This window comes from Nannobrachium achirus (assembly GCF_963921795.1).
Source record: "Nannobrachium achirus genome assembly, chromosome: 5".
In the NCBI taxonomy this organism is placed as follows: Eukaryota; Metazoa; Chordata; class Actinopteri; order Myctophiformes; family Myctophidae; genus Nannobrachium; species Nannobrachium achirus.
In genome coordinates, this window is record NC_137814.1 from 24,263,233 (window position 1) to 24,335,321 (window position 72,089).

Below are 72,089 nucleotides of genomic sequence, written 5' to 3' on the forward strand. Positions count from 1 at the left end.
TCAGGTCTATCCCCAGTCGTGTAACTGCTCATCTTAAGCCATCAGCTAGGTAAAGCTGAAAACTGAATTTCCCCTGCTGGTCTAATAAGGTAATGATAACAAATCTACATTTATAACAGGGGTGGGCAGATATTTTTTCCATGGGGCCACATGAACAACAGAAAATATTGTGGAGGGCCGGGCCAAAAGGCAGAGCTCCCCGCAAACTAAACACACAGCTTTACATCCGACTAAATAAATACTTAGCAGCCCATTTTTTGTTGAAAAGCAGGCATTCGGTATCGACTTTTCTTTTTTTTTAGCCACTTTAGCCATTTTTGATGGGTAAGTTAAGGCAGGTCGTCTTGAAGTGTGACCAGTCTGACCACCTGCTTGTTATTGAGACAACATCCAATGATCACGCACACATGCTGATGTACGCATTGCGTCCATATGTACGTGAATAAAAGACTTCAAAATAATAGAAATGCAGCTTGAGTCAATGCATGAGGTAAAATTAGAAAATGTTTTTATTTTGTAATTTGCCATTAACCCTACAAGGGCCGGTCAGAGTGAATCAAGGGGCCGCATATGGCCCCCTGGGCCACACAATGCCCAGGTCTGATTTATAAGATCCTAATGTGGTCAAGTGTGTTTAGGAAACATAAAGGTGGTAATATGAAATGCGTTAATAGTAAAGTGAAAAACCCAGCACGGGGCACCGTCTGATGATGGAGAGGAAAGGAACTGGTTGGAATAAAGTGTTCCTTCCATGCTCTATGTCCAGCTGGGGAATCTCTCCCCTGTCAGGTGAAAAGATGCGGCTTGGTCTATATATGCATAGAAGGAAGGAAGCATGAGGTCAGTCCGTTGCTCTCCCCATGTTGACGGAGGGAGTGTAGCACCCAGGATTACATTTGATAATTGGCACTGGATGAAAATGGGAGAGAGGGCGAGATCATTTAGCGACCTACAACCGGGTCGCGACGTGGTCGGTAGTTTTCAGCGACCGGGTCGCAAAATCGAGCGACCGGGTCGCTAAATGGAGCGACCGGGTCGCTAAATCACCGACCGCGGCACTAAAGCGAGCGACCGGGTCGCTAAATGGAGCGACCGGGTTGCTAAATCACCGACCGCGGCACTAAAGCGAGCGACCGGGTCGCTAAATCGACCGACTGGGACGCTAATTCCATCGACCGGGACGCTAATTCCACCGACTGGGACGCTAATCCAGCGACCGGGTAGGTAAATCCACCGACCGGTGGTCGCTTCCACCGACCTACTAACCCTAACCCTAACCCTAACCCTAAACCTAACCTCAGTAACCTTACCTCAGTTAGGCTAACCTGCCACGCAACCTCCCGACCGTTACCTCAGTTAGGCTAACCTGCCACGCAACCTCCCGACCGGGTCGCTAAATCACCGACCGCGTCGCTAAATCACCGACCGCGTCGCTAAAGCGAGCGACCGGGTCGCTAAATCGACCGACTGGGGCGCAAAATCTTCCGACCGGGTCGCTCCGACCTAAAACTGCAGGCAGGTCGGTAGATTTAGCGACCGGGTCGGTCGATTTAGCGGAGCGGTCGGTGATTTAGCAACCCGGTCGCTCCATTTAGCGACCCGGTCGCTGAAAACTACCGACCACGTCGCGACCCGGTTGTAGGTCGCTAAATGATCTCGCTCCTACTGGAAAATGGGTTACAAAATCGTGGGATAAAAATTATAGAGAAAAAAAAAGATTGATAGTCATAAAACAATGAACAAGCGTTCGGTGGGAACGCTGTGTTGAACACTCAAGTTTATATTCAAGAAATCTCCACAACAGCCTTTTTTCCTCTGTAAGGACCGTAAATTACGTGCACTCAGGTGTTCTTACAGAATTCAATATCCTACTCCTGTGTATTCCGTGATATCTGAATCTTACAACCAACTCAAGATGAGTAACATTATCACATTCTTGTGATAATGTAGCAACAGCACTCAGGAACAAAAAACAACAGTCTTGTGCAAACATGCATGTTGAAAACAAAATGACGTGAACACATTTCACTTAGTGCTTCCTCTTGCTCTACCTACCACAAAGGTTTGTGCATGCGACTCATCTTGTCTATGGTAACCTTGTGTCACCGGGCTTTCCGCAGAAATTGGAAATACTGGTTTCTATTACAAATGTTATCCTATCCTCCAGTGCCATCTAGTCTAGAGTCTGCCACTTCAAAAATAAATTCGGTCATTTCCACACTGATGCACAGACCATTTCCATATCCAGTATAGGGTCAACCTATGTCACTGTCTCCATGTGGTGATTTGAAGATTGGGCATTCGTCAATGATGTGTTCAACAGTCTGGGGTATTCCGCATTCACAGAGGTCAGTGGCAGACACTCCAATCATATGCAGATAGTGTTCGGTCTTAGCAACTCCAGAGCGAAGTATGTTGAGATTGACCCTGGCATTTCTTGGTAAGTCGCACCCAGGAGGATTGGTTGAAGGAGAGTTAATGAACTTCCTCAACGTAGATGTTGACTTGGACTAATGTTTGTTCCAGTGGTCAAGGATCCATCCAGGGTGTGGAGGGCTCGTGTTATGGAGTCTCCTAGCTTCGGTGGAAAAGTGTCTGCGTTTGAGATCCATCCAGTCTTGGGATCAGACTTGTTGGCTCATCTGCACTCTTGCAGGCCAGCTTCAGGGTCAATTCAAGTTACAATGGAGCTCTGGTGGCGGAATGCTAGACAATAGTAGTAACAGTAGCATGTGTAAGAAAAAAAACAAAAAAAACACTGAATTGAACGTTCAGAGAGGTTAAACAACGTTCAGATTATACTTTACTTTATTTGACTATTTGATTTGATACTTAAGATGGCCAGCTTGGTGTAAGGTTTTCTGACAGTGATCATTAGTTAGTGTGTTTGCTGTAGAAACAGACTATGTTCTTGTCCAGCTTTATTTCAACTAGAGTAATCCTTTTTTCTGTGAACTTTTCTGTAACCCTAAAAGCATTGAGTTCAGTGGATGTTTTCTGTAACCTCTTCTGTAACCCCAAAAGTCTTCTGAGTTCAATGGACTTTTTCTGTCCCTTTTCTTTGGTCAAGCTTCTCTATAGTCATTAAACGAAACAGATCTTTCAGATTTGTTTATCGGCCTGTTTTTTATTATTTTCTTTTCTGCTTTTGTAGTTGATGTTATCCTATGCAAAGTACTTTTATCCGTTTTATCTGTCTGTCTTTCAATGTTATATGACATAAAGTGGTTCCTGTGTAAATAAGCCGTAAAGTTTACTAGGATCTCCTTTTAATTGACCTTGTACCAGTGGTTTGTGCTGTCATGACTCATGAAACTGTACTCTTTTCTATTGCAAACTGCAATAAACTCTTCAATCAATCAATAGCCAGCAAACCGGCTACAAAGCAATGTTTAGCACCAGATATTACTTAGGCGACACCTTGTGGTTGAATTAAAGAACAACATCATTCTGAATGCAGCAGTTAGCACCCTAGATTGTCTCAAAATTAGGGAGAGACTTATGCATTGCTAAATTCATACAAAAGGGTGACATAAACAAAAACCTTTATCAATGAGTGGAGAATCGTATGGAAAGCATCTGTGAACTGCATGAGCATGACACAATTAAGAAATTAACATCTGACATGTAGCTTAAAAAAATAGTAAAGAATTGCTGAGCAGGCCCAGTTGACCTCGATGTTGTATTAATTTGGCAGGAGCTTCAGCCACACAGACAGCCCAATTAAGTGGCTGGTGTTTCAGTAGGAAAAGTGCATAACTATTTAGATCTATGGGAAAGACATGAGGGTTGAAAACTGAATGAGCATTAATTGTGCATTAATAAGGAAAAACTGCTTCCTCAGGTGACTGAGAATGTCAGTGTAGGACATCATGAGAGACTGTGTCAGCGAGAACAGTCCATAAACTACATAATGATTATAGTATTGCAGTGCACAAACCCCTCATTACAAAGACAAATGCAAATGTGATAGTCCAGAGGTGGGGGAAGAAAATTAACAGAAACTTGTCATAAAAGGGTGCCTGGGTGAGTGCGTGCATGTGTGTAGCCTACACCAAGAGAACAGTCCTGGTCTGAATGGTTGAGCCCCAATGATGGTTGGCATGGTTTTGGTTCACTTGTTCACTTCCCTTTGATACCAAAGTTCTGTACCTGGCTGCAGCAGTAATCGTGCCTGTCATAACCAGCAGAGGGAGACATATAATCTCAGTATAGTTTTTTGTGGGCACACATCATCAGCCATTAAAATGTATGATGAGAACCCACCACATTCCATCCAAATGATTAGATCATTGCTTTTTGTGGCCCTGTCTTTTAGTGGCATGTCTGTCTGTCTGTCTGTCTGTCTGTCTGTCTGTCTGTCTGTCTGTCTGTCTGTCTGTCTCTGTGTGTGTCTGTCTGTCTGTCTGTCTGTCTCTCTCTCTCTCTCTCTCTCTCTCTCTCTCTCTCTCTCTCTCTCTCTCTCTCTCTCTCTCTCTCTCTCTCTCTCTCTCTCTCTCTCTCTCTCTCTCTCTCTCTCACACACACACACACACACACACACACACACACACACACACACACACACACACACACACTCTAACAGCTAGGGGGATTAAGTCAATTCAAAGTCTTGTTTGTCTTGGATCATGTTGTCATCTCAATCATCCAACCATACATACAGTATGTGCGTACTACTGTCCATACCCCCAGCTATCTCTCTCTCTCTCACTCCCACACACACACAAATGCACGCACACACGCACTCACACACACACACACACACACGCACACACACACACACACACACACACACACACACACACACACACACACACACACACACACACACACACACACACACACACACACACACACACACACACACACACAGAGAGAGAGAGAGAGAGAGAGAGAGCCTGCAGCTCTATTGTCTGAGTATGGGATGTGTTTATATAAGAAGAGCGCCAAATGTTTGCAAATGCTGCCCTGTGACAGTCACTCGGGTAGTGTCTGTCTCTCTGTGTGTGATTGTGAAAGGGCCGGAGAGTGGAACTGTCTGCACAATATGGATATTGAATCACCTCACCATTGATCTTTATCTCTGGGTCCTCCCCCCAACCAGTGGTGGTGCTGCATGACCTTGTAACATGTAGCACAGTAAGCACACCCTGCACATATGTCAGGTTTCCATGCACTGAGGCCCTAATAGATAAGGCCTTTACCTCAGGGCAGGTTTCACAAGGCTTACTTTAACATGCTACAGCTATATGGTACAATTTGTTCCCACCGTTGTTTAAAAGAGTTCCTCACATTCTATCCCAGCGCTATACCCCCCAAAAAACTACTTGGAGGCACATGTGAGGAGCCTTTTTTTTATTATTTATATATAAGGCCCGGGAACAAACATTTATTTTTCATATCACACGTAGATATTGTTTGGGTTGCTTCTCTTGAGGACAGGTTGACTTTATATCTGTTCAGTTGTCAGTGTAATCATTAACAGCTCATCATCCATGCATTTTGTGTTTGGTGGGAGGTAGGTATAGTCAGGGAAAATTAGCAGAATACCTGTCAAATCTGGGAATAAATTCCTTACCAAACAATTTCTTCACCAATGTGTTTGTAAAGGTGTCTAGTAACATATCTAACAAAGATTGAAATTCATCATCCCTAGCAACATGTTTGACAGCTAATTCTGGGTCTCATTCATTTACTACACTATAAGGGAAAAAATTACTCCCAAAAATATGCTTTAAGTGGGATGTGAGGGGTCTAACTAGGTGTTTTTAATTATTCTGAATCCATTGCAAGCATTTGTTTTGCACGAAAAACATTCCTTGGGCCAAAAATGGACCCCATACACCTTGTGAAAAGTGATGACTCATCACTAAACCAGCGTTTTTTTTGCGTCTGATTTTGGCCCAATGAATGTTTTTCGTGCAAAACAAATGCTTGCAATGGATTCAGAATAATTAAAAAGACCTAGTTAGACCCCTAACACGCTACTATATTTTTGGGAGTGATTTTTTTCCAAAAAAGGGATGTTGAATTTCAATCTTTGTTAGATATGTTACTAGACACCATACATACATGAAGCTAGTCAGCGTTTGTTTTTGTTTTTTAGGTTTCTTTAGAACTTTGATTATATTGTGTTTTCTCTAGATAGATATCCATTTACATTGTTATATTGCTGTTAATGCACTGACCTATTATCTTGTTTATTATTGTGATGTTGTATCTGCTTATTGTAAGTCGCTTTGGATTAAAAGCGTCTGCTAAATGCCTAAACTGTAAACTGTAAACTGTACACCTTTACGAACACATTGGTGTAGAAATTGTTTGGTAAGGAATTTATTCCCAGGGTTTTATTAAAATTCCCTGACTAGTGGGGTAGGGGAGATGAAATGATCATAGATGGAGCAAGTGTCAGCAGGTTTACCCGCAGAATCACCTGGTCAGTAGAACCCCTGGATGGCAAGCTTGTCAGGAAATCACTTGCAAATGCAGACTGGTGTGAAAATACATTTGAGAATGAATGACTTTGACACCCCCATTAACCCTAAATCATTGACCAGCTGGTTTCAGTTCAGCTCAGGGAGTTCAAGCATTTTCAGCCTATAGGGTGAAAATCAATCATTAAAATATATATATTTTTTCTTCACCCCCCCCCCCCCCCCAAAAAAAAATATTAATAATAAAATAAAGCTAAAAACCAATAAAAATCCAGAGTTAAGGCCCATTCCCACTGGGCCAGATAACAGATTAAAAAAAATCTTTGCCACATATAAAAGTATCTGTGGCAAATATCTGTGGCTGATATTTTTTTTATCTGTATCTACCATCCACTTTGAATGGAAAAATATCTGGAGAAAGAGATTTTTTATCTGTTATCTGGCCCAGTGGGAATGGGCCTTTATGATGTAAAATGTTGGTTCTGTGTAATGTCCAAGACAAATCACATTTTGTCCATCATGTGTAGGCTACGTCAGAATTGGGGGTAAACATCATCCATGGTAAGGATGATGTGGCCCTACAGAAGCAACACTACTCAGGGTAGAGGGCTGATCATTCTTGGGGGGTGGGGGAGTGGCAGTTTAATAACCATGTGTTAAAGCCCTGCTCCAAAATATGTTAGTGAAGAAGACTTTCATCTCTTCTTCTAGAAATACAGCCATAGCATATTTGTATTGATTCATATATATATATATATATATATATATATATATATATATATATATATATATATATATATAAGTATAATTAGTAGTATAGTAATAGTATAGTATATTATATAAAAAATAAAAAATAGTCTTTTGTCTTTGACTCTTTGATCATGCGCATGCGTATATCCGGAAGATCGAGACAATGCTTGAAGAGGAGGGCGATACTTGTCTGAAGGATATGATACATTATTTACGTGGATTCACCACAATATAAGAAGATAGTGAAACAAACTATGCATCGCACACACACCTTTAGCAGTAGCACCGTGATGAACAAATGCAAAGTGCTTTTGGGAGAAATATGCGGGTTAAAAAGGCAAAAGCGAGTCTGAGATTACTGACTGTTGTTATGCAATACATTCAAGCGCTGTCCTTTCTCCAATAAACCAATAAACATCCCACGTCTCGCGATGCTAGAGTCGTCACTATCTGTATCTGTCCATGGCCAAGCTGCAAAGTATTGCAAACCTCATCCTATGACTCCCAATGACTGACCTGCAATGCATATTAGGTTCAGTCATAGGTTCACCAGTCGGGGGTTTATTGTTGAATTAACTTTTGCTATAATATAATATAAAACATGTTCAAAGTTCTGGCGTTATCTTGTAGAAAACGTATCAACGCGATAGCGCTGGCAGTGAGCGTGAATCTACCATCTTTGCCACGTTCCAGAGGGCGAGGGGCGTGGCCTGGAGGGGCGGGTCTAAACCCAAGGCTATCCACACGATTGAATAAGCCAGTGAGATCTCCAATCCTATTGGTGCTGGATTCTCGTCTCTCCGCCCACTTTTGCGCAGCAGGCCAGCCATTGGCGGGGAGCGCTGCCAACCAAAAACCGGACAGAGTTGCTATGGACTTGGCTTTTATGAGGCAGGAGGGGAGATTTTGATTTGTACCAACCGGACCGCCTTCGTACTGCTAGAAATACTGGTTCCAGGTCGGAACATTTCCCTTTCTACGCTCCTCACAGGCTCCATACACACTACAGCACCGCCGAGACTCAGCATGGCTCCGAGGAAAAACCCAAGAACCCACGTAAAAGCCAAAGGTGCGTCGTTTCTTTTGTTATTGTCCCCGGCAGATGCACTGCAACCTCCATTCAGCGAAGGCCTTTTCAAAGTTAATCGAGCGTCAAGCTGCTGTTATTTCATTCAACCCCCCCTAACAGGCCCGAGCGTTACTTAGCTTTATAGAATGATGTTTACATGTTCTGCATAGTCTAGACTACATAGGCATTCGAAATCCTTACTTTAGACTAGAGATGCTGTGTTTACAAAGCATGCGGACATTTAACCACCAATCTTGGTTCCTGTTCGGCGCCACTTCCCACTGTTCCTCACGTTGCATAACGACACTATATTGTTGACTATATTTCGCTGCGCTTGCAAAGCGTTAAAGTTAGTTTGTTATTTATTAGTGTTATTTGTTGAACATTTCCAGGCACACGGCCATGGTTTCTTTGTGCCCTTAGTAGCTGTCTGTGTTAAACACTCGACTGTCATTGGGGGGCATTTACGTGTTTACACTTGTCTCTGTTGTTACGCGCGCTTGGTTGCATACAAAGTGTCCGGGTTGCCCCTGGCGACACCGGGGCCCCGGAGCGCACGGGCACCGGCTTGTTGGACCGGTTTACTGTCGGGCTCTTGGCCCCGTGAAGCGCCGGAGGGCAGCACAGCCACAGACAGACAGCACCAACCAGTGTTAATTGTAAGGCCTGCAGCTTAGCTTATCCTGCTATATGGAGACGATTATCAGTCGAGGTTGTGTGAGCGTTTTGCGCTGACGCAGACATCAAGGCTGAGTGTGTGTACTGTGGATCAAGGATCCATCTCTCGCCTTGGGACATGCACGCTACTACCCCCCTCCACCCCTCCCGCTACTACTCTTTAGCCTAGTCACTTTTCCAAATGCTCACGTGTCATTGTGAGAGAGTCAGAGGGGAGAGGGGGGGATATACGTGGCTCCTGGGGGTTTCTTTCACCCAGGGACCCCCGCTCACTTAGTTGGCCGTGTATTTTGTATAATAATGATGATAATGATTGATTGGTGATCGTAGTAGACGATGAGCTGAATGCCAGCTAGCTAGACTGCACTGTGAACTTTAGCTTTGTAGGCTAGAATACACTGACGTCACCAACCAAAGACCAACGTTTTTTGTTTGTGGAACTTTTATTTATATTTAAATAAGCACTCATTTATTTTAGGATGATCGATGTATCATGATTGTGTTTTATGATCGTTCATGTGTTGCATTGTGCTGGACTCCACTGGCACACATCATCACGGTTGGTTTTCTGTAGTGCATATGTAAACGTCACCCCTAAACTTCTAGTCTCCCCACTCACTCCACCCCCCCAAACTACAGTGACACGTGGCTAACTGGCTATGCATAGTCACAGCCCAGTTCTAGGCTATATAATGTTGATAGTAAATAAGTGTTGAAGGGGTAGGACCACTAGGATGGGTAGGTTTGATGCTAGCACGTCGGGTACTGTGTGTTCTATGCACACAGCGGTACAAAACTACCCCTCCCCCTTCCTTGTGTACACTATGCATTATGTTAGCATGCTGGCCGGGGGACTTCTAATAGTGGTCATTGTTCTTACTTTGAAAAGCTAATTGTCTGGTGTTATAAATTACTTCTCGATTCCATCTATGTCGACATTGGCTATTGAACATGAAACAGTAGTGTGAAGTAGGCTTTTGCTGCGCACGTGGATCCGAGTCACCGCTCCAACATTTTGGGAGCGCACTCGGAACTAGCCACCGATATACATCTCGTTTAACATCAAAGCCACAGGGTTCTTTCTTTGACGTTATTGATTGCGTTATTAACTCGAGTTATGTTTTTGAGCGTCTTTTGGCAGATCACACGGTGGTTTCACAGTAGGAAAGGCTTAGGGAACAAAATGTTCAGCTCTTATTGTACTTTTCACTTCCATGACCCCGCCCCCTACGTAGCCTATGGAAGGCCTTCAGTGCTGTTGCTGCGTGCAACCCCCCTTCACGCACTTGTGTCATTATTACTCTTTCACTTCATTCTTTTCTGTTGTTCTCTCTGCATGAACATATTGAGCGACATTGTGCCTGTGTATGTGTGTAACATTATTACCCACCACTGTACCACAGGTCTATGTTATTGTCTTTGTGGCTACAGGCAGTCAGGCAAGTTACACAGAAATAAGAGATACCACCAGGGTTAGGTTTACACTGCAGTGTAGGGGTTAAGAAGATGAGAGCAGTGAAAGAATGGATGTTCACAGTGCAGGCAGCTTTATCACTAACTCAAAGTGAAGAGTGGTTTTAAAGTATTGCAAAGCCATGCCATTACATTTGAGAAAGCTACCATGTCTTTCTATTCCTCAAACAGCATGTAGCCTACATTGATTGAGACTTTGAGAGGCCAAAGCGTTTGTCTTGATTTACAATCATTCATCATGGCTTAAAGAGAGCACTGTTTTGTAAAAAAAAAATAGTCAATGTAGTTATTTTGCAGGCCATGACAATAATCAAGATATCAGACTTGAGTGTTAACGTTTTCCTGTAAACCAGATGGACCTTTGACCTGAATGCATGTTATCTACAACTCAGTGGGCCTGACCTTGCCATGGTTGTTGCCATTATTTCCATATTATTTCTGTTGTATTAGATAGTATCTAGTTAAAGTAACATGGAAATGGGCATGTCAAAGGCCATATTATGTACTATCTTAAAGGCACCATTATTGTATACATAATTATTCTTAGCAGTCTAGACAGTATGTTGTTCAAAGATCTCAAAATTGCCATAGTCTAGACAGTATGTTGTTCAAAGATCTCTATTGCCAAAGTGTCAGTCCATAATTCCATTAAGTCTTTGTATTGTCATTGTGTTGTCTTCCTTGCCTTGTCTGTATATTATTTGACTTAGATTGGGTGGTTGCTTATCAAATATTTATTTTGGCACAGTCATGGGGGGGTTGTTGGCAAGTAATTCAAGCACACTGAATTGCACAATAGTTGTTCTACACACATCATTGGAAGTTTAGAAGCTATTTGGTGTGGAAGCTTTTTGTGTGTGATTCAGTCACATAATTGAGTAGTAATGAGTGTGAGTTAAGTACTCGGAGTTAAATGAACAGACACTCTTGACTTAACTGTGTACAGTTCATCATTACTGATACCGATAAGGTGTTGGCAATGGGAAGTCTTTGGGATTGGTATTCCTTCCAGTGTTTTTTTTATTGATTGAATTCTTAGTCAGAAATGTAAACAGCGTGTGGTACAGTCATGTACAGACATGTAGCCCTTTCTCTTGAATGTCACCAGAATGTTTAGTATTTGCCTCTGTCTACACTATCCATAATCCACTTCTAGTAATGATTTTGGATGGCTCTGTCATGTTTTTTTAATGCCGATATTAATGGCTATAACCAGCAAAGTTATCTAGTTGTCATAATGTTTCCATGAATGACCATGAATCCATCCACAATGTTTCATTTGTCAGTGTTATCATTGTGTATGCTTATGCTATATTATAATTTGCTCATATTGCAATTGGATGATTGCTTTATAGTTGTCAAGTAAAGCTTTCTTATTTTCCATATCATGTTATTATTTGACTCCTTCAGGCCTCCTCCTCCTCATCTCCCTCCTTGCTGAAGTCCACAGAACTAAGGGGTAACAGCCTTGCCTGTCCTGCAGTCTGTGCTACCTGTTTGCATGTGTGTGGTGAACTAAACCCTATTGCCAGAGATGCAACAATGCATCTTCAGGTCGTTAATGTACATAGTATGTAATGTACATACATAGGGTTGTAGTGTGGGTGTAGTAATGGAATATGTGTTATTCCATTACTGTTCTTTAGGTTTTTAACCACCGTCCTATAGAGAACAGACCCTCTCTATGTTTTTGAAAATGGTTAAAATTTTTGACAATTGCCAAAATCAAAATGTTTTGGTGGGAAAAAAAAGAAGTTAAAGCTCTATCCATATTGTGATAATAATCATTGCTATAATAGTTTGTTAAATAATTAGGGGTCTCCCTGTCTATTCAGCTCTGTAGAGCATCGCAGTGAGGTGTCGGAAGTAAACTGCCCATTCATTTACCCCATAGAGGGGATTTCATTATCAGCCATACAATCGTAACAATTCAATGAACACTTACCAGTAGGCTTGTGGTTGTAAAATGGTTCTATATGCTCCTGTAGAACTCCCGAGTATGAATGCAATCACTCTAGTTTTAGTAAAAACATGTTTTAATAAAGATCGCACGGAGAAGAACTGCATTACCCTAACCTCGCGTCACCAGGCTTTCCGCTGGGGGAAAGCCTGGTCTTCGTTTACTAAACGGGTCGTTTGATCCGGTCTAGACCGGATGGGCTCCTACGTCATTTTGTATAGAGCATCGCAGTGCGGTGTCGGAAGTAAACAACCCATTCATTTTCACCATAGCGTTTTTCATTATCAGCCACAAAGTCGTAGCAATTCAATGTACACTTACCACTAGGCTGGTGGTTGTAAAATGGTTCTATATGCTCCTGTAGAACCCCCGAGTATGTATGCAATCACTCTAGTTTTAGTAAAAACACGTGTTAATCAAGATCGAACGGAGAAGAACTGCATTTCCCATACTGCTAAACATGTACATCCGGTGAAATCGACGTCTGTGATTGGTCTAGCTTCTTCTTCTTTCATGTATCTTGTGGTTACCGCGGAAGTAGCTACTGCCCCCTGTCTTCCCGGCGGATTATTGCACGTCAGCAGAACTCCGTGAGCAATCGTCTTTCTTTTACAAATATGATGCACTATGTTAAGGATGACGATAAGAGCGTCCACAGAGATGACAATCACTACATTTCAGGCCATATGCTGGCCTGGATAACTAAACTGAGCGTGATTTAAGGGCTTTATTTCAGGAAACAACAACAACATTCGCAATGCATTCTGGGAGTGTAGTTTCCGCAATTTTAAAATAATGATGTACACAGTCTTGTACCCTGCCCTTTTTTTCAGCTTTCTAATTAATCTTTGCATTCAAAAAATTTTGAATATTGACATGATCCCTCTCCAGCCGAGGTGGCTTTGTCCAAGGCTTAAAAACGTTTAAATAAATACTTTATGAAATGTCTATGGAAGAAATGAATGCGGAAAACGCTTCCGACACCAGAGTGAGGACGGGTTGGGGCTTCAACTGCGATGCTCTATTCAAAACAGACTACACTTTGGCAGGAAACACCAAACCGGAAACAGTTTCAACCCAGTAGCGCATGCGCAAGTAGTTAGCGCATGCGCAAGTAGGGGTTAAAACTATTTCCGGTTTGGTGTTTCCTGCCAAACTGTAGTCCGTTTTGAATACAAAATGACGTAGGAGCCCATCCGCTCCCGACCGGATCAAAAGCCCGAAATTGGAAGCCGTCCCAGGCTAGCATTACCCATACTGCTAAAAATGCGGTTACCTCGGAAATAGCTACTGCCCCCTGTCTGCCCGGCAGATTATTGCTCTTCAGCAGAACTCCGTGAGCGAGTTCTTTTACAAATATGATGCACTATTTTAAAGATGACAATAAGAGCGTCCATAGAGATGAAAATCACTACGTCGGGCAATATGCTGGCCTGGATAACTAAACTGAGCGTGATTTATGGGATATATTTCAGGAAATAAATGTCATTCGCAATGCTTTCTGGGAGTGTAGTTTCTGCAGTTTTGACAAAAATATGTACACAGCGTTGTACCCTGCCCTTTTTTTCAGCTTTCTAATTAATCGTTGCATGCAAAAAATAGTTTTTATTGTCATGATTCCTCACAAGCCTGGGTGGCTTTGTCAGAGGCTTAAAATACGTTTAAATAAATACTTTATGAAATGTCTATGGATGAAATGCATGGGGAAAACGCTTCCGACACTGGAGTGAGGGCGGGGCGGGGCTTAAACTGCGATGCTCTATTGAGGTGGATTGCCAATTTCATCCTATCAGAAGAGGGTACCCATTTATCAGCTTCAGTTTTCTAGTGTTCAAGTTTCAATTGCTAATTGCTTTGTGTCATTACTTCCAATTTCACTTGTTTATCCTGAGCATCGCAGTGTGCGTGGTTTACTGGTCCCACTAAAAAATATCCCGTTCATTTTCCTCATAGACTTTCACGAAAATATTTATAACAATTATGTTAAGCCTAGAACCAAGCCATCCAGGATTGCAGTTAATCATGACCATAAAACCTTTGTTTCTATGAAAATAACATTTTGAAAATCGCTAAACAAAGGGTAGTTATTAAATGTAGTATATCAAATAATTTAATATTAAAATGTTTCCACATAGGATCAAAGGTTTTATGGTCATGATTCACTGCAATCCTGGATGGCTTGGTTCTAGGCTTAACATAATTGTTATAAATATTTTTGTAAAAATCTATGGGTAAAATGAATGGGAGATTTTTTTTTAATGGGACCAGTAAACCACTTCCGCTGCGATGCTCTGACTATTCAGAATATACAGTACAGCTATTTAGTATTTAACACTCATTATTGTTATTTTAAAGGCATATTATTTGCCCCATGCTTTCATAATAAAACAATACATGCATTTCACATTTATATTATGTAAATTGTAAACACAGGGCAAATTTAAATACCATGCCTTTAAATGTCACTCACTGCAACTGAAATGGCGTCAATGCATTATTTAAGGTATCATGACAGCTAAGCTCAACATGGTGCGATTTGCTTATTTTAATATGAATAATTCATTTCAATACATTTGTTGAATTTAGATTTACAATTCCAATTTTTACTTTGGCCGAAATAATAATTTTAATCGATGCACCAATCGATTTCTGCACACCTATTGGCTTGTGCATGTGTGTGAGTGATAGGGTTTTGCGTGGCTTGACGTTAATATGGGCTGGTACTGTATTGGCCTACAGAAACCTTCCTGCGCATGATGATATATAAGATATATTTTAGGTTGGAGTCCCCCCCCCCTGAATGAGAGAGAACCTTTTGGATAATTTTCACTTCTATTCTGGCTTTTGTGTGCACCCACAATTGTCTTTTTCAATTGTTGTTCAATTAATATTGATTTGATCTATTCAGAACTTCAAACTCCATGTTACTATGTCAGACTCATTGAAAACTCATTATTCCTAATCCTAATAGTGATTGACATTGTCCTCCAAATGAAAGAGGAGACCCTCAATGTTCTTTCCTTATCTTTTTTCCAGTTTAAATGATAACGCTAGAAAAAAGTAATTATACACACACAGGAATGTGTATTCAATGAGTCTTAACATGGTTAACTGGAGTAGAGATGCACCGAATAGTGCCAAAAAACGCATATTCGGTACTGAATACCGAATACAACCGAATAATGTATAGGATATAAAAAAATATATATATATAAATAATTACATTGATATTTCTTTATTATGCAATAATTCAACTATATGGCATGTTAATATTTTGAGACATAATTTGTCTTTTATTACAAATTTACTACACAATAGTAAATAAATAATTCTACACAATAAATACATATATGTTTTAAATAACTCAATATGGACCCTTATACTTTTTGCCATAATCATGTAGCAACAGAGGCACAGCCATGACAGCAATGGTTAAAAAAGAAAAGAAAAGAAAAAAGTATATATAATTAAGAATTCAGCTATTCGTTTTTCGACCAAGTCTTTCCTATATTCGGTATTCGGTTTCGGCCAAGAATTTTCCTTTCGGTGCATCCCTAAACTGGAGGTTGAAGTTCAATGGGCCAGTAAGAGTTAATGTGTGTCTGGTCAAATTAATATCTAAACATTGGTTCGAGCAATTTAAAAGCCGTCTGTGGTCCACACAAAAGTAAGAGTAGATGTGAAAATGACCCCAGAAGTGATTTAAAGAGGGGTAAAAAGAAAGAAAGAAAAAAAAAAGTAGTTGGGGCCAAATGTCTGCCAGGCCCAGGACTGGGGCAACTAGAATCAGCTATTTTCCACAACCATCACAGCAGTAATAAAGGGTTCAGTATTCATTGACAAACTGGTTGTGTCTGCGGCTGTGCAGTGTTTGAACAGTCTATTTACTCAAAAGATGATCCATGTTTTGGCATTTAGAATATTGATATACAGTAGCTCCAGACTCAGAGAAAAATATTCCTGATGCAACATCATTGAATCCCTTGCCAGCTGATCTCTTTGACATATAGCCTAAAGGCCTGCAGAAGCATTCTTAGGGGGCACATTTGATTTTGAGAGCTGATGAGTCTGAGGTAAAGTGTTCCCATATAGATAGATTGAGCTGACATCTGTAGTAGTCTGCAGAAACTCCCACATTTGAAGGATTGTGGGAGTGGATTGACATTAGGCCGAGCACCCAGAGCAGAGCACTCTAGCAGCCTCTGCTGGGAAGTAGGCCAGCCAATCTAAGCTAAAAAAAAAGGGCCTAACCCAAAAGAAATTGCAATAGTTTTTTTTATGATCCTTAGGGTCATCCAAAAAAACATGTTAAAAGTTTCCCATTATATTCTTAGTGGATCAAGGTAAATTCAGAGTTCTTGTATAGTAAGTGAAGGGACCCAAACTTGAACCCCCTGTGTTTTTTTTTTTTTTTTTTTTTTTTTTTTTTTTCAATTTACCTTCCTTGATCCACTAAGAATATAATGGGAAACTTTTAATATGTTTTTGGATGACCCGTCCCTAAGGATCATAAAAAACCTTGAACCATTAGTATTTCACCTCAGACCTCAGATTGACTGGGCTAAAGTGGGAACATCACTCAGTTCTTATGTCTTTCTTTCTGTATTGTGATTTCATTCATTTCACACATTTCCGACTGAAGGGCCTGCAAATGTTGTCATTCTAGTCATCCAAGGGATTGCAAATGATTATGCAATTCTTATTCAGGTCATCTGTGTATTGTTTCTTTTAGATTTGATTTCCTCCAGACATCATTCAGTAAAATGCATTGATAAAGCAGAATACAAGTAAAAAAATGTATTGTTGTCCATATTGCAGGTGGGGCCATAAGCCATTATGGGTAGGAAGGGTGAAAAATGATGAACCGGAAGACATGCAGCCACTCGTCTGGTGGTCTTCTTAACCACAAAAGAAAATAAGAGATTAGAGTACAGCACCGCGCTATGGAGTGTAAAAGCACTGCAGAGAGAGGGAGAGTAGAGCATAAAGAGAGCAGAGTAGTTCTGTTCAGAGGCGTTCCCTGGAGAATTGAGAGTGCCTTGGGTGATTTGCTATGGTCTGCTCTGCAGTGGCATTCCAGGTCATTGGTAACCCTGGTATTTCTCGCTCTCCTTCTCACTGTTTGTCTCGGTAGCTACAAAGTTTAAACGCAGGCAGAGAACATGACAGCTATTCCTCACATCTGTATTGATGTGCTGGAAAAGCTTAAGTTAAATGAACCCTCAGTATTTTGCAGGCAGAGAGAAGAGGGGCTGTGTACTGTAGACTTGCTGCAGACACTAGTAGTAACTAGAGTCTAGTTTGTCAGGATTGTCAGGAAAAATGTCCTACAGCTGTGTGTGCGTGTCGTGCGCACAACACACATCTTTCAAAGCATTCCGCCAACCCCAATTTGAAAAGGAGCCATCTTGGGTCTGCAGCAGTAGGTAAACTTTTGGGTGTGTGGATTATTTGTATGTCAGTGGAATATGCCCATTGTCCATTCACAACTAAGTAAAATAGTTTGGGGGACTTTGGGGGGTAGGTAGCCTGTAAATGTGGGCGTGTGTGTGCACGACACGTGATCAAATCCAGATGGGCAAGTAGTGAGTTTTGAGTCTGCTGAAGAAATGGCACAGCAGCAGCCCTTATATAAGGAGAGGGAGAGCGACTGAACAATGTGTACAGAAGAGAGAAAGAGAGAGAGGTAGAGAGAGGGAGGCTTCAGGGAGAGGGAGGGACAAACTGAAAAAGTTTCCAGTTACCATTTTTTGAGAAAAGGACATACATTATATGCGAGTGATTCAACTGGTGTGCAGCAAGCATGGACCCTACAGTTGAAACAAACGGTACAACAAACGGTACGTGTCTCTGTGTGTTTGTATTTTAGTGCTTAGAAATGCATGTGCATCTTGGAAGTTACTTGATAGTTTGAGCATATGAGAGAGAATGACACACCCACATCAACTTGTACACGTGTACTCTATAGCCAAGCTATTGTGTTCTGTAGGGCGTTTTAAGGAACACTATAGGGGTCTCAGTGATGGTATTGTGTGTAATCAGTGTTGTCTCGAGAATGTGAAGAACGTGGCATGATTAGAATAATGCTTGTAGATAATGCATATTTCCATAGTACCACAAGTTGGAATCCTCTTGGAGTGGAGCAGATAGATTCTTTTTGTCAAATGGCAATCTGGCTAGCCATCGTCAAAGAAAAGGTCCTTTTCACTTTACTGGAGCTCAGTTTGACTGTTCTTGAGAGATTAGTCAAATGGTAATTCTCCTGTGTATCTTGAATCTCAAATAAACCATGCAAGTAAATAGGAGGGTCCACATTTTCCATTATACAAACAGAAACATCGAAAGAAAAACTAAAACACAGAATGAAGAAAAATCAGATGTATTTGAATTATTTTGTTCAGCGCAGGACTACGTACTTGCTAAAACCTGTTTATCCATTTAACCTATATGACAACAAAGAATCCTTTAATACATTATTAAAGGATTCTTTGTTGGTTACTTTGTTGGTTAACACTATCAAATTTTGTTGTTAAGATTATCATTTTTGAGTGTTAAATCTAATTCTAATAATAAAAAGCATAGAATCAAAAAACATCCCTCTTTCTTTTTTCTCCCTCACCTGCATATAAGGCTGTTATACAAGGTTAAATTATGCTTATAATTCATTTATCATTACTGATAAATGATGCCAAGTTTGTATAAACCTGCCACTCTAAAGAATTACCTCGCCCATTAAAGTACTTTTCTATAATAACAAATCAAATCTGAAGCCTTTAGGCTACATCATGTGAAATCTGATGCGCTTTTTTGAAGCAGGAATAGAATTGGCAAGAAGTCCGGAAAAGTCCCACAACACTTTTTGGTCTTGTACAAAAAAGAAGTAAAAAGAAACTCAAATGGTGGGGCCTGCCTACTTAATCATCAGTTCAAACATTGCCGTTGTAAACAACATCCCATAGCAAATGTAGGACTGAAAACCTGTCTGCATTTAAGTTTGAATCTTATTTGCATGCAATTCGTAGCTCTGCCCTGTTGAAATCAATGGTTTTATTGTGGTTCTATAACAAGCCTGAGTGTGGGCTATGTGTCTAAATGAAAATCCTTGGTGACATTTCGACACAACCTCACATCTTCATGAGTCATGAGTCTCCTTTTACCTCTGTAAAATGTGCTTTAATCAATTATGTGGCTGTGACAGATAGAGGTAGGGTGGGCATGAAATCCTTCACATGTTCTCCCTCTCTCACACTTTCATGCTGTGTGTCACTAGGCCTCAGACCAGAGGACTTGTAATGCCACAGGCTAAAGGGAGGATCATGAACATGCCTGACATTGCTTGCTTTGCTGTGCAGTGTAGTTGAATGGCAGCAGCCAATAAATCTGGGCTGTGACAATGGATGTTTGTCTGTCCATTAGAAATATCTATGCAAACTTGCAATTTTGCAAAGATGTTGACACAAAGGCCAAGGTAACTACTTTGAGTAATGTTCACTTGTGATAATCCGAGCTCAGTTTTTTGCAGTGTTGAGGCAACATGGAAGCTTTTTGGAGCTGTGTGGAACACAAGCTCCCTATACGTGGCCGTGTGTGTAGGTATGTTTGTAGGTATGTTTGTGGGTGGGTGGGTCTGTATGTAGCCTGTATGTAGTACCCTGGGTGACCAGAGAGGTGCTGTTGAGTCTAGCCTGCCCTGAGCATCAACTGCAATACACACACACACACACACACACACACACACACACACACACACACACACACACAGCTCCACTTCGAACAGAGGTTCGATTTTTGTAATGAGTAGGAGTTCTATGACACCAGCCTGCTGTTCACTGTAATGTTAAGTGAGCATTGAGATAATCCCAAGAGTTGCCCACATGTTTTAGACTTTTGCCAAAGAATCGATCAAAGACCAGCACAAGTGTAGTTGTGTGGTCGTACTGCCTTGTGCCTTTATGACACTGCCTAACGACGCTGATTTGCTTGCCTGACACCACTGATTTGGCATTGTATTCCAATGGCTTGCTGGCCAGTGCTGTGGGAAAAAGAGGACATTTCCTTGTAATGGAACTCTGCACAGTGTAGATCATACAATGGGGAATTGAATCTGCTGAAGCCATTGATGTTGACATCTCTCTGTGTCAGGGCCAGCTGCCTGAACAGTTCTATAAATAGTTCATATTGGACATCCAGTGCCATATCGGGCTTACAAAGGGAGACTGAGAATGAGACAAGGTGGGAAGTAGCAGACAGAGAGAGGTTATCTTGGCAGACATACAGTAGAGAGACCAGAGGGAGGGCCACAGGAAATAGAATTGCGCAGAGACGGGGGAACCAGGCTGGACTTTCCATTGGCTGGTGCAGCCAGTGTCCTTGTGGATCAGTTGGTAAGCCAGACAGTGTGTTGTTCACTCGGCAGGGATGGGTGATCCAATGACACTGGTCGAATCTACCACCCCTCCTGTCATAACGCAGATCCACTCGGTGATCGCAGCAGCGACTGAAGGTGAGAATAGCAGTTTGTCATCTTGGAGCTAGACCACCGAAGGACAAGGCACTGAGGAAGAGGCCGTCGTAACTGGCCTGGATCGGCAGTTCTGGAAGCCTGTGACTTTTCCAGCCTCCCTTGATTAACGTTCTTGTCAGATGAGAAAACTAATTTGACTAAACTATAATGGCTCTGCTTATAATTTGTTTTAACCCATTTAGACCTAACCTATAGAATAGGGCTAAATCAGAAATTAGCCTACAAAACAAATATGTTGCTACATACTGTACATGTACTGTAAGCCCCTCCCAAACAGCAAAATGTGTTCCCATATAATTTTGTTTTGTTTAGTGACGTTATTGGATTGCATTGTAGCAGGAATCCTTTTGTGGCCTTGTTGTTCTCAGCTGGCACTCTCTCATCATCACATTAATATACATGGCTGTTGTTCAGCACATCGTGTAACAGCTTCATGCGTTTGCCTGGAGACTAACGTCTGTAGCCTCACAGACTGGAATGTGGTCAGGTTCGAGGCTGATTATTATTAGCCCCTGTAGACCTTTAGTCTTGATACAGTATGTGAAACCAAACCATGTACAATGGTGGTCATTGTTGTCATCTTTAAATGTATAATACATTTTATGTAAATTAACTTGTTACATACAATGCTTAAATGGAAGTCAACCTATTACTTCTAAGAGCAACCTGAGATCAGGAGTCAGGACATGTTAGTATTTTTACTGCTGCTAATTCAAGTTGGCATGTGCTGTGTGTGTGTGTGCGTTATGGGTACACCATACAATACTCACAGTGTGAGCATTTTGAGCTGTGCATTCTGTGTGTGTATGCCTTTGACCTCACACCATGCAGCGGACATCTCCAACACCTGTTCATGCAGTCTCTGCCACTATTTCTACCCACAATGCTTGTCGACGGCATCCAGAATAACTACTCATCCAACCATTGCTCTGTTGTTGTTAGTCATATATTCTCTTATTTCTCCTCCATTGCCTCTACCCAGTGCCAAGTCAGGGATATAATAATCTGTACTATAGGACCAAATGATAACAGGAACAGTCTGAAGCAATGTAAATACAAATGAGCCACCAGTATTCTACATTTTCTTATGGACTGCTATTTTACGATTTTGACTTTCTGCCAATTACTGAAGTCCATCAAGCTTCTGAGTTTTAACATCAGTCATTTCAGTATTACAAACTTGGATGAATTGAGTTTTGTCGTGCAACGGAAAATGGGATTATCTTTCTCTTTCAAAAGATTGAAGGAACAAGCAACAAAAGGCAAAAAAACAACAACTAAGATTAACATTTTTCTTGTCTTTTTTTTCTCATCAGATGCCGTCAAGCCACCGGTAACCAATAAGAATGGAAAGAAGTCAGAGGGTGGAGCTGGAGGAGGAAGCTTCTTCACCTGGTTCATGGTGCTGGCTCTGCTCGGCGTGTGGACATCTGTAGCTGTGGTCTACTTTGACCTAGTCGACTACCAGGGGGTCCTCGGTGAGTACATAAATGTTAAAGATGTATTCATGTGTCAAGGGAGTGTTGCAATATTCCCTTTGCCTGTGTGTGTACGTGTATACACACCAGATAGGCACATGGAACCATCTAGCCAGGGTCTTGTTCAACCTAGGTGGAAGTTATCTACAGCTGCACTTCATAAGCCTGGGGACACTCAACTGTTTACATGGACAAAACAGACACATGCACAGTGATGGATGGGAAATTATGCTCATTATAGAGCTGTGCAAGTAACCCAGAGAGCTGCATTGTGAACAAACTAATCATGTAGAGCTGGGAAGGGAAATGTATATCGATATTATATATCAATTGTGTGATATGAGACTAGATATCTATGATTTTCAATATATCCTTTCATATTGTGATATGGCACATGGCAAGAATGTAGCCGATAAACTCACAATTAAATACAAAAATATCAATTCCGATTTTGTTTTTAGATTGTCACAAAATATTATCGTTGCAATATCAATATTGAGGTATTTTGTTACGAATATTACATTTTGTCCATATCGGCCAGCCCTGCTGTCAGCGTGTCATTATTTAGTCTACAAACTTTGCTAGAGGAACAGACACACAATGCCGCACTCTTCGATGATTATTAGTTATCAGTTATTCCTGATTTACGACCAGTTTCACCACGCTAAAACTTTTTGGCTGACAGATTTCCAAACTGAACACGGAGTCCTGTCAGACTTGCCTGACAGGATTTCATATTCAATATTCTCTGCCTCAGCGATGTGATGCCAGCTTCTCTCTGTAGTGCTGCAGTAATGCCTATATTACTACTACTGAAATAAGCTGCTTTAGTCATGCCATTTTGAGTTTCCATTTGAACCAAATCAAAAGGGCCTCCTGGAAAGAAAATGGAATCAAATGAAATGAAATGGCTGCAGATGCAAAAGTGCTGTGTCATAGAAATGAGATGGCAACCTGCATCGCTTCTTAAATCCACATATATCTACAAACATGTTCTTTAACAATGGATTATGTTGGAGCTAGATGCTTTGTCTGTTTTCTGTTAAGTTAGGATTTTGTTTGCATTGTTTACGGCAACTTGGTCTCTCACTTCATTCTCAATATACGACTTAAACATTTCACCTACCTCAATGGGTAGTTCCTCTGTTGCATGTGAGTGTTATGCCTATTGCCACAAATTAACGCCTCTATCAATTTGTTTGGAATGACATTCTGTGTTTTCATAATCTACTGTTGATCCTCTGAAATGTCAATCTTTGTTTTTTTTTTTCTATTTGCTTCAATTCCAATATGTCTGTTTTGTTTTCTCTCTGAATGCTGCATGCAGACAAGACAATTAACCTGTCCGAAGCTTTGCAAGGTAAAAAGGGCTCCTGTCTGAATAATGAATGCCTCATGTCATGTCCACCCCGTCCTCCTCTGTGGTCTAATTACTCTACTGTAGCCAACTATTTTAACTGTAGCACGGCTACAAATTAAATCGAATAGTCTCCGAATTAGATTTAACTTCTTTTCAAATGCCGTCAAGTCCGATTTCATCAATGAGTCCTGTAGTAATATAATATTATGGAAACCGCCACTGTAAAAGTATATAATGTATTTTTTAGATCGTAACAGGGTGAGCAACAATTCTATTCTAAAAGAGATTTTAGACTCTTAGTTCAAATCTGAGACATTACCATGACCATCTCTAGAGCCTCAGTTAAAATTATTTGTTGTTATACCATTAAAAGACAAGTCTAAAATGAGTTCCAAGTTAATGTTCTATTCAACTTTTACATCTAATGGTGCCCAACAGTAAAGTCATATTTGATTTTACTCCCTAAATTTTACCCTACATTAGAAATGTAGGTTAATATGTTTGAATTTCAGTGAGCTGAACTGGCATTTTCTCTGCGATGCAAATTTAGTATTAGTCCTTCAAAGTAGTTTCAGATTTGGATATTGGGAAGGAATGCTAACCATTTGAAGAATATACAAAAATACGATGACTTAACAAACACAACGGGTATCCCAGTGCATCTCATCTCATCCCATAGTTAATGATGGACTTAAGCATTAGTGGTTACTTAAAATTTTTTTAAATGTTTTATGTTCCTGGTTACTCTGCTGTAGGTAAACTCGTGGCATACGATACTGACGGCGATGGTGATTTTGATGTCGAGGATGCTAAAGTTCTGCTAGGCAAGTTTGATTCATCTGGAATTATAACAAATGTTTTGTTCTGCATCAGTGTCCTGCAGTCAAGGAGTTGACAAAAAAAAACGTTTGAACTTGTTTGTGCTTGACCACTTAGCAGATGAGAAACCTCAGTTGCATTTTGACTCTGCTGATAAAATTACAAAATTTGAAATAAGTGGACTCTGGCTCTGCAGGCCCCTGATGCAGTGTGCGTGTGCATAATGTATGTATTGTCAAGAAATTGATTTGGGTTTTCTCTTGCATGACTTACTCTTGTGTTGTTGTTGACTTGAGGTGGTTTGATTCCAATATAACTTAATGCTGATCAACAAAAAACTAATTTGAGTTCTCCAAAAAAAGAGCAAGACCGACGCAGGCCCCTTTTTACAGGCCAGGACAGCCTGGGCCAAAAAAACTGCAGTTGTAACAAAACAATGATGAGCCTTGATCCCAGATTGAAGAAAAAAGAAAAACAGTCTTGCAGGTTTTGGTTGTAAAAAAAGAAGGGGGGGGGGGGGGGGTTTACATCCAACTGGAAGTTTGCAACATATGGTTAGATTTGTGTGTTAGATGGTAGGGTTTGGGAATTGGGTTTATTTTCTAAATTATCTTTTATTTTTGATATGAAAGTAGATTTCACACCCAACCTGCATTCTGAACACACCAATCATACTGATTTCTAAGTGAGATGTTCTGTTGTATTTATTTTTATTCCATTTTTATGCCGTTTTTTGGGGGGGGCGGGGCAGGGGGGGGGGCAGGCACCTCTCCTTTGTGTGATGCTCGAAGTGTTCATGACAACTGTGAACTTTCCAGCCCATGGAGATGGCAGTGATATGATATCATGAGGGTAATGTTTGTGTGTGTGTGTGTGTGTGGGGTTTAGTGACTGAAATTCAGACTCGTGATGATGACACTGCATCCTCTCCTTATTTATCCTTCTGGCTTCGAGGCGAGAAACTTCCCAGTTGCCTTGAATACTCTCGGGTTTGTGATGCAAAATCTTCTGCATGTTGCATGGTTACACCAAGGACAGAATCCATCCTGATTTCCGTCTGAAATGCACTAGTCCAACACAAATCACAGTGTAAACTACACTACACTCGTCTTCCTGACACGCAATACATTTGCCAAAAAACAAGTGGTGAAGAATGCAGCAAAATGTTATGGACCTAGAAGAATAATTAAAAAAGGTTCCGCTTGCCCGTAAAGAGATAACCATTTTGTACTAAATGCAACTGTTCTCTGGCTTTTAAATGGAACCACCATGAGAAGTATCAGTGTTTGAGTTGATAGCATGGTTTAACATACCAGACCAATAAAGACAGTCTGTGCTTTGCATGGGTATTAATGTTTTCTCATCAGTTCAGTAATGCTGAAATTGGCTCTATAGTTGGTTCTGTAGTCGATAAAGTAAAATTATTTTAGTCACTCAGTCAGAACTTTGCATTATGAGAAGAAAATGTTCAATGACATACAGTGCTCTGCTCTGTTTATGTAGAGGAATCAGTTTGAAGAGTCCTTACCAAAATGAAACGACAAAACATTTAAAGTCTTGTCACTCTGTGTTCTTTCTTTGCCATACAAAAGTTTTACTTATTTTTTTTGTACCCTGTCTATTATATTAATAATTATAACCGTCTCATTCTCAATTGAGCTACGTTATGCCAATTGGCAAGAGCCTACCACCACCGCTGCTGCTGCTCCTTAGCTCAACGCTGCATGATCCCATTTTGGCTTCATATATTGTAGTGTGCTTGCTCACTTTTTTTTATTTTTTATCCTCCTTATATTCTCCTTCATAGAGGTTTACTCTTGTCCAATGTAGTTGAGTGTCTCTAGCTCTAATAACTACTCTGTGCAGAAAACTGGAGGCTCTACAGAATTTAAGTGTCCTCTGCATGCTGCTGTCAAGGCTGCCACACACTGCCGTTTCTAGACTTCCATTAACTCTTTCTCTGGCTCTCTAAAAAATCTCTTTGCGTCCCCCTCATTGTCTTTCAGTCTCTGCCTAACTCTTAATTCTAACTGTTTGGTATAGAGCTTTACTGGTTCCCTTACTGCCTAACCTTCGCTTAAAACTTCTCCATCTTTCCTCTCGTTTCCTTTTCCCCCTCTCTACTCTTGCATCATTTTTTTACCCCTCATCCTTTCATCACCTCTTTTCTCTTCCAGTTGATCCCCTCCTTCAATTTATTTGCTGCCCCTTTGTCTGCGTCTGCCCTTCACCCTTTCTTCCTACTTCTCTTCCCATTTTTATCCTCTCTCTCTCTACGCTCTCTCTCTCTCTCTCTCTCTCTCTCTCTCTCTCTCTCTCTCTCTCTCTCTCTCTCTTGCCATGCATATTCCTCCCTCTTCTTTTTTCCCAATCCACCCGTTGTTCCGTCCGTCCATCCATCCTTCCCTCTTGTCTGCGTAGGCCTGACCAGTGAAGGTGGTGGTCAGGGAGAATCCGAGGTTCTGGATTGGTTAGCAGAAGTGGAGGAGGGCGGCTCTGATTGGCTAAACGGCTTCTTCACTTTCCTGTATGGTCTGATAAACCCCCTCGATCCCCCGGAGGAGGAGAACAGTTCCACAGGAGCCATGGAGGAGCTGGATGAGGATGATGATGATAATGAGGAAGTAGTCAGGAGAGAGAATGACGATCAGGGGCAGAAGATTGTCATAGTGGGACTACATAACCAGTAGCCTCAGGCCTGCTAGCTCCAACCATAGACCACAGCCCAATAGACCTATTCACACGACTGCCATTTTGCTCTTACTTCATACCCCCAGAGTATGAAGTAAGAGCAAAATGGCCACCGTGGGAATATGGTCAATAATTACCCAGTGCATTGCTTTTTCCCCCTTATTTGATCCCAGTAATTTTTTTAAATATCTCTCAACAAAGACTGATTGAGCCTGATATCTTGTTCATAGATGGCTATTAAAAATGCCACAGTGTAGGAGGCTACCAATTAGCCTATACTACATTACGGGCCCTTGAGAAGACTTTGACAAGGCTTTGGCAGACATGAACTAGCCTGTAGCTTGGATACCGGTTTCTCTGGAATTGTTTGAGGACTGATGCGATTTTGATATGCATGGTTATCCACTGGAGTTCAACCATGTGCTTGGGAAAAAAACACAGCACCGTTAAGAAGCCCAAGGCTAAATTAATTTCTCGGAGTACAGGTGGACAAAAATCGCTTCTCTCCAGTTGCAGAGATGTGCCAAAATGACATGTAGAACTGGAAACCTTGAAGGTTCGAAGGCTTTGTTACTAAACTTTACTGAGATGAGGAAGGAAGAAAAGATCATGTGAACCTCTGTTTCACTTTTCTAGAATTGTATTAATTATGCGCTGTTTCTGCACAGAACTGTCAGCAGCCAACGGCGATATGAGCAATGTTTTGCAAAGACCATTTGCACTTGGACAACTGGTTGTCCCTTCCTCTTGAGTTTTTATCTACTTTTACTGATGCATGCCATGAAAACATAACCTTGATCTTAACACTGTATAGGTGAACTATTGGCATGTGTTTGTACTTTTGTAAAGATTTTTTACCGTCTTGAAATCATAGTTGAATTGGCATCAATAGATGGTTTCACTGCTTTTTGTTTGAGTAATATTTGGTTGTTAATGTTCACATAGATTAGCGCATTAGTGTCATACAGATGTGTGTTTAACAGGTGTTAAGTTTCATCTGTTCATATCCTGTCAGTAGTTCTTTACCATTCCTTATCCTTGCTTTTTCAAGTATATGTCCCATTTCATCATGGCCTCTTCACCATTATCATGAATCCCTTCAACTGAATAAAAGCCTACCGTAAATATTTAAAGAAGTCTTATCAACCCTTTATCATAACTGGCTAAGTTTAGATCTCTAAGTATATTCGTTTCTTAGACTACATTTTCAACACAATGTGGTTGTGTAGAGGTGTATTTGGGGACCAAGATGGCCTGGTGGTTAAAGAAGCCATTTTGTGTATGTAGTAGTGTCTGCCACAGAGTTGATCGCAGTAACCATTCTCGGCAGAGCCTTAAAGTGACATTGGAAGTGTCTCCTCCTCTAAGGGGCCATGTGCTGTAGAATCTAGGGCATAGATCACCGTAATGTTGTTCTGACAATTCCAGTTAGCAGTTAGTGTAGGTTTGTGATCTAAAGGCCAGAGAAGCCAGAGGCAAGGGAATTAGATTTTAGGACTTTTCATGACCCAAAGGTCAGAGGCGAGGGCAATGGCGCTTAGGACTTGTCATTTCCCAAAGGCCAGAAAAAGAGAGGGGAGGGCATTGGATTTTAGGACTTTTCAAATTGGAAATAATTCCTTGTGCATGCTACACTGAACCTGATGCACTGGTTTCTCGAAGGGTGGAGCAAAAACCATTCCACTTTTACATTTTATCTCAACTTTTAGCGTCTTTCAACCTGACAACCCTATTTTGGGCATTTCATTATTATAAGCTAATTATAATAATACTTTTTCAAAATGGCAAGCAACATTCTTGTGAGCTTGTAAATGGGCTGTGAGTGATCCCAGTGCACTGCAACATTTGGCGATCAAAATAGTCAGATACATCTGTGCTGGCTACTAAATATCTGGTTGTGCAACAAATCTAAATGTTAACAATATTGACTGATTTAAAAGGACAATCACAATTTTCTTTGGTAAGAAGGCCAACAATCACATTTTATACAGAAATGTTTTTTTTCTTTTGCTATGAAGACAGAGTTGTCTGAATAGACTTTGGGTAGCAGGACGGAAACAATGGCCAAACTTTGCTTAGCTGTTTCTTGTTCAAGTTTTGGCCATGTAATTATTGTAGCCGTGGTGTGGTTAAAAACAAAACTCTTTAACCTCTAAGAGGTGCCTGTTTCTCCTCCCATGCACTGATATCGCAGTATGTTCTTGTTTGGTGTAGTCTAGACCTGATGCAAATCTCAATTTCCGAATGGATTTTCTGTTGGAACACAATTATGTAAACTATATCCTGAACAGACTAGTTTGTTTGATGCATGTATCATAGGGAAACGATCACGTCTTGTCTCTGTCTAACAACTCTGTGTCACGTCTCCGTGTAACGTTCGGTCGATGCTGACGATCAATATTAAGCCCATATCCAACAGAACCTCATATGGAAATGCCCATATATGGAGGCCACAACTGCCACAAACCTCACTAACAGAATCCATATATGGCCAAGAGAGATGGCAAAGACAGCCCATATCTGTCTGGCTGGATCTACAGACAGGGATCTCCATATATGGGCATAACATAGATTGTATGTATGCTGTCAGATGTCATAGGACTTTCACATAACGAATATCTGAGTAAAGACTCTATCATAGTCCAAGGTGAAGGGCTATCACCTCACCGCAGTGTAGTTTTCTAGCTATCACCTAAAAATGTCTAACAAAGCCTAGGTGATAGCTAGAAAACTACACCGTGGTGAGGTGATAGCTCTTCACCCTGGACTATGATAGAGGCTTAAGCATGTTTGGGGTCTCACAGCATATCTCCATATAATATACATGCCATGGATCTCAATATATGGTTCAAGGGTCTCCATATATGGGTAACTGGTCCGATATACATCACTAGTGGCCAGATGGCCAAGACATGGCATGACGGGGCGAGGTCGCTTTTCGCCCTTAGGCGTCTTACTGGTGTAATCTACTGATTTGTATGCTAATATTCTCCTTACTACTGTCAAAGGTCAGTCACTTATCAGCTCTAATGGTTTCTGCCACACTTGTTGTTATTGACATTGTAAAGACCATTTATGGACGATTAATATGCACATGACATGTTGGTTGTCACACCTACACTTTAAACTATCAGACTCTGTATCTGCAGTGACCTCACACTTCTCTCTTATAACTTTCAAATGTGTTACTTCCTTGGAGCCTTTAGACTTAACAATACAATGCATCAACAAGACATGGCAAGACACAGATGTAATTGAATTGACAAAAATTTGAATGCTGATTCTGAAATAAGTGGCAAATAAAGTGACATTAACATCACTAATATTGATTGGCTTAGCAATTATGAGCGCATGGCATGCCCATTCCTCATTTCATTTGGCTGGCGATGCAGATAATTTTTTTAATACTTGCTAAAGTGTGATATAGTTTATAACTTGAGAAGGGTGTGGGAAAAGCGACAGAGGTTACCTCCAACCACACAGACAAATCCTGGGTGTTAAATTAACATTCAGTATTTTGCGGTGCAGAGATGCTGTATCTGGAGGACTGACAGCAGTTGCTGGTGGAAGGCCGAGCATAATACCCATTAACTTCCTCCAGACTCTCTTAGTCTAGTCAGTCTGGGCTGAGGATTTAAACTTGTGATATACCAGTCAGTCAGAAGCATGCAAATCTTTCCATCTTAAAGTTGTTCACACATTTTTTGTATGGATGGCAGGTTTTCTGGCTTTAGTCACAGGGTGCTGGTGAGAGAGGGACACGTTGAAGATATTATAGAATACAGATTGCTTCCATCCTCAATAAATATATATGTTGGAAATGTATATAGAAGTGCATAAATTACTTTTATGCCATACCAAAGCTGTCAATGTGGGAGACCAAATAGCCTCTGCCTTTCTAGCATGCCTAATGATGTCTGTGTCCATATGGATGGTATGTTTGAGAGTTCTCAACTTTAGGCCTCGTGATACTAAAACTCTCCATTGAAAACCAATGGGAAATCGGGAATGCTTGGGTCACGGAGCCCCACCTCAGCTGTTATGTTTCTTGTCGTCAGTCAAGAACCATCAGTCTCTGGTTCAGGAGTGGGTTGGGCTGTCACGATTATGACATTTAAAAAAAATGTGCGATTAACCATTTAATTGTTTTTGTCGTTTGGCGTGTAGGCTTTGAAGTTGCACATGGCAGATATGACACATAACCAAAATATAAAAAGAAATTACCAATTTGACAACTTTATACTTAAAAAAAAAAATCACACCCGTGTGAACTGAGCGGTGGTTTACCCACCTCATAGATCATGTGTACCGATTTTTGTGACATTTGAAGAAAATATGTAGGAAAAGGAGCAAAAAGTGTGTTTTGGAGAAAATTCAAGATGGCGGAAAATCTATCCTGGCGCAAATGGGCGTGGCCTATATGGGGAGATGCGTCTTGACCCAAGGAATCCAGGGAAAAAAGGATTTTAATTTTCCGATCTACGGTTCAAGAGTTACGGGGCAAAACGCAAAGTGGGCCGTTATAGCGCCACCATGAGGCCGAGTGATGTAATTATTTTTGGATTCATTCTTAAAATCATTATGAATCTCCTCTCCGAGGTTTGAAACTGTAGCTCCTATCTTATATTACATTTTAGAACTGCAGCCAGCGGTATTTGAGTGTCACCAACAGACCAAATGCAGCACTCCAATTGGCTATAACGTCCCCCAGTCCAGGGGATCTTAACGTCCGCCCAGCCAATGGATCTGTAACCCTACACCAGCCCATACAACAAGCCTGCACCAGCCTGCAAGCAGCTGTTGTCACGGTTACGCTCCACCCAGCCCACGCTGCCCACGCCCAGCCCACTCAGCCCACTCAATCTCAGAGGCAGCTGATCCACACAAGAAAGATTTGCGGACAACACCGGAAGTGCGTCCGGCGGTCAAATATGTCCAACCGGAAACGTGCGCTGCGGCACAATAGTTCCGCCACAATAGTTCCCCCCCATTTTTTATTTTTTATTTTTTTTAAACTTTTTATTATTTTTTATTATTATTATTATTTTTTTATTTTTATTTTTTTTACTAGATGTGAGCGGGCCGAAGGCCTGCGAACCTCTAGTGGTTTACGAGAGAAAAATACTTCAAAGTGATTTCTTGCATTGTCCCATTATAAGTCATTGGGGACAATTAAGCGTCGATTACGTCGGCATGGTAAGGCGGATCGGAACGAAAGGTAATAGCACACCATTCCCGGCCGAGCCGCACATTTTGATGTATATATTGCGTGAGTGGCGTAAATGGTGCGGCACTAGTTACGCGCCGAAGTTTAGGCTACATACAGACAGACACGGACGGACGGACGGAGACCCACACACACGGCCACGTATAGGAGCGTTGTGACCAGGGCAGGAATTTCATGGAGGCCATGAAGGCCATGGCCGTCATTGCCCTTCAATTCGGCCTTGTGCCCCTCAAACCAATGGCATAACCTGAGGTCACAGTGGCCTTAATGCCCCAGCTGACTATCACTTTCTCCTCTTTCTTTTTGAGCGGTGGTCACACCGTCTCCATAGCGTGGCCGTGTGTGTAGGTATGTATGTTTGTGTGTTAGTTTGTTTGTATGTGGGTGGGTCTGTATGTAGCCTCAAGCCTGTGTAGTACCTTTTCTGCCCACACATGTTAAGGGAGGGGCGCTGTTGTCCAGGCCACACACACACACACACACACACACACACACACACACACACACACACACACGGGGGGCACACACGGGGGGGGGGGGGGGGGGGGGGGGGCGGGGGGAGAACCACCGCTCAGTTCACACGGGTGTGATTTTTTCTTTCTGACAGTAGACACCTGTGTCTCTTTCTTGTCATGTAGACATAAGTGTCTACAAGAGTCAAGCTCACAACACGTCACTTGGAGATCGTCTATTTTCACTACTACTTCAACATGTTTTTAATTTATGGAATTTCTTAAAATCTTCCTTGATTCTAAATTAAATTACAGAAATAATAATTAAAAACAAAAAGTAGGAAACCAAAAAAATTAAAGGACCCATAAAAATGTGTCCACGATACACAAATGGGTCCCGACCTAGTGTTTGGGAAACATGTGGCAGTCAGAAGTCAAGAAATTCCACAGAAAAGGGAGTGTGGCTTGGGTGAAGACATCTGGAAATGTGCCCATTTTAATTGGTTAGTCAGTGTATTCCACAGAAGAGGGAGTGTTGGCTGGGTGAAGTCACCATTTAATTGAACATATCTGCTCACTTATCATGAGATATCAGCATATCAGTTAACACATATGGTGCCAACCCCGAGTTTCCCGAGTTTGTATTGGTACTAGTGCTGTGCCAACCCCGAGTTTGGGCCGTTTTTGAAAAAAAAAAAAAAAAAAAAAATCAAAATTTTTTTTTGGACCTCCAGAAATGTATTAGGCATGATCGCGATCGCGAAATTGCATGTTTAACCCCCACACCAACCCATTCTTTCAAACATGGCAGCCATGTTTGTTTACATCTGTAGAAAACATAATGGCTGATAAATCATGAATGCCTGCACGGATTTCCAAGCGGATTTTTTTGTTTGAAAGCTGTGAACAGCATCTACACACGTGGTGCATCATCTAGGCATGGGCGTGCACTTTTTACACACTTGCACAATTACATGGAAGTCTATGGTAACCATGGCAATGCGGGACATTGGCCGGAAAAAATCATTGCAACATAAGTGTTAACATAAATTTAACATGGAGTCAGTGTATTCCACAGAAAAGGGGAGTGTAGTGTAGGTAGTAGAGTCACACAGTGTTTCCCAACCTTTTTCTCTGTCAAGGCACACTTTTAATAGCCAAAGGCACAGTGGTTGAGAAACCGTGGTATGTTCCACAGAAAAGGGAGTGTAGTGTAGGTAGTATAGTGTATATTCCACAGAAAAGGGAGTGTGGCCCGGTTAGTCCAACTCCAAAACCATCCGAACCGTCCAAAAACATCTCTCTCTCTATTTCTTTTTAAAGTTATACCATGTAACTTTCTTTATAAAACAAATCTTAAAATTGTCCTAACTGTTAAATTGCTAGTTTTAGAACACCCACTCCGTTATTTTCAGCTTCTGAAGCCTTCTCTTTATGTTTTCTTCTTAGCAGTGACAGGGGCGGGATTTCCGGCAAAATGACGTAATCTGCATCATCTGTATACGTTGTGTATACGTTGGCCAATCACATCGCAGATCATACACACATGATACACTACCGGCCAATAACCGACTCTTCAGGAAGTAGCTTCCCTCAGCAACCAGTGTTTACGATGGTGAAGGATTCTTAACCTCTTATTCCCCAAATCCTGCTCAGAAAATTACGTTCTACCACTCCATGGATTCGTATCGGTTGCGATGGTTTGCGGCGCCGCTCCGGTGGTCCGCGGCGGTGGTCCGCGGTGACTCCGGGCGAAAAACGGGCAAAAAAAGCAATACCGCGACTGACCACTAGTTAGCAACTTACACAGTATAGCTTTAAAGAAGAAAGAAAATAAGAACTTGCCTACAGCAAAACACAGCCCTGAGTGTGTGGGGCCCTAGGCAGCCTCCTAACCTGTAGGCCCGGCCCTACACCACCTACAGGCCAATATTTGGGGAAAATTATTGAGAAATAGAGACACATCTGAAGGTTGAAAAATAGATGGTCAGCAAGGCAGAAGCATTACTGATTTTTTTATGTTTTTGTTCAGCAAGGCAAAAGCATTACTGATTTTTGTAGTATGTTTTTTTAGACAATTGAACAATTGCTGGACACAGAGTTAGCAGAAATACGAACGGACAGACAGACACACGTGTCTGGAACGCATTCTGACTAAGGTATGAGATGAGATTCTGAAATCAATCAATCTTTGATTGGTGCAGGGCTGAGCATGGATCAGATGACCATCATTTATCTATTTCACTGCAGATTAGGTTATCATCCATAACCCTTAAATTCAACAAATTCTTTCAATGGACTAAAATCTTGTTTTATTTGATGGCCGTCCAGTCCTGGCATTTGGCCTTTTTGCCCTCAAAAAATGGACGACACCAAAGGCCAAGTGGCCTTGCCCCTAAAATGACGAAATTTCAGGCCTGGTTGTGACCACCGCTCAACAAACAAAGCGGAAATAGACGATCTACAAGCTCACAACCCGACGCGTTGTGAGCGATTAGACAATTATGTAATAATTGTGACAGGCCTAGGAATGGGAACAAGAGGTACTGTGTACCTGACGGGGATTAGAACAGCATCTGTAGGCCTTTGTAGGTAATCTGTGAGCTATGAATTGATTTACTTTCTGCCATTTTTGTGTCCTTGAATGAGCCTCAGACGATAGGAAACCAAGACTAGCCATCTTGGATTCTGTGAGCTATGAATTGATTTACTTTCTGCCATTTTTGTGTCCTTGAATGAGCCTCAGACAATGGTAAACCAAGATTAGCCATCTTGGATTGATTTCCTTTATCTTGCAAGTGGTGTGGAGAGATGAGGGGATAGGGCGTGGGGAGAGGTAACAACGGCCACTTAGGAGACCATTGTGTACTAATTCCTAGTCGTACCTAGTGGGATGGCGTATTTTAGTAAATTATGGATCTTTGAATTAATTCAGCAGAAAGCTAGGAAAGACGCAAAATGTCTTATGCAAGTAAAGATAAGAGAGCTGAGAGATGTAATCAAGCCAGGGGGAAAAAAAGTATAATTTGTTATGCTTTGACACTTCTCTCTGTTGGAGTCTAGTCACACCATTACAGATGGCTTCACATTGTGATGGCTCGAAGAGAGTTTTATTTTATATCTCTTTGTGTAATTTGTATGGTTTTGTGTCAGCTATCTTGCCCAACTACTATCCGGGGTGGTGGGGGCTAATTACACTTTTGCGCTACATGGCCGTTCTATCAAAGCCAGTCCAGTTCCAGTGAGTTTCACCATTGTCCTGTTTCTGTGTAACATTAGATGAGAAACCAGGAGATGAAGCCACGGGAGGAGCTAAGAAAGGTACCTGTCTGATGCATGTATGGAGCTGTGTGCTATTACAGTAGTAACATAACAAGAGTCGTGATGGTGCTGTGTGCTGTTACAGTAGTGACATAACACTGAGTCATGACATTTCAGCTACCTGGTGTAATTTACCCTATGGTTTACTTGTTTAGTAAACCATATGTATACTTCCCATTCAATTCTAAACTAAACATTGTGGAGTTGGTAACATACGTTTGTTAGAGTGCTGGGACTGCTGTTTTTAACATTTTACAATATGGTTCAGCGAATGTGAGTGAGTCGACATTAACTTATTGAATGATGCTAAGAAAATATTTGGCAACTCTTGTATGTAGGAGATGAATATTTCAGTATACTGTATGTTTACACCAATTTGATGATGCCGGTCATGGCCTAGGATTTACAATGCTGAGGAGTGTTGTTGGCATGAGGCTTTGGTTTCATGATGCTGGTTACTTTAACCACTTTAACCCTGGAGTGTATAAAATACGGCTTAAGTGGTTAATATGGTACTAATAGACTTTGCTGTTTGGCAGCAATTGATTCAAGCTAATGTCAAGAATGGCATTACATTCGTTAACTGATCCAGGGCCTGAAACTAGTCTGGTGTTATTGTAGCCTGCTCTACTTGCTCTAATGCTCATCAGTGCCGAGAGTAGCATGCCCTACCTCTCATTGACACAGAACCTGCCTCCCAGTATCTTGAAATGCCAGTACTAAGCTTTGCCCTTCCCTGCTGTGGGTGATTAGCGAATAACAGACTAAAATGTTAAAATGTAGCCTGGCCTGCTTCCCAAAACAAGAAAGTAGTAAACCCGTCTAAAACCACCGGTGTTGTCCTACGTCCATCTCAGAGAACCCTCTGACCAAGGATGCAGGCCTGAAGCTCAGAGAGGCTCTGAAGAAGCAGCTAACCATCATCCACGAGCGCGTGGAGGCCAAGAAGCTCGCCAAGATGGCCCTGGCTGAGGTCAGGAAGATCCTCGCCCAGGAGGAGGCGGAGGAGGTGTTGGGCCTGAGGAGGGAGGAAATAGCAGCCAGGGCTAAGGAGCGAGTAGCCGCCCGGATGCAGGAAGAGGAGGAGAAAATGGTGAGGGAAGAGGAGGAGAAAGCTCTGGTGAAAGCCAGGTCAGAGGAGAAGGAGAAAGCTCTGGTGAAAGCCAGGTCAGAGGAGAAGGAGAAAGCTCTGGTGAAAGCCAGGGCCGAGGAGAAGAAGCAGGAGCAGGAGAAGCAAGAGGAGGAGGAAGAGGGGGGAGGGAAGAAATCAAAGAAGGGTGGGGAGAAGGAGGAGAAGGGTGAGGGGAAGAAAGCAGAGAAAGATGACAGGAGTAAAGGGAAAGAGCCTGACAAAGACAAAACTAAAAAGGGCAAAGCTGAGAAATCTGACAAATGAGGAAAGAAATGAAGTTGCAGGAAGTTAGATTTTTAGTTTGTATAACGACTCCTCACACAGGAAGTCGAAGATCCCAGTGCACTGCAACATCTTCAGTGTTCATTTGAATCGGTGGTAAAATAGACCTGTAATGGTAAATGTTTTACACTGCTGTGTGGAGCCCAGCCAAGGGCACCACTCATGGCTAATATGAGGTGGGAAAACTTAAACGTGTGCATAGAGCCCATAATGTTGTAGCCAATCCTTGCTTTTCGGAATAAACATACTCTTTTCCTGCAACATGAGTTGGGGAATGAAGGCACTTCAAGGCAGCTGAGGGGAGGGTGAGAGGAGAAAGGATGGGAACAGAGGGAGGGAGCTAATGATAAACCAGGAGACCGAAGGAAACGCCTTCCAAAATAGTTTAGTGTTCACTTCCACATGATGTGACTAGTTTGTTCCTTTAAAACCCTGTCGGATGTGGTTTATAGTTGAAATTCTGCCTGCACTGTAAATGCGTATTCTACATTGTCAATAAAGTGATTGATTTTCCTGTTTTTTGACTGGGTCCATCAAGTTGAAGTAGAAAAGGAATTGGAATTTGATTGCTTTCAAGTGTGTTTGAATGTTTGTTGGCGCGAGCGAAGGAACATGCATGCATACAGCCACCCATGTTTGATTTAATTACGAATACGGTTCTACTGTATTCAGACCATGCTGACTTTCAAGAGATTGATCTTGGGGAAATTATTGAGAGGGGAAAAAACTGCACAGTTTCAATATTCCTACACTTGTACAGTCTGTACTTGATCTCTTTCCACTTTGCAGTTCTTCTATCTTCACTGACCTCTGTCCAGCAGACTTGTCATAGTTCCTTAGGGCTCCAAACCAAGTTGAACAAAGGTCGCATTTACACACAGGAGCATAAAATCAGTTTCTAACCCTATGTGAGCCAGATCAGAACATGTAATTGCTTAAACATGGACATGCCATCAGATCCGGGTCAAAAAGGTTTCAGGCAAATCGTTCTAAATGTTCTATTTGTTAATTGAGTCAGACCATAACCAATCAAACCATGACAGTCACAGATGTGCAACCTCAAAGAGTCAACAGCAAAAGAAAACCTGTGTGTGTGTGTGTGTGTGTGTGTGTGTGTGTGTGTGTGTGTGTGTGTGTGTGTGTGTGTGTGTGTGTGTGTGTGTGTGTGTGTGTGTGTGTGTGTGTGTGTGTGTGTGTGTGTGTGTGTGTGTGTGTGTGTGTGTGTGTGTGTGTGTGTGTGTGTGTGTGTGTGTGTGTGTGTGTGTGTGTGTGTGTGTGTGTGTGTGTGTGTGGAGAAATCCTCTTGTTTATGAATTATATATTGTTATGAATGTCTTTAATATTATGATTACAATTAAACCTTTTGATGTTCTACTCTTGACATCTACATACAGTCACACACATCTCATTCTATACTATAGTATTAGCTGTTGATGTTGTGTCAGTGTTACATAATGCATGTGTACAGTGTTTTAGTGTATCAGCCACATGATTCCTTGGTGCCACCATGCCCTGTTAGTAACCAAGGCGGCATAGTGGATTCCTCACTGTTTCGTTGTCATGCCAACAAGCCTATGCATCGTCCCATGTAGGACTCAAAGAGAAGGCCACCGTTGTCGTACCTCCCAAGCAAGAGACCGCCGCCCCAGTTGAAGCACCTGCATTTGAAGGTACAACACTCTTTCATACAGATGAACCTGCACATGCACTTGCGCAAGTTCAAAAAATAAAAATGTGTACATGCACACATCTACAAGTCATGCAGATGTATTTATGCACATGTGTATGGGCCCATACAGATCTATACATGCATACATATATAGATGGTATATGCAATTATGCATATTGTACAAGTATGTGCAAATGGGGTCCCTCCCACGCTAGTGATAAACTATAAAAGACCTGGGGCCTAAACACATGAACCTGTTGGCTCAGTATCGAACAGCTCTGCCTCATATTGGCTGGCAACACATTTCCTGACCAGTCATGTATAACGACTGCTGAAGATAAAGGTTCAGAGGGTTTGTGAATAAAAAAAAAGATATAAAAAATATATATTTCTTTTTTGATTTCTCTTAATTATTGTGTAGGTTTTATTCTCTCTCTCACTCTCACTCACTCTCTCTCTCATTGCAATCAGGACAGTCGTGGACTGTAGTCATGAATAAATTAACCCCGCTTAAGAGTGGACACAAGGCAATTTACAGTGATCTTGTATATGCATACATATGGACACTTAGTGGGGGTGTACATTATCCATTCTACAGTGCAGTTATATGGCGTCCTTAGTTAAATATTACATGCAGAGTATAGTATAGTTTTTTTTTTATAGTATAGTTTTCTCCATGTTGGCTCATGGTGACCAGGTATTGTGCAACTGTGCAGCATATGGCACTTGCAAAATTTCGTTCGGTGTTGTAAAAATAGCTTAATGTATTTTTGGCCTTTGTTCTGGCTGTGTACCCTACTTAATTATGACTAAACAGAAGTTATAGACTGTTATTACTTCCACTATTAGTCATCCGCTTAAATTATTGGACATTGTAGCATCAACATCCCTTGAATTCAATTTACTTTTTGATCAAAATATTATTTTTTAAACTTTTAAGATAATTGACGTGTATATGATTGGTGTCGATAAAGCAATGTTGACAACATGCCAGGTTCCAGTAACATTTCATCAAAATATAGTAGTTATAAATCCCTAAACTAATGGACAAGCAACAGACTGCAGACAGTTGTTGATTATAGAACAAATTCCTCTAATTGATTGATTCTAACTGATTGTAAATGAAGTGGTGGGTTAATGAAAGCTTGTAGAGCAGCCCTCTATACACCACTAGTCTACAAATGCACATTATACACACACACTTCAGTTACCAAATAAGCACTGGAGTGAGAAGTCTCTTAGTGTGTTAAAATGGATGTGGAATGGGTCCTTGTCATCCTAAATGTCAGCTTGGTCGAAATGTAACCGTCCATCTTCTGCCAAGATCCTTCAGATGAAAAAAACTTTAAAGGAACACAAGGACACAACTCAAACACCCCCAAAGTTTAAACGCACACCTCTGCCAGTATGAATGCATAATATATTTTGTTTGATCGCGTTCCAGAGGTAACCGTGTAAGTATATTGCTACTACTATGATATCAATTCCTTCACTTCCTGTCTGTCTGGTGTTCACCTTCTCTAGAACCTGAGCCAGTGGTTGAGGAAGTGATTGAAGCTGCTGTCGCAGAGGAGGAGGCTGCACCCCCACCAGGTGTGTGTGTGTGTGTTTGTATGAAACAAAATGGTGTGAATTCAGTAATGCAACACATTAACGCACAACCCTAACCCTTTAAGTCCTGTCCAGTTAAGAATCATCTAATATATGAATAAATTAGTGTGAAATCACTATTTCCGTTGGAATGCAAGTTCCTGAAAAATATAATGTAATAGCCATGGCCCCTTTTCTTAAGCGGTTGCATTTTGGGGTCCAGGGACCCGCAGCAGGGGTCCTTGAGGGGTTTCCCAAATTTCTGAATATTTGAAACATTTTAACAACAAATCTCTTATGGGGTCCCTGTCTCAAAATCTTTTCTAATAGGGGAGGGGGTCCATGGCCATAATATCCCATTCACAGAGCATCTGTAGGTGCCTTTTTTTCTCCCCTCTCTCAAACCTCCCCTGTTTCCCCTCTCGCTCACTTCTCTCCCCCTACTTCCAGTTCATTGATGTCTGATGTTCAAACTGTCCCTCTCTCTCTCTCCTCTAGAGCCTGAGCCTGTTGTGGCAGAACCTGAGCCTGAGGCCGAGCCAGAACCAGAACCTGAGGAGGCTGCTGAGGTTAGTAGAGTAGAGACTATCAGGGCTGGATTCTGTTTCTGAGGCCGATCCCCAGTCGCTTAATGCACTGGTTCTCAAACTTGTTTTGGTTGCAGTACCCCTTATACTGATTTCTGAAGCATTTTGCTTATAACATTTGCATCTTAAGTCCCATTCCAATGCCAATATATTAATATAAAATATAAAATGGCATAATGGCAAATAAACATTGCTTTCTATTCATTAACAGTTGTACAAGTCAAGATATTGATGTAATTTGGTTTAACAATTTACAGATGAAAGGTTCACACAAAGCCTGTCAATATTATCACCCATAACGGTAAAATACATAATTCCCATGTTTTCTCCTGTACCCCCATTTGAGAAACACTGGCTTAATGGAATGTTGTAGAATGAAGCAATACATTTAGATCTGTGGTAGCAATGTGGATTTACCACTGCAATCTTTAACCAGTCTGCAGCATATAAATGCCAAAACCATGAATTGTTCTTATTGAATCAAATCTGTTTAAAAACAAAAACTAAAAAACATACTTAGCCACAGAATTATATTGTATGGATTGAAGTTAGGTCTTTAAAATTAATTTCACTATGCATTATACAGCCTCTGCAATGTTGTATAACACCTGTTAGCACCAGTTCTGTCATTAGACTACAGGCTATGAAAAAACATAAACCTCAGTTGTTGAAATGGCTTTATTTTTCTTTTATATCAAATGTGTATATATATGTAATTATATATCTGATATGTGCAGATTATTGAGGAGGAGCCAGAGGTGCTTGAGGAGGAGGCCGTGGAGGAAGTGCCTGTAGAGGAGGCTCCTGTGGTCGAGGCTGAGCCCGAGGTCGTTGAGGAGGCAGTGGAGGAGGTGTGTGAATCACAGTCTACTTTAATATTGTCACATCACACTATTACAGGGTGTCAAAGAGGGGGTGGAATTCTTTTTGTTTGCGTGTGCGTGCAAGCTCTCAACGTTTGCACTCTCAGGAAGTGTTAGAATAGGGAAGAATAGAGAAGAAAGGAACAAGTCAATTCACCGGAAGGCACAGTCGAATCAAATATACAAGTGTTGTTTTCTTTTATTATTATTTTTTTTTTATAGCACTGACTGTACGGAAGACGACAAAACGTATTCCACCATAATATCATTATGCATGGTTAAATAAATGAAAAACAGAACATTATGTACTGTTGGGTGTTTCAGTAGGGTTTGGTGTGGTTTACATCATGTTCCCACTTGAACAAGTGTCATTGTAAAACAAGATGGGTAGGTACCAACAGTTTGCTTGTTGTATAATTTAATGTTAGCACACTGATTGTTTAATGTATGACACAACTAGTGGTGGACTGGCACTAAGTACAATTACTTGAGTACTGTACCACTGGCGAGTACAAATATTGTTTTTTTTTTATATAACTATTTTTTTTACTATTATAACGATAATTTATATCATGCTTCAAACATTCTAGTTATGTCATAGATCATATTCTAGAACGTCACACAGCCCCTTTCCCCATAGTAATTGGTTTCTTTTAAAAGTTATGCAACAGCTGGCACTCAAAGCTGGAGGAGATTTGGCTACAGCTTAACAGTGTGTTTGTTAAAGAGGTTAGTAGAGCATCAACCCCTTTTTGTGTGAAAATGAAATGCAATTAGTGATAGTCTAATTGCAATTGAGAAATATAAGCATAGTTTGCTTTTGCTTAGCATGCTAGTTGGCTAGTAGCAGGCAGCTGATGTTAGTAGCTAGCCATCCCTCGATCCCCCTTGTTAAGCCTTCTGGCTGATTTGCTAGATGACAGCATATCATCTTATTTAATTGGTAAGTGAGTCTTATGGCAGTGGTGTACTTTATACTACCGCTATCCAAAGGTTATACTTGGTAAAACGGTAAATTTGTCGGAAGACAGAAATGATGAAGTGTCCATCTGTAGAGCAAACCATCATCTGATGTTTAATATGAAAAATAGCGTTAGGGTAATGTATCAACCGACGGGAGTTCCCATAGCATGGCAAGGGCACAAGTTAATCCAACAGACCAATGAAAATGTAAAACAACCAATGAACACTGGCGTCCTTAAAACCTTTGACAGGTACAAGACACTGTCAGACGATTTTTGTCTTTTTCACACGATGGACTTTGTTGCAGTGTTGTAAAGTAACGAAGTACAAGTACTTTGTTACTGTACTTAAGTACAAATTTTGAGAATTTGTACTTTTATTTATATTTTTTCAACCCAGAACTTTTACTTTTACTTAGTTACATTTAAAAGGAAAAAATCGTACTTTTACTCCACTACATTAAAATTGGACACCTCGTTACTCGCTACAAATCGAAAATCTTAATATCATAGCAGTCTGTCTCATACTGTATCATCTCTTCTCCCTGTGCCGGCGCTGCGGTGCGGCGCTACATGGAAACTGGTGACCCATCTTGTGCGGTGACTCCAGGGGTCGCTCTCCGAACACGGTGATCATTGTTTGTTTTGACACAAATACTGTCACAAATAAAAGTAAGGTCACCATCTTGTGTATAACACGGGAGGAGAATGAGAGAACTGCGCGCACATCTTCCATCCAAACGACCACAACACAGAAATGTCTTGGCTTTTCTTTCAAGGATTAGGATTTTTTTCTCTCTCTTTTCGCTCTCTTGCTGTGCATGAGTCAAACTCTTCACGTTGTTTTTGGGACGGCAGTAAGATGTCATGTCATCGTGTGCGGTGCAGAACTCATGGTTAAAAAGAACATATCTGCAAGCTATAGCATCCTGTTAGTTAGATCTGTTCTTTTTAAGCATGCGCCAACGCATATAAAGTAGGCTATGGCTCACACGCATATGCTGGATGTTACCTCATTACTTGTGTGATCCAGGTTGAATCCAGTCAATTTGAAGAAATAATAATCCAGCGTTTACTTTGAGGTGACAATAAGAAAGCACAGGCCTACGTTTTCATTCACAATTAACTTCTTGTCTGAAGATCCATTCTATAGCCTATTGTGTCATTTTATAGCCTAGTTTAAACTATAGGGAGCTGCTTGACTCTTTTCAGAAAAGCGCAGACTGGAGTGAGAGCTTAATTGAAATGACCTGTCACCTACATAATATGCGCAGTGAACTGGAATTATATAATTAATTATTCGGAAGCAGGTGTGTAAAGATTCTAATCTATAAACATCTCAAATAGCTTTGGGGAACTTGGTGCCCCAGTGCTATTTGAACCTTTGCATCGTAGGATCAAAATGTTTTGTTCTTACTGTAGGTGTGTGCTTGTGCCCCTGGTATCCAGGGGTCACTGAATGTTCCAACCTATTAATAATAAAACACTTTGAGAATTGTCAATTTTTGGTCTTAATTTTTTGTAGGCATTTTGAAAATATTTTTTGTACTTTTACTTGTACTTGTACTTGTACTTTTTACTTTTACTTTTATACTTAAGTACATTTTAACACTATGTACTTTTGATACTTAAGTACATTTAATGAGAGCTACTTTCATACTTTTACTTAAGTAATAATATTATCGGTGACTTTTACTTTTACTTGATTAACTTTCAAGTGGAATATCGGTACTTTTACTTAAGTATGGGTTTCCAGTACTTTATACAACACTGCTTTGTTGACGTACTTTTACATATGTAACGGCCCAACTCAAATTGGCTATTAGACAGTTGTGAATGTTATAATTGTGCATAGTTCATAGATCTGGAAGTGGGTGGCTACCCTGTGGCAAATTACCTGAAAAGATGGATGGCATATTATTTTGACAACCATATACGTTTAGTGGCTGCTTTGATGGCAAAGAAAAATGGACAGAAATTCTAATCAATATCCCACAACATTGATTTTATTCAGGCTGCACCAGTGGAGGAGGCACCCGCAGCAGAGGAGGAGGAGGCCGCTCCTTTGGAAGAGGCTGTTGAGGAGGAGCCTGCTGCAGCTGTAGAGGAGGAGGAGGAGCCTGCGGCGGCTGTAGAGGAGGAGGCAGCCCCTGTGGAGGAAGTTGTGGAAGAGGCTGCAGAGGAGCCTGCGGCAGCCGTAGAGGAGGAAGCCGCTCCTTTGGAAGAGGCCGTCGAGGAGGCAGTCGAGGAGGAGGCCGCTCCTTCAGAAGAAGCCGTCGAGGAGGCCCCAGTTGAGGAGGCAGTCGAGGAGGAGCCCGCTGTAGAAGAAGAGGCTGCCCCTGCAGAAGAAGCCGTCGAGGAAGCAGTAGAAGAAGAGGCTGCCCCAGCAGAAGAAGCCGTCGAGGAAGCAGTAGAAGAGGAGGCTGCCCCTGCAGAAGAAGCCGTCGAGGAAGCAGTAGAAGAAGAGGCTGCCCTTTCAGAAGAAGCCGTTGAGGAAGCAGTAGAGGAGGATGCTCCTTCAGAAGAGGCCGCAGTAGAGGAGGCAGCTCCTGCAGAGGAAGAGGTCGAGGAGGAGGCTGCTCCTGCAGAAGAGGCTGTGGAAGAAGCCGTCGAGGAGGAGGAGGCTGCACCAGAGGTTGAGGAGGAGGCCGCGCCAGAGGTTGAGGAGGAAGCTGCTCCCTCAGAAGATGTTGAAGAGGAGGCTGTTGAGGAGCCAGTAGAAGGTAAGAGGCGGCGTCCTAAATCAATATGTGGAACAAGAACCTTTGGTACTCCGTGAATAGGTTCAAGGGTTCCCATTGTCGTTTGCACTTACAATACAGAGATCGGAGTTTGTTGTCACTTGGATGTACACTCATTGTGAAACTCCTATTGTAGGCAGTGAAATACTCAGAGAATCCTCAGTGTTAAGTAAAATAAAAAATACATTAAGAAGATCAGAATATGTTGTCGTACAAGGACAATGGCACGCAAAAAAAGCATTTCAAATAGCACTAAGTAGTGATGTAGCCAATCAGGATACTCTAAAATCATGCACCTGTAGAAGTTTCACAGTATCCTGCAGTCCACTTAGAACTCCTTCACCCTGCAATCATTCGGGGCTTGGGCTCCAGAACCGGAGGAACCAGAATCGGTTCCATCACATTTGGAACCGTTTCTGGAACCGGTTTTATCACACTGTCAGTGGTTCTCAAACGTTTAATTTTCAAGGACCACCATAACCATAAAAATAATATAGATTACTGGGAGGGGGGGGGGGGGGCCTAAATTAAGCAGCATGTGTGTGTGGTTTTAACCTGTCTCTTTTTTGTTATACATTCACAGCAGAGACAGAAACTGTAGCAGATGAGGTAGAGGAGACCCCAGAGGCAGGTGGGTAACACACACAACCCACCCACAATATATAACAATGGCCCATATATTTGTGAGGGAATGGAGCAAAACATAACATTTTAATCATATTTTTCTCTGTGTGTTTCTGTCAATGTGTATGTGTGCACGCAAAACAGAGGAACAGAATCAGGATGAGCCAACAGGTAATTATATTTTTCATGATCATGATAATGCTGCAGTGAGCAGATTGTTAAATTATGAATGTATTAAAGGAGTAGTTCACCCCCAAAATGACTTTTTTTCTATTGATTACTCATGCCATGGAGAGTAGAGTTCAATAATATTTTTAGTTTTTTGTCACATTCCTAAGACATAAATGTGATAACAATAAGTTTACCCCCATTCATTTCGGATGGTGACCTGTTTCGAAACGGGTCACCATCCGGAATCAATGGGGGTAAATTTACTCAAATCAAATTTTTGTCTTAGGAATGTGACAAAAAACAAAAAATATTATTGAACTCTACTCTCCATGGCATGAGTAATCAATGGAAAAAACTCTTTTAACTCACTAAAATAAGGCATTGATTTCCACTGGTGCCGCCAATACCAAACACGTTATGCTCTGACAATTTTCAGTAATAATTTTTCTTTTAAAACTAGCAAACTTCTACATTGTTTTATGAGGTGTACATTAAAGTTAAACTGAGTGCATAAGATATTGGGAAAGCTTGTATTTTCCATTAAATAGACTAGACTTGGGTAGATGGATGCATCAAGCTGCATCCATCCATTCATTCTTCATGAAGGGGATGAAATCATCAAAAACAAATTTATCTAGACATTTGTTTAAAATTACCGTCACACCTTTGGGGCTTTGAAAGCCTTCATATTACATAATCTTGCATCGGTACAGTACAGCGTTTTGCAATAAAGATTGCCAGCTGTTAAAGTCTACATGTCACCGATTGTCACTCGTACTTTGGCTGCATTTGCTCAGCGGCAGCAGATCTAATCTTATGATAGCTAAATAAACAGAGACGGTTAGATTGCATATGGCTTCTATGCGTTCAGACAGGCAGGAGAAGACCTGCTGGTCTGTGTGTGTGACCTAGCCGTGTTCTGTAGAAACCGCTATCTCTGATAAGATGTACCCACCTTTGAGACCTCAGGCTGCTAGATCATACATACAGTACCTGTGTAGCTTAAACATGTTCACTCTGCACTGCACAACACATCCATGCACCCTCTAGTCTCAACGTGGACACTACTGGCCTCATCCGCCAGGGCAGCAGTAGGAAGCAGTCAGCAGTTAACACGCCCCGAGCACGTGTGTGCTAAGGCTGACGTGTGCTTCTCGACATGTGTGTCATTCATACACGCATGTGCAATGAAAAGGCTCTCTGTGAAGGGGAGGTTTTCACAAAAGTCCCTTTTATAAAACTTTGGCAATAACATGTTCATACATGGTGACTTTATAGAACTTTTTCATTATCATGTTAACACATGGTGACTTAAGTATATTACTTTAGACTTTAATCCTTTTGTAATTAATTTAGTGTATTCATTCAGGTAATACAATTGCAGACAATCTTTAAAGTATACTACATTTATACTTTATACTATTGTGAATACTGCGAAATGGTTGTTCCAAGTGGCACATTTTTGATTCAGTTTATTTATTTGTGCATTTGAATGACAAGACATGCAATTATCCTGTGAAATTAAATGTATGTTGAGGGGCACCATTAAAGGAACAACTGTTGAGGCAGTTTAATATTACCATCTACACATTCTACAGTCCCCAGCACCAAATAATAAATGCTGAGTAGAGGGCGGTCGGGTCAATACATTACTTGTTCAGTTTGTAGAATCAAAAAGAAGCCATAGCCTGTCTGCTGAAACCAAAGCAGTTGCCTCCCTCTAGTGGTGATTTGCAGAAATGCAATGTGCCATCTTTCTCTGTGGCTTCCAGTGGTGATCCTGCAGCCTGTTCCCTATTTAATGGCAATTAGTTGTTTAGCCAAGAAATAGATTTGACCCCAGCCAGTAGCTCTATTGAAAACTGACTTTCACTAAACACTTGTGAATTTATTAACTTGACTAAATTAAGGGCATGATTCCCACTGGTGCCACCAATTGTTCTTCTTTAAAACTAGCAACCTCCTGTATTGTCTGATTGGGTGTACAGTATTAAACTGAGTGCATAAGGTCTTGGATAAGCGTGTGTTTTCCACTAAATAGACTAGGCAATTAGTTGTTCAGCGAAGAAATACATTTGACGCCAGCCAGTAGCCCTATCACTAAACGCCATTGTCATACTTGTGTCTTCCATAGAAACGTAGAGCCTGCAGTCATTGCGGTGACGGAGCAAGAACCCACCGGCATCGCAACATCACCCCCCTGAGTGAGCTCAGCGATGCGCCTCCACCTCCAGTGAAGCGGCAATCGTCATGACAACAGCCGTCTCTCCCTCCCTCCCTCTGCTTTCTCTAAGAAAAATACCCCCTCCCCTCCCTTACACACCCACACACACCTTTTCTTTTTTAGTGTACGTTTGTCAGAGTGATGGATTGTTTGCTTTATGGATAACATGACCGTTTTGTTTCCCTATGTTTGTTTTTAGTTTTTTTTAATCAAGTTTGGATTTTATCTTTTTAGTTTATGAAAATGGATAATTCATTCTAATTTTCTTTCCCTCTGCTATTTTAGGTGGTATAGAAGTGCATTGTCTTTCGCCACATACTCAGGCCATGGCATCTCTATATGCTGTACTTCTATGGTCATTACGAGACTCTTGTATCTAAAAGAGTTACATTTCAGCCGAAATGTCTAAAATGCCTCCAGTAACATTTTCCTTCTTTATTCTCAGTTCTAAACTTTGTTGCAAGGTAATGTTAGTCTAGACACTTGCTCACTGAGCTAGTATTGTAGTTTGTTGCCAAGCAATGTAAGGTTATTGAACATGGTATTCGGAAACACTGGTGGGAACCTTTTGGGCAGATCCAGCAGTGGAACTCTTTCAGATAGAAGGTTACGGGTCAGAGAGGTTAACATGCTGGTTTCCTCTCTTTTTTTCCTGTGTACAACCAGCAAGAAGGTGCAAAAATGTTGCTTTGTTGCTTCACTACCTTCGCCACGTTTGTAATGGCCTAAGAACCACAACTCAACTGGAGCTTGCATTACAAACCGAGACATTCTGCTCAGAACTTCATTGAGTGGTTCCACTCAGGGCTGTGGTTTCCAACACCATCTTAATGCTGAAATGATTTGAATTGTTATCGCAACTCACTAGGCAGACATCATATAGATGTTGGTAAAGAAGTTGAGGGAAGAGACAATTTTCTTGGCCATTACCCATGCATTAAATAGGAACAACAAATATTTTGGTGCTGAGATGATTTTAGGAAACTTTGGCATGAAAATGTTCTGTTTAGCCCTGTTCTGTTCAGTTTTGGTCTGGTTCCAGTGTTGTAGATAGTATGAGAAGCTGGTGCGATATCTTGCGACTGCAATTTACTTATCTGTTTATGTTGACTCAAACCTCCACAAGGAATGAGCCACGTGCTACCATGTAGATGCAGACCGTTTGAGTCTTCAGTACGCGTTTTCCCACTTTCGCACCAGTTTGTGTACATGTAATATGTACTCGGAGAGCAATGTGTGAGGCTGCTTCGTAGACATATCTCTTTGCAAATCAGTCCCTTCTATGAGCTGTAGATTTCATCTCTTTGACGTTTTGATGATTTCCTTTTTAACTTCTGCGTTCCAACCTCATACTTCTCAGTACGTCTGACTGCCATAGTTCTATAGAACCTTTCCGACTGTCCTAGAAGCTTCTTTGTATATGTGTGCTGTAGAACTCCAGCTGACCCAACTGGGGTTGTATAATTCCATTAACAGTGACCAGGGCCACATAACTAGATTTCTGTGTGAAGTTTCATGTCCAAACTTTGCATTCTTTGACTTTGTAAGATATGATTTCTCACTCTTGTACTGTGATGTAATGGAAGCCATTGCCTGTGCACCACTGTCCCACTATGGTTTTAAAGTCCCTTTTCAAGCACACCAGCAATATTAGTCTAGTGTATTCACTCCTAGCTAACTGACTGACGTGGCAGCCCTACTTGGCTAACCTACGCTAGTAGGCCATTGGTAAGCTAAAATTACCCACATTTACAGAAAACATGGCCTTTAACCCCAAGTCATCCAGTTCTGATCTATTGCATTACTGGTTCAACATGGAAAAACTGTCTGATATGGTTGAGCATCACATGCTCCTTTCCTGTCAAACCCAGCCATATCTTGTGAAAACTTTTACTGCTTAATCATCCCGTTAGTCAGTTCTAAATGGTCACGAATACACATACAATTAACACTCACCACTCGGACTGTTTACTATTGCTGTTGTTGTTTTGTTGTCGGGTTGTTTTAACGTTGAGGGTGAAGCTGCACTGGCTTGTTCTTTCCACTCAAAAAAAGAGAAAGGGATAGGCATATTTTCTTCTTTCTCTGAAGGAAACTCAGTGACGTGTTTTGTTTTATAGTTTGTGGTCCCTTTCCTTTTATAGTTTGTGTTCCCTTTCCTCTTTGTGGATTCTAATTTTATATATATGTGTGTGATCTCTGCTTTTAATCTTTTCCATGGTAGCAGGCTCCCAGGTTGCCCTAACATCTTGGCACAAACATCATCTTGGCACAAACATCTTGGCTCAATTAAACAATGGACACAACAAAGTTGGGTCTTTGGAGAGCCAAGAGATGCTCGGCTCTGTTCGATGAACAGATAAAAACATGAGGTTTCCTCCTTCATAAATACAGCTAAGGTGTTTGTTCTGCAACGGAGAGAGGATGATCTTAATGCTAAGATGGCTTTGGCAAAAGGGCCTAATGTTCTCTATAGTGTGGTTCTATTGGGGGACCGGACAGGCTGCACAAATAGAGTTGTGATACTGTAGGTATTTACTGCAACACAAAACTACTTCAAGGGATAGAACACAAAGGGGTTGGGGTCAGTTCACAGTTGGATCATTTAGTCTGTGTGTTTATTAGTTGAATATATGGAACCTTTTTTATTTCAAAAGGTTCCTTGGTCTTTTTTGAATGTTGTAAAGAATACATTCTTGAACATGCAGCTTTCTCTTGATCATCAACCCTGTTGTATAGCAGCCATTTTTGCATCTCTCCTAATAAGCTTTTGGGAGGCAGAATTGTTGATATGGAGTTGGCCCAGTGAGATGAATTGCCCCCAGTCCCCCACGCAACAAATGGTTATTTTCTATGGATGTGACACATTCCAGTGGTGTGCAGTAGATTTATTAAGTATAAGATTACTGTCCTTTTTCTAAAACACTACTAGTCGCTATTTTCTACTCCCTAACTCTTTCTATTTCAATGTGAATTTTAAAACCTTGTTAATTTTACAGATTACAGCCTTTACAAAGAAGAAATCTTCTAGATTTTTTTGTTTTTTAAAGGAAGAACTAAAGTTTCGGGGGAAAAATACATTTTAGAAGAAAACTTTTTTTCTCCTGAAAATTCTTTAAAAGAAGTTATTTTTTATTTTCAAAGCCATATACTGTACTGTTTGTGAACAGGCAGTTTTTTATTTCTTGCGGCTGTGCTAATTTGTTGTGTAAGAAGAAAGAATACAACATAACTAGCAATAAAATAACAGATCAAAACAACTACAACACAACCTGTACAGACAGGTGTTTTTTTTGTTTTTGTTTTTTTGTTCTTAATGAGGTTCATCTTTGAACAGAAGTGGTTTACATGCTGTAAAGGGCCATGATACATGGGCAATTTCACGTCCAAAGGAGATGACAGTTAACCATCATACAGAATGTCATACAACAACAAAGAATTCTTGGGCAAGAATAGTTGGCTTGGTAACTATATTAATGTGGATTGACTGGTCAGTGGCCAATGGGGGAGGAAATTTGAAAATGCTGTTTTTCTTTTCTTTGTTGCTACAAGCTGCCCATCTCCAGAGGGTCACAACGTTGACTATGTATCATGGCCTTAAGGTCTACAGGCATATTGCAGGTGATTAAAGGTGATTAAATTATTTTGAAATGGTAATATGGATTCTGTGGAAGAGTCACAGGTCTCTGTAAATGTTCTGTTCAGTGAGCTGCAATAAAGGTTTGGGACAACACAGCAATGACTCCAGACATTTCTTTCCTTATAGACCACCAGGGTTCAATGGTGTAATATCAACAAGACATAAAGATGAAGAGTCTGCACGGCAAAACAAATTAACCCATAAGGGTCTTCTTACCATAAGGATGAAGAGATGGAACTCAAAACTGCAGCAAATGTCATTTTGAAATCAGTGGCGGCTGTGCAGATAGTCTAATAGGGGAGGTGGTTCCCCTTTCACCCGAGTGGCATTTTTGTTATAACCCGTTCTTAATTTTCTTGTTGCTATGAGGGTGGATTCTGCGAATGAGTTTCATTCGGAATGGAGCGGTTTGCTGCCATTTGTGGATTTCTGAAGAAAATAATGCTCCATTCCCGTAGAAATGCATTGGCAGAATCCACCCTTATAGGTAGAATAAAGGCACGTTGTGACTGCCCTTATCCATTAATCTGGACATATGATCTAGGTTCTGGCTCAGACAATATGTTGTTTGACCATTTCTCTTCGTAATTAGCCAGATATTATTGTATATATTGTATGTACAGTGTATTTTAAGATTCTACCAGGTACCAGGCTAAAAGAATGTCCCATGGGCTTCATTTGAACCATTTTTACACCAGTCCAGAACCAATGAACTAAATGACATAAATGGACAAATTAACACATTTTCCTTCCCACACATTTTTTCCTTTTTTTCTTTATTGCAGGTTGCAAATTTACAAAACAGACATAACAAGGCATACCATCGTAAATCATAAATAAAATTAAATACTTTTTTAAATAAACAAAACAAAAACAAAAAGTATAACATTTATAGGGGTGCACATTTTAACACTTATTTTCACATCTTTATATTTATACAATGACCATTTTTACCGTCTTTTATTAAAGAGTTCTTCTCTTATTTTCATTTAAATGGAGAATCTGCCCCCAGAGCATTTTCTGTCCCTCGCTATTTCAAAAAACGACTAAAGAATAACGACTAAAGTATAATTCTAACACTTTCCTTTCAACAACAAAGAGAAGAAAAATGTGTAAATAGTAAAAATAGTAAAAAGATTCACGGAAACTGGGGGCAGAAATTCTCCTCTGCCTACAAAATGATGTCATACTTAACAGCCCCTGTCCGGGATATCAGTCTTGAGCCAGTTCCTGGTAATTGCTTTTTTCGCAGGCAACCAGGTGGATCTTAATCAGATATTGGTCCCCTGTGTGTACAGATTCTTCCATATGGGTTAGTATGTATAATACCAGACATGAATGGGGAATTTCATATCCCAAAACCTCACATAGGCCTATAACCGAGTGTATGATATATGCCAGAAGGGCTGAATAATTTTACAGCTCCAAAAGATGTGTGTATGATTGGGATCCGTTTGATCTCACTTTTAATTATCATAGTAATTTTTTTTATAAATACTAGTGCATCACATCAGACAACATATATTAGAGGTTATTATTAGAGGACAGGTAAGCACCATAGAACAGTGGTTACCAAACGGGGGGTCCCCAGATGTTTAGCTGAATGTCCGACATTGTTTTTTCACTGAACAATAAACATTGATTATAATTGTCTCCGCCAGGCCGAAAGGCATGGCCGAGGCTATGTTTTGTCTGTGTCCGTCTGTGAACCGGCACCGTTGCCTAGGTGGCAGCAAAACTGCTCACACACACACGGGCCTTTGGTTAAAGGGCCACTTCACCTCTGGGACAACCAGATATTATTTTATTGTTTGGGACACAATCAACACAAAAAAAAAAGTTATTTTTCGTGTTCAATCTGTGTTTTGAGATATTTTAGTATTTCAGCATGACTAGTGATGCATTTTGCATCATTATGATGCAGCATGATGATGCAAAATGCATTCATGCTGAAATACTAAAATATCTCAAAACATGCAAAATGCATCATATGATGCAAAATGCATCACTAGTCATGCTGAAATACTAAAATATCTCAAAACACAGATTGAACACAAAAAATAACTCAGGATTGTGTTGATCGTGTCCCAAACAACAATAAAATAAGATCTGGTTGTCCCAGAGGTGAAGTGACCCTTTAAGTAAAAGCAGCCTTGCTTGTGAACAGTTATGGGAATTCACCCCAGGCCCAGATGTACATTTGACACTGTTTTTGTCCTTTCATTGTGTCTGTTTGTTTTATGTGTATGTCTGTTTGTTTCAGAAGAGGGAAGCACTGTCTCCACCAGGCCGAAAGGCATAGCCAAGACAATCTTTTACACCCTGAAAAGAAGAGTCCCCCAACATATAGCCTCATAACATTTGGCTCACCTGCCACCTATGGCCTTAAATATCAAATGTTCAAGCATACATGTTTACCTTACATTACTCCAGACAATTTTCCAAAGCCTGTCAGTTTTTTACATATTGGAAAAGAATTTGACAGCAATTTAACATTGAGATGGCCACAATGTTTAGTTGCTCACTCTTTCTGTATCCTTGTTAGTTGTTTCAATTTAAATAGGTCATCTAAAGCCGTGTTTACCAAACGTTTACATTTCAAGGTCTCCTTAACTCTGACAGGTCCATTTGGTTCCATTTATACACTGTCATGAGTTACAGACTTGTATGGGTCGATTTAGACCTCCCCACAGAGTCCCACAGAGAACCAGCTTTTCATGTCAATTTAATGTAAAAAATCACACCCGTGTGAACTGAGCGCTCAAAAAGTGTCTGTCTGTCTGTCTGTCTGTCTGTCTGTGTGTGTGTGTGTGTGTGTGTGTGTGTGTGTGTGTGTGTGTGTGTGTGTGTGTGTGTGTGTGTGTGTGTGCGCGGATGCGTGCGTGTGTAAAAACAAAGAAAAATATCAACAAATTACAATATGAAAACAGATCTTTGACAAATAACCAGAATTTATAGTGAAATCTTTTCATCATGTTACCCATCTAGTGGTTGTTTCAGGTATTGCAGATATTTTATACATATTGAAATTTCATTTTATTGGCTGCTATTCAAATGACATTTTGTCAATTAGGTCCACACAGCTGTTAGCCATAAGTGTGTGTTGTCTCTGAATAAGCCTAGCTCTAGGCTGGGCTAGACCATGAGCTCAGTAAAATGTGTGTTCGGCACAACTGAGCCTTGACTTTACCTGGTTTCATTCATGCCTAAGTAAGAAGTTCATCACTTGTAAGTTAATTCTTTGCCCACACAGCTAAGCCTAGCTCCAGGGCTAGACTAGCCTAGTAAACGACCAACTTCCGTTATCCAGGAGGATTGAGCTCAGTAAAATGTGTGTTCAGCACAACTGAGCCTTGACTTTTCCTGGTTTCTTTCATGCCTAAGACGTTCATCACTTGTAAGTTATTTTTTTCTAATTGAGCAGTTAATTTGGTTAAAGAAAATACAATGATGTCAAGTCTTGATGTTTGTAGTAAGAATGTTAAAAGTCATAATTGTTACCCTATAGTTGAATGTACCTGTATTGTTGGGTAATCCTAATTCAATGAATGTCTGAGTCTATTTGCATAGGTCGATACATGTTTCTTATTTTACATTTTATTCAGTAACTGCTGACTGTACTTTGTTTTTGAGTCATTGAAAACAATGCCATGAATAAAGCAATACTTTTTGTCACTGAATCAAGGTAAAAAATAAATGAGTCCTTAATGGTAGCCTAGGCCTATTAGCAAACTATGTGTAGGCTATAATAAAGTTATCCAAGATTTTTTTAAGTACAGTTAAAAAATATATTTTGATTTAAACATGGCTCATTATCCAGTATCCTAGTACTAAATAACCAACACTATGTCAGTACAAAATTAAACGATTATTAAGGCAGGGGAGAAGCTCCCAGAGCACCAGAAGAGCACATCTCGCAGTAACCTGTTTTTTAGGATCCTAATGATGTCTGCCCAGGTCAACTAATGACTCATGGGGTTTATTTGTAACCCTTTCTTACACCTATCCCCAACCCGGACTCTAATTCAGAACATAAACAGCAAAAAACAAATCTGAAAATCTATTTTTCTCTTTGTACTATATTTTGAGGTGTATTCTTTTTAACCACATGTTTTTTAGGAACCTAATGGTGTCTAGTTAAGAATTCTTCTTGTTGCCCAGGTCAAATAATGTCCCATGGGTTCATTTTAACCCTTGCTTACACCTATCCCCAACCCGAAAGGATAAGATGGAGATATTAGAAAAGTACTTTTGAAGTAAACAACATACAGAGACAAATTTTGCACTTATAATTCTGACCCAAGTGGTCCAAGATTCAAGCATGTCATGACTATTTCTGGACAGAAACCGCAAAGAATTAACAGAAAATGATCAAATGTATCTATATTTCTCCTTGTACTAAATACTTGGTGTATTTTGTATTTTATTTTAGGACCCTAATGGTGTGTGGTTAGGATTTCTTGCCCAGGTCAAATATGGAATGCATTTAGTGACCAATTTGAACTCTGTGCAAGTGGCGAAAATCTTCTGAACCAAACAACGTACCAAGAATTAACCCACTTTTTCATAGAATTTGAACACAAGGAATCTAATGGAAAGGTCACTGACACAGTAAAACTATTCTTTATTGGTGAAGAACTGAAATATCAAATTGTTGGCTTATGTTAAGGCATATAACATAAAGACAATTTCACTGAATAGTATCATGCATCTCATCGTCTCCACCTCATCCTCTTCCCTCTCATCATCATCATCATCAAAGATTGTTTGGATGATAGTCATGACACTTAACACATGACCAAATGAACCCAGAAATGAGATGAATTCACAGAATTCTCAATCATGCCAATCATTATTATTTATAAAACATTATTGCCATCTAGTGGTCATGTATATAACAGGAATAAGCCTACCTATTGGACCAATCATCATCCTCACCAAAACTACTATAGAATATTCATATTATTTTGTGTCAACGCTGTATTTCAATGGTTTGCTGTTTGCAAGGTAGCAAAATTTGTGTTTTTGCAACAAGGTCGTTTCGATGTTGTATGGACGTCTGCTGGTCATGTGCTCTGGTTGGCGGTGAGGTCTGACTTCGACATTTTGTGGAAATCGTATGCGTCCCCAGACCCTTCTGCTAACAGACATTACATCTTCAAGTCCCATTCCTCCTATAGTTCAATGCCGGACTATTTCAAACTTTACCAACTGAAGGCAAACATGCAAAAGAAGGCCTTGATACTCAGAGATGGTCTAATGATCACACTCTCAGCACAGTGATTACATTTTCAAGTCCCAGTCTTCCTATAGTTCAATGCGGTATTTCAGCGTAACTTTGCTAACATACAAAAGAATGCCTCAACAGTAGCCTACAAGAGACATGATCAAGTGTCCGAATGATGGAGTCGAGGTCTAATTAGCACTCTCAGCACAAAGGTTCCACAGTCAAATCCCGATTTTGTCATAGTTCAGGGCTGGAGCATTTTAAATGTAATAAATGAAAAACGCCTCAAGAGTAGAGACATGTTGTATCTGACAGATCTGTAGTGATCTAATGATCAGACTCTGAGGTCCCAAGTTCTAAGCCCAGGCCTGCTGGAGTATTTTACATTTACTAAATGAAGGCGAACATACAAAAGAACGCTTCAAAACTACTAAGGGACTTCTGCCAAAGGTAACTGAATATTGGTCCAGAAATGGAAATAAGAGAAACAAAAATCTCCAGTCCTTTGAGTATCTATCTATCTATCTATCTATATTCTCTCTTGAAAAAGGTGGCAGTGACTGGATCTGATCATTAGACCACTACACCATCACTCAGCCACTTGAACATGTCTCTTAGTACTGTCTCGTAGTACTTTTGTATGTCAGGCTTCAGTTAGTAGTAAGTTATATGTTGAAATATTGCATTGAACTAGGAACACAAGAACTTGAACATGGAATCTCTCGCTTGAGAGTCTGATCTTTAGACTACTGGACTATTACTCAGTCTGGAGGAGCAGAAGAGTTGAGCACAGTCAGGGGCGTCACAAGGGGGGGGGGGGGAGTGGGACTGAGTTACTAGGGCCCAAGGTGGAGGGGGCCTTAATTATTTTATACTTTAGCTATTGAAAAAGCTCACAGCAAGCTTGTAGATCTGCTATTTTTGAAAAGTTGTGAAAATGTGTGCAAATTTGAATATATGTATTTTTTAATTGTGAACATTTGTAACTTAAATTTTGGAACTAAATATTTTGAGATGGGGGTCCGTGGCCAAATACCTGTCATTTTGGGGGTCCTTCAAATGTAAGGTGTTTGAGCACCACATAGGTTTTTCAAAAAACCTTAGAAGATTTTAAAATATTCAAAGTCTTGCACAAATGTTCATGATTTTTTCAAAAATAGTAGATCTACAAGCTCGCAGCTTGGCACTCGATCAGTGCCGCACTGTGAGCTTGTATATCTGCTATTTTTCGATACTTAAAGCGCAAAATAATGCGTTCCCAGCCTAAATGGTTTAAACCCCCTCCCACTCTGAAGAACATTCATGGAGGGCCCGCAGTGAATCCTTGTACCCACTACCCAGGGCCCAGAATTTGGTCGACACCCCTGAGCACAGTTGAAGTGTGCTTGTGTATGTTATTGCCTTCATTTAGTCAATTTAAAATACTCCAGGATTGAACTATACCTTTACACCACTACTCAGACACTTTAACATGTCTCTTTAATAGTATTGTTGTTGTTGTTTTTTTGTATGTTAGCCCTCTGTTATTAAATGTAAGAAACACTATATTGAACTAAAGGATGACTGGGACTTGATTGAATATGGAATCATTGTGCTGAGAGTGTGATCATTAGACCACTCGAACATCACTCAGTCTCACACAGGAAAGGGTTGTGCCCTGCCTAGCTGGTGATACAGAGGTCTGACTTCGAATATAAAAGGAAACATGGCAAGAGATCAAATTGAACCGTTTATTTATGCAGTTAAAAGAACAGTAAACAAAAAATCAATAAAAATCTAAAGAAAAAACATCTTTAAAAAATGGAGAAAGAATAAAAAGCTACAAAAGCCAGAACAAAGACATCAAATTGAACAGTTTATTTACAAAATGCCTGGCTGTCCTCTCATATTATCAATTCCACTGATCCAGGACTTTCACTATTGGTCTCCACAGCAGAGAGATCAGGACACAGAGGGACAGAGAGAAACATCGAAGGAAAGAGACATAGAGACATGAAGAGTTGTTTATTGCCATTACAGTGCAGCAGTTACCATTATATTCTACAAATGAGAATGAATTGTAGCACTATTTTATTTTGTTTTATTTGCAAGGACCCCCATAACTTGGTTCCATCTGGTTCCATTTGTACACTCTCAGAATTACAGATGGGTTATGGTCATTCAGGCCTATCTATTTGTGTTTCTGCTAATATTGTCCAGCCATTTTGTCTGTGGCAAAAATGTAATGTACACCACAAGCCTATACAGGTATATATTGTTGAGAATTTGTTATTTTCAGGGAGCGATGCTGTCCCCCAAAATGCTATGTACAAATACCAGTATTTGGCCCCATGGACCCACCATCTGAGAATCAGAGAAGATTTGTGTTAAGAAATGTTATATTTTTCAATATTTTACAAACACTTTCAACATGCTAAAGCTAAAACTTGGAATTAATTTTGCTAAACTTTGATTTAATTAAAGTTTTAATTATGTATTTGGTTATATGAGTCTTTCACACATTTCATTCCAGGAGGCTAAATCTCATCAAATGGTGGTCCATGGCTCCTCACAGTTTTCCTCCAGAACTATAACAAAAGACACATAGAATTCACCTTTATGCAATAAATGTGAATCAATTTTATGATTTGAACACTTTAGTAAGTAATAAGCCCTATAGACTTTCTGGGAGATAAAACGCTCTGATACTGCCCACTACTGACAAGATGAATTCCAATACCTATAGACAGCTCCCAAAACTAATTCAAATCACAAAATAAAATGAATAAATCAACACAAAAATGTGACTACATTCTAGATGTGTCACATCAACACATTGGATGCATTGAAATTTCAAAAGGATGGAATGTAGGCTACATAAGGCTATCATCACCTTTTGTTCTCAAAAGCACTTTACACCTTCAATGAAACGTCCAGTCCAATGAGGTGTTGATTAATGGGTTATGCGCCTGCATTATGCAATGACCCATAAGTATGTGATAGGCTACATTCCATGCATAAAGAAAAGCGCTTGGTAGATGTGGTGTAGCCTATGCTTTATAGTGAGTAGGCTAATGGTTATAATAATGCTGCTGTCCCTGAGCAGATATTCAGTCGTCTAGTGGCCTGATTGTTAGATTATAATTGTTTATATCACAGTCCGCGGCTTTACTTAGGGGTGAGCCATCCTTGCCTGGCGTTGCCAGACTCTATCACACAATTGACCCACCAACAGGGGGTGGTAATGTGACTGATTTATCAGGCTAGAGCCATCCAAGCTGTTTGGCGACCTGTCTTTGGAGCATTTGGCGAGGCATCCTAACCCATTTGGCGACATGTCCACGCTAGTTGGCGAGCTGTCCTAGAAAATTGATTTGGCGAGTTGGAATTTTGGCGAGTCGACCTGTATTCCTCTGAGGGAAACTTGAAGTTGCCTCCACCTACATTAAAAACAACTAGGCTAAATAAACTTAAAGGACAACTTTGTTTTTTTACAACAAGGGTTCATATTTTAGATAGTCATTAGAGAAAAGAACAGATGAGTGTTAAAATGTTTTCATTAACGTATGTGGGTGGCTGGGTGGCTGGGTGGCTGGCCCTGTCCGTAGCCTGGCAATACCTTGAGTGGCCACACACAACACACTAGTTAAAGGAGGGGCGCTGTTTTGTGCAGGCCAGGCACACTCACCACTCACTCATAGGAACAGTTTACAGTTCACACACACACACACACACACACACACACACACACACACACACACACACACACACACACACACACACACACACACACACATATAATTTATAGATCTAGAACACATAGAATTTATATATAGAACACTTAGAATTCATAGATCTAAAACACATAGAATCAAAAGCATAGATCTGGAACTGCTCAAATTCACAGCTCCACTTCGAACGAGGTTTGATTTTTCTATGATGATTTCCTTTTAGAAATGTCAGCCCCTGCCTCTCTAACATTCTCTGCACGTCCCTTCACTGCACGTTCCAAAAAGGCAAAGATTTGCAACGAAATAAGTAAAAGAATAAATAAGTAAATAAAGAAATACCTGCTGCTTTGGCAGTCTCTTAAGCCCCGTTTTCACTGAGTCAAACTTCTGGAAGTTTTTTCCAAAATGACGGCAATTTTGAAATTCACGCCATGTGAAAACGGTCACTTATTTTGTCTTCCGTGAGTTTTGGTGTCCCAAACGTGACGGGAAAATACCTAGTAATTTTTGCCTAAAGTCCCGGCAGAATAGAAATATCCCCACAGTGAAAACGGCATACCGTGATTTTTACTTTTTTCGGACAAGCAGGTGCACGCAAGGAGCCAATATTAACAGTTAAAGCATTGTAATTGGGATTGAAAGCTTCAGAATCCATATTGCATTCGAATGTTATGTAAGCCAGCCAAACACAGAAGACAGACGTCGAGAAATGCAAGCTTAATGCTAGATCAATGCATGGTTCAAAATTATTCTATAGCCTATTTGTAATTAAGCTGTGTGGGTTTTGATACAAGTCCGCTCTGGAGACAGGAGCGCGATGCGCTCGTAATGTGATAAAAGCTGGAATCTTTACCAACTTTTTTTACGGTGCTATAGCCTATTTTTTGTCTGAGTGAGACACAATGCGCTCATTTGGCCTATGCTGTGATGAAAGTTGGAAGCTACCAACTCAAAGAGCGGCATCATTAGTTAATAGTTTCTCGTCGTAAAGTGTTTTACTGAGCAGCGAGCGAGTGGATGACCAGCATCCATCGGTGACGCATGAAGAAAAAAAAACAAGCCCACAATCCCACATGTGCAACACGTTGCATAAGCGATCCTTTCTGAACCTTATGTGACACACATAAGGTTCACATGTGTTGTTTCATGAAGAATATTTCTTGTAACTTGTTAAATCCATTGGTGAGAGAGAAAAGGAGAGACGAACAGACGTGACTCGCTGCTGCTTTAGCAAGCGACCAAGCGTCCAGATGCAGACGGTGTGGTAAGCACTGGTTGCCATGTTTGCTAATTATAAGCGACTATGGTCTTGATTTCCGTAAAGTTGCTTGTATGTATTGATCGTTTCTGGCTGCTTTTTATTTGTTGTGATCTTTTAGATCGGTAATTGTCAAGTAGCTGATGTGGCGATGCTTATAGTTTTAAATTGCTTTTGTGGCCTAGATAATATCACTTTTTGGGGCTTATTTCCGTACACCTGGTTGCTTATTTCTCTCGCAAAGTCTGGCAACACGGATTTTCATTCCGTGACGGTTTAGTAGTGAAAACGATGTATTTTATGGCGATGCCAGCATTTTTGCTCATGTGAAAACACCCAAAAAACAAAACTCCCGGCAAGTTGAAAATGATTATGCTAATTATTTTGCAGGAAAAATTCCGGAACTGTAGTGAAAACATGCCTTTAGATGCAGTCGCTTTATGCTGGGGAGCAGAGGTAGAGGATGCTCGTTGAGACAGGTCCCAAGAGATCTGACCTGTCGGAGGGGGCAGGCTGGGGATCTAACTTGTTAGCAGTGTTGGGCAATATTACTCAGTAATATGTTAATTATCACATATTACTCCTTAAAGTAATACCTTTACTTTACTTATTATTTGGAATCAAGAGTAATATATTACATATTTACATAGAGGAAGGAAGCAAGCATGACTCCATTTCTCTTCTCTTCTCTGAGAAATTTTACTGGGTGCACGGTCGGGAACGTAACTTTAAACAAGAGAATACCAGCACTCACGGATCTGTCAGATTTAAGGCACTTTTATTTAAATATATATAAGTTGACGTTTGTTTGCTCTGCGGCATGCCACGCCAACTTATATATATTTAAATAAAAGTACCTTAAATCTGACAGATCTGTGAGTGCTGATATTCTCTTGTTTAATATATTATTACGTGCCCGGGTAGCTCAGTCGGTAGAGCTCTTGCCTTTGTACCGCAAGGTCATGGGTTCGATTCCGGGCACCGCCAACTCAGCGTATGAGTAGCACGGCTTGGCAAGTCGTGCGGCAAGTACTGGGAGCTGATGGTAGGTGTGGCGCTCCACCTCAGCAGTCCATCTCCCAGGGGTCTAGCGCATTGTAACGGGGACAGACTCCCGCGTGTTACCGGCTGATACCGACAATAAGCCACTCCCGACCTACATATTACATTATATTACTTTTGCCCCCCATCAGCAAAAAAAGAAGAGATGTATAATAACATAACCTGTTTAGCCAGTTTATTTTTGAACTGAATCATCTTTTTTGAATAATAATCATAATAAGAATCACCAATCAGCCAAAATGGCCATAAAATATAGCAGCAATCTCTCTTGGCTTAAGAATCACCAATCAGCCAAAATGGCCATAAAATATAGCAGCAATCTCCCTTGGCCTTTAAAACGAAAACAAAAAACAAAAGGACAGCCGACAAAAACATAATACAAAGTAATATGTAATATGGTATAATATTACTGTTTTGGCAGAGTAATCCCTATTGTGGATTTTGTATTCTTTTCCCAACCTGTAGCCTAGTACAGTAACTCATGTGATATTGTCTTCTCTAGCCTAGTATGTGATGCCAAAAATAAGGTAGGCCAATTACTGACAGGTGGTGACACAATCCAGCCATGAAAAATAAAATCAACACCAACACAACAGTTACAACAAATGAAAAATAACTCTTTGTTGATTATATCTTATCTGTTGAAATTGTATAATCATACACTGACCGAGCTGGCAGTGTGCCCAGTATAGAGAACAACTAGTATGATTTGAATATGGAATCTCTGTGCTAACTAAGTGCTCTATTATTGGTCCACTGTCTACGCCATCTCTCAGGCTCTCATGGGCTACATATCTTAGTACTGTTAAAGCGTTCTTTTGTATTTTAGCCTTGAAAATGCCAATGTAGTCTACTCTAACATGAACTAGAAGGACAGGGATTTGAACTTAGAATCTTTGTGCCAAGAGTCTGATCACAGACACTATCTATCACTCACATTCCCACAGCTTGTGTATCTTAATACTGTTGAAGCGTTCTTTCGTATGCTAGCCCTCAGTTAGTAATGTTGAACTATTCCAGCATTTAAAGATGGGGTGCCATGATGATCAGGTATTATGATTATACTAGGAGGATGATTTCTTTCTCCAAAAAAGTGTACAGAAAGTGTTAAAATTATGTTTTACTGTATGTGGCCACACCCACCATTTCATTAAGTATGCCTGGTTGTCAGGTGGGTGGTGACCAAGCTGAAGTTAGCCACACCCACAGTGTTTGGGTGTATGGTAAAAGGGGAGGGGATGATTTTATGATGTCATTATATCTGTGGTTTTTCGATCGGGCTTTTTGACACAGTGGCTTTCAGCTTTCAGGAAGAAACCAAAAATAGACAGGGAAGGCAAATTTGCATACCCCACTATTAGAGTAATGTTAACTCCATAGACACATACAAAACAGAAACAGTACAAAACTATGGCACCACCTCTTTAAAGTTGCTTTATGTAACCCCAAATATGTCTTGTAGTGCTTTTTAGTTGTTCTTTTGTGGTTTGGAGTACTCCAGCAATATTTTCAGAGTATTCCAGCAATGAACTAGTAGGACTGAGACTTGAACTCTGTGCTGAAATGCTGACCATTAGACCACTACACCATTACTCAATTATTCTCAACATGTTAGTGATGGGTCTTCATGAGCGATTCTTCAAAATAACTAGTTCATTGCCGTGACCATGAACGAATCTGTTCTGTTCACTTCCTTAAACTGTTACGTTCACACTTCTCGTTCATACCCCACTTCCCCTACCCTGGTAGACAAGACAGGAGGGCGGGCTATGCAACGCAATACTCTCCTGCGCTACTGAACGTGAACGGATCATTACGTTCACTGAGTCTGTGGGTTCCATTTTGATTGTCTTAAGTACCAGCTCATATGCCTTAACTTAAGACCTGGAGGTGTGGCAAATGCTGTTTGGCCACTCAAAACAGCCGAACAGCATTTGCCACGCCTCCAGGTAACTCGTACTTAAGACAATCAAAACACAGCCCTATGTGTCTCTTAGCAGTTTTGAAGTATCTCTCTGTATGTTAGTGTTCGATTAGTAAAGTTTAAATACTCTAATAATCTAAATTAGCAAAATATTAAAATACTCTGGCATTTGGTTCACTCTTAGCTGACCAGCTGACCAACTATCGCAAGACCAGAGCCAGGTACACCAGCTAAACCAGCGTAAGAGCAACCAAAACCAGCTAAAACCAGTAACCATCATAAGCGGTTTTGTGCAGTTTTGTTCAGCTGGGTTATTCAGAGTTATTAAAAGAAAAAGAAGAAGAAAAAAAAAACATTATGAAAGCATACATACATTTTTCAGATGGCTCAATTTCTGAAGATGTTCAAGGCCCCAAATGTCATGCTTCTTAAATTACATATCACCTCAAATGTGACACATATCACCTGGGCTGGAAGGAGTTTTGTAAATGCCAAGCTACAATGTCTGACTTTGACCACTAGATGTCAGTGTAAGCTAAAACATACTAAACTGCCTGATCTGCCCAAACTGGATTAGGCTGTGTTTACTGTTGTTTCACTTGTGATTTTGGAATTCCTTCCTGTTTTATCCAAAACTCCCATCAAAACCTTAAAGTTCCTCTTCAGTTTTGAATGTTTTGTCTTGCTAGACTAGCTTCTGCTGCACCTGCATGGCTCTCTTTCCTGCTGCGTTATCAGCCAGGGTAATCACTCAGCACATTTCATAACAGGGCCCTTATCACGTGGCCCCAGGGAACACACACACACACACACACACACACACACACACACACACACACAGTGTGTGACACACGTATGCATGCACGCGTGCACACACACACACACACACACACACACACACACACACACACACACACACACACACACACACACACAAGTGCGTGCACACGCACAAAGGGGTTGGATCTCTGCAACACAACACTACATTTGTGTGTGTGTGTGTGTGTGTGTGTGTGTGTGTGTGTGTGTGTGTGTGTGTGTGTGTGTGTGTGTGTGCGTGCGTGCGTGCGTGCGTGCGTGCGTGCGTGCGTGCGTGCGTGCGTGCGTGCTTATGTTAGAACAGAAGAGGATAGAGTTACAGTGTGAGAGGAAGAGAAAGAGACTGTATCCATGGTGAGATCAACCGTTCCCCTCATACAATGAATCACCACACAGAGCACACAGTACAGCAGAAGCCCAGGGTCACTAGCTCAGGGTCACTAGCTCAGGGTCACTAGCTCAGGGTCACTAGCGCCACTAGCTCAGGGCCCAACTCAGGGTCACAAGAAGAGTGGGCACTAAGGAAGAGTATTGGCTATGTTGTCCTATTTTGTTAAAATCTTTGAAAAATGGTTTTAAGTAATAGAGTTTGATGTGAACATGTACGGTACATCATCATCACTCAGATTTAATTTTAATCCTTCAACCTCTTGTTTATGCCCCAAAATGACTGGATATAAATGTTTTGTAGCAATTCGTAGCAATTGTCGAAAGTTTAAGCATGTTCTAAACATAGCCTATACTTTACATATATTCCTACATTTTCCATTCATTTTTCAAATATTTTCCAAATATTTTATTTTTTAAACATTTTGTAAGCCACTAGCCCAGGCCTCAAGTAGGCCTATGCAAAAGTACATATTACAAGTACATTTTCAGAAATTGCCAGAAAACTTTAAAAAATAGTGATGATCGGCAATATTCACTATATTTGTAATAGGGCTTAAATGGTTAATGCATTGCGACCGTAGGCCACTATTTATTAGTATGAAAACTTGCAGCTCATGTCTGTCCATCTGTCTGTCACACCTCATGCTCCCATGATGACGTCTGACATCATAGATATCTGACATCATAGATGTCTGACGTCATAGACCACATGAGACTGACACAATATGTCCATATATGGGCCTCTGACATCATAGATGTCTGACGTCATAGACCACATGAGCTTAATGTTGATGACGTCAGGGATCTCCATTTATGGGCATAAAAGGGATTGTATTAGTGTGGTAACAGGGCATCATCTGGGAATACCCATATATGGACATATTGTGTCAGTCTCATGTGGTCATCTCTGATGTCATGTCAGACATTAGTCATCTCCATATTTGGGAAAATATGGCCACATTTTGGCCACGTTTTGTCCAACTCAAACAACCAACCAGGTCTGAGATTTTTGGTCAAAGTTGATCCCATGCCAAAGCGCCAGCACTCACCCAGCAGTCTGTTGTCACCCAGGCGGATGTGTGCACACGCCCATGTGCACGCGCCCATGTGTGCGACCTCGCCCTTCTCGCCCATTCAAGTCAATGGGGAAAATTCATTCACTAATAAATTAATGGCCATATGTGTAGATCTCTGTGTCAGCCCCTGTCCCTTTTATGCCCATATATGGAGATCCCTGATGTCATCAATATTAAGCCCATATCTTGGAATACCCATATATGGACACACTGTGTCAGTCTCATGTGGTCTATGATGTCAGACAGACATCTATGATGTCAGTCATCTCCATGTTTGGGAAAAGTATATTTTTTGCATTTTCCCATTTAAGTCAATGGAGCAAATTAATTCACAAATAAACTAATATAAATTAAACTATATAATGTTAGCGAAATGCAGCCAGACGAGTCCCGATGAAGCCGGTCGATTTTACATAATTATGGCCCAAGTGCGCGTGCCACCAAAACTGTGGGAGGAGAGTAGCACGGTAAAATAAAGTTAATCCGGAAAGATGGAAGGAATAAAGTCAGACAAATACTACAGCCACTAACAAAGACAAATACTCAAAATGTACATAGGGGTTTATTACACAAGGACAAAGTAAGTAAATGTACTTTGTTACAGTCCACCACTGCTCAGGGCCACACTAGTTCAGTGTCACATTAGCCCAGAGCCAGAGGTCTGAACGGCCTCCGTTTTACATCAGTGGTTCTCAAACGTCATGGACCCCATGTATTTGGGACTCCATTTGAAAAGACTTTGTGCCAGTGTGAATATTTGTGTTGTAAATTATTTCAAAATGATTCCAAATCTTTCAAGAATGTTCAAGATTCTTCAAAATGCTCCATTTGAATAGCCGAAAAATGAAAGAGAGATAAAAGTTTAAACGTTTACAGGACAGGAAACTTATAATGAGCTTGTCGTCTTTTAACAGAATTGGCAGAAAAGTAAGTATTCTGCATAAGGAAAAATTCATCATCAAGGACCCCCAGCGGTTGAGAGGTCCTCGATGAGGTTCCAGGGGATCCCCAGTAAAATGACTAAATGGGTTTATCATGAAAATCAAGGCCAAACACCTTAATTTTGGGTCCAAAACGTTTGAGAAGCACTGAGGTACATGAAGGACAGGGGAGCAGATGAAAGAGAGAGGAGAGGACACCGCCAGAGCAACACGTTCTTCAAAGGAATCAACAATCTCCCAGTGGACCAATAGCATTTACCCTCCCTAATGACCTCATAGCCCCTCCCCCACATCGTTCAATCACCCTACCAGTGTGTGTGCGTGTGTGTGTGCGTGTGTGCGCGTGCGTGCGTGCGTGCGTGTGCGTGTGTGTGTGCGTGCGTGTGTGCTGAGAGGCACTATGGCAGGAGGCGCCATTGTGTTAGTCAGTGATGCAGATGATCTAAAGATCTGTGGTGGTTGGGCCGTCACACCCCGTACCCCCTCTATCTGTATGTATGTGTGTGTGTGTGTGTGTGCGTGCGTGCGTGCGTGCTTGTGTGTGTGTGTGTGTGTGTGTGGGAGCTTGTGTGAGTGTCATAATCTCTCGTTCCCCATCTCTCCTCTCTTTTTTTATTTGCCCTTCTTACTTCTGATCTCTCTCTCTCTCTCTCTCTCTCTCTCTCATTGGCCTAGCAGTGTTTGGTGGAGAGATGGGGGAGGGGTGAATAGCGTGAGAGAGAGCGAGAGAAGGAGGGTGGAAGGATAGAGAGAGCGGGGGAGGAGTGTAGGTCATTAGTCAGCAGGGTGAAAAGGAGAACAGCAGGAGAACACACACATACACAATGTACACACACACACACACACACACACACACGCACACACACACGCACACACGCACGCACGCACGCACACACGCACGCACGCACGCACGCACGCACGCACGCACGCACATGCACACAGTCACTATAAACATGCCAGGGACACACTGAAGGGACATGCTATAGCACCTGTGCCCCCGTGCTCGCACCCACACTACTCCATATCATGTTTTCCATGATTGTTCCCGCTTCACTGTAATGACAGCGACAGGATGGCCCGGTACCTGCCTATCTCTCTCTCGCTCTCTCTCTCTCTCTCTCTCTCTCTCTCTCTCTCTCTCTCACACACACACACACACACACACACACACACACACACACACACACACACACACACACACACACACACACACACACTTGCGAGTCTGGAGAAGAGAGTGTGAGAAATTTCACAACATTTCTGAGTGAGTATATGGATGCTATCTGAGAACTGTATTGGACCTTTATAGTTAGAGGATTGGTGGATAGTTTTGTGGTGCATTTGCGACCGTCAGGTCGGAGTTAGTATCAAAACGTCCACCTCATGTCCGTCCGTTAGTGATGTGTTGTTCATGAGTGATTCGTTCATAAGAAGAATCACAAGATTCATTTCCTTAAACTGTTACGTTCACCATTTCGTTCATACCCCCCCGTTCCCTCCCCCTAATAGCTCCCGGCACACAGGACGGGAGGGCGGGCTGTACGCACAATGTAATAAAAACCGTACCGTGAACGTGAACGAAATGATTCGTTCACTGAAATGAACGAGATTGCCCACCACTACCGTCCGTGAGTCACGCTATGAGTCACGCTAGGGTGTAACACTCACTCACATGTGTCACTCACATGTGGCGCGTCGCTGATTGGCTCTCACATGGGTCTGTGTGTGTGTGTGTGTGTGTGTGTGTGTGTGTGTGTGTGTGTGTGTGTGTGTGTGTGTGTGTGTGTGTGTGTGTGTGTGTGTGTGTGTGTGTGTGTGTGTGTGTGTGTGTGTGTGTGTGTGCGTGCGCGCGCCGTATTTAGAAGCTCTGTTGTTCGCTTCTCGTCTTTAGGGCGTGTTTGTGGATAGGACCCTGCAACCAAAGCTGTTACGGTAGCCTAGAGGTGCTCACGTCTTGTCACTTACAAACTAAAGACTAAAAACCTTTCTGTTATTACATCCAATCTTTGTATTTCGATATTACCTTTCTGTTATTAGATTCAATCTTTTTATTTTGATAGTCAAGTTTGACAGTAATGTGGTAAAACATATCATAGTTATTCTAGAAGCTAACCGAGCCTCCCTGTTCACACTGGCAGATACAAAGATAAAGGCTTCAGGGATGCCAGTGACATGAAGATACAAAGATACATCCAACGTTTGTCGCTGCTACAAAAGCCTCAACAGCTACAAAACTACGAATACGTTTTGCTGGTTTCAACTTCAGATGCAAAGATACAAAGCTACAAACATGCTGTGCTTTGGATATTTTGTATCTGCCATCGCGAACGCAGCACGCAGAATCCTCAGTGAGAGTGAGGTCCACATACCTTCATACACATACTGTAATGATAAGACAATTCTGTGGCAAGGTTTGTAGCTGTTCTTGTTTCACTATATTTATTAGGCATCGCTGGATAATATCAATTGAGAATAAGATCATATCAATGGGGGATAACAGAAGGTGTGTGTGATGAAGTGGTGGTCGTTATCTCAGCTGCATGGTTTAACTGCTTTGGGAAATTTCCTTCCACTATGTGGTTCACTCATCTTTCCATCACAGCTTAAAGCTCAGGAGAACCTTGTCGTCAGCCTCCAGCACAGGAGGTATGCCAAGTTAATTTTTACAGTGTGTAACATGTCCATGGTCCAAGATGACTTTACTGTTTAACTGAAAATGAGGGAATGCTAATGTGTCCTTTCTTCAATCTGTAAGTAATGGATTGCATTTTTATAGCGCTTTTCTAAGCAAGTTGCAAACTCAAAGCGCTTTACAATGGTCCATTCATTCATACATTGGAAAGTGAAGCGGCGAACATTCAATGCCAGCGTCCTCACTTCCCTCACCAATAGTGGCAAGCTCGCACCAACCGCCACATTGGAGGCAACGTGGGGTTCAATGTCTTGCCCAAGGACACTTTG

General features: G+C 41.0%; 1 protein-coding gene across 3 annotated transcripts; it reads left to right on the forward strand.

Moving 5' to 3' along the window:
* The first annotated feature begins 8,099 nt into the window (after window positions 1-8,099).
* asph (aspartate beta-hydroxylase) lies at window positions 8,100-52,816 on the forward strand. 3 transcript variants are annotated; one of them, XM_080726832.1, is made up of 12 exons: window positions 8,100-8,253; window positions 22,205-22,366; window positions 23,694-23,726; window positions 24,482-24,550; window positions 39,243-39,320; window positions 40,844-40,912; window positions 41,408-41,478; window positions 42,234-42,347; window positions 45,336-46,044; window positions 46,646-46,693; window positions 46,831-46,857; window positions 48,992-52,816. In XM_080726832.1, exons 1-12 carry the CDS (start codon window positions 8,211-8,213, stop codon window positions 48,997-48,999), a joined length of 1,431 nt encoding a protein of 476 aa, XP_080582958.1. In that variant the 5' UTR covers window positions 8,100-8,210; the 3' UTR covers window positions 49,000-52,816. The 3 variants fall into 3 exon arrangements, with proteins under 3 accessions (XP_080582958.1, XP_080582959.1, XP_080582960.1); XM_080726833.1 differs by lacking the exon at window positions 23,694-23,726; XM_080726834.1 differs by lacking the exons at window positions 23,694-23,726; window positions 24,482-24,550.
* Window positions 52,817-72,089: the final 19,273 nt, after the last annotated feature.

Coding starts and splice junctions, on each gene's coding strand:
- asph (XM_080726832.1), top strand. CDS start 8,211: ATGGCTCCGAGGAAAAACCCAAGAACCCACGTAAAAGCCAAAG. Junction 23,727..24,481: donor CCTGTCCGAAGCTTTGCAAG/GTAAAAAGGGCT, acceptor ACTCTGCTGTAG/GTAAACTCGTGGCATACGAT. Junction 46,045..46,645: donor TGTTGAGGAGCCAGTAGAAG/GTAAGAGGCGGC, acceptor ATACATTCACAG/CAGAGACAGAAACTGTAGCA.